The sequence below is a fragment of the Papio anubis genome, chromosome 1 (genome assembly GCF_008728515.1).
Source record: "Papio anubis isolate 15944 chromosome 1, Panubis1.0, whole genome shotgun sequence".
Lineage (NCBI taxonomy): Eukaryota > Metazoa > Chordata > Mammalia > Primates > Cercopithecidae > Papio > Papio anubis.
Window position 1 is genome coordinate 84,731,588 of NC_044976.1, and position 72,089 is coordinate 84,803,676.

Below are 72,089 nucleotides of genomic sequence, written 5' to 3' on the forward strand. Positions count from 1 at the left end.
ATGTTGCCATTTTCACTGCTGAAGTTTTATTTTTTTTCTGTGATATAAGTACCGCTCCAGTTTCCCTAAAAACTCTTTAGTAAAGACTAAAATGCTGCAAACACAATATATACATGTTTCTTTGAGAAATTCCAAATACTGCATTTAAGACAATGTAGTGAAACACAGAAGCGGCAGGTGTGGATCTGGGAAGCAGGAGTTTTGAGAAGTCAAGCATCCAGGGTAGTTGCAGAAATTTAGGAAAGGCTTGATCTTCCACAGACCATGAAATTGACAAAGGCAAAAGTCAATTATACCTACTTCTCTGAGGAATAAGAGAACTCCAGCTGACAATACTGATAATTATACTAATTAATAATTACTGTAGAATCAGCTGCCATTTGTGAGGCATTTATGGATGAGACATTAAGAACCACAGCCTTATAAGCTTAAACTTGAACTACATTTTTGTCATTTGACTACCAATGACTCTAGGTCTCAGGTTATTTTTGTCATTGTTTCTCATTTTATCTCATCTCTTGTCAGTCAGCATTACGTTAAGGCCATTTGGGCAGGCAAAGAAGTATGATCCTTCCTCTTAATAAACCTATAAGCTGAAGGGCTTTTATTTCACCCACACAGCAACAATATTTAATAGGGAGGGGAAAGGAAATTCCAAGAAAGTTGGAGGATGAAGACAACCCAACCTGTTGTCTGAGCTTTGTCTCCCTTCCTCACTGGCATTACAGTTACACCCTCCAACTGGCCCCCACTCCGCCTGCGGCCTCCTCCCATTGACTTTCAACTCAGCAGCCAGAGTGGTCCTTACAAAAAGAACATAGGAAGGTCATACTATATCACTCCGCCACATTCACCACAGATTCCCCATTTTACAGAGTAAACTCCCATCCTTTACATAAGTTGCAAGCTTTGCATGATCCGTGCACCAGAGGCCACCTGGATGCTTTAGCCTCTCCAGAGCCAGAGATTTCTTTCTTTTTTTTTTTTTTTTTTTTTGAGACGGAGTCTCACTCTGTCGCCCAGGCTGGAGTGCTGTGGCCGGGTCTCAGCTCACTGCAAGCTCCGCCTCCCGGGTTCACGCCATTCTCCTGGCTCAGCCTCCCGAGTAGCTGGGACTACAGGCGTCCGCCACATCGCCCGGCTAGTTTTTTGTATTTTTTAGTAGAGACGGGGTTTCACCGTGTTAGCCAGGATGGTCTCGATCTCCTGACCTCGTGATCCGCCCGTCTCGGCCTCCCAAAGTGCTGGGATTACAGGCTTGAGCCACCGCGCCCGGCCGAGCCAGAGATTTCACCTCCTCTCTCACTCTGCTGTCTTGTGCCCACTCCACTGCAGCACCAGCCAGTCTCATCCTTTTGCCTTTCTACCTGCTCTGTTTTACTCTAGGGTAGTTGCATGATTCCTCCCCTCACTCCTGATAATCTTATCTGTGAGGCCTTCCCCCTACCAGCTAACACAAAATAGGAAACCCCAACTTCCACCCTCTCATTGCCTCCCCACCGTATCTGATTTCTTATTCTCCACAATATGGTCACTAGATGCTACATTATATTTCTTTGTTGTCTCTCTCCCTTCTCTGGAATGTAAATTCCATCAGGCCGGCGACTTGGTTGGTTTTGTTCACTCATATCCAGCATGTAGAAAAGTGCCTGACATCTAGTAGGAACATAGTTTTGTTTGTAACAGCTTTATTGAGATATAATTGACACAATTTTACTTTTGAATGAATGAATGAACCAGTGTGCAAAAAGAGAGAGTAAGAAAAGTTAAGGGAGCAGTCCCCTGCTGAGTAAGGCAATCATTGAAAATTACTTGTTTGAGGCTATGTGTTGGAGATCACTGAGGAAGCATAAGAAATTTTTTTAAAAGTGCCCATTAAAACAATCTTATCATGCCTCACATATGATCAATAAGAAAATAGATGGATTGAACTGGGGTGGGGAAAGGGGCGGGGCAGGGTTTTAATAATAGAGAAGTGATTGTGAATTTTAGGATTTCAAAACCTACAGATCAGTGTTTTTGTTTTGTTTGGTTTTGCTTAAAAAAAAAAAAAAAAAAAAAAAAAAAAACGCAGTTCTTTGCAGTTGTTTCTTTACAAAGAATATTTAAACTATGGTGTCACCATAGAAATGCATACCTAATGCAATGTTTTTCTCCTGAGTTCTGAAGAATACACAGGCCTTTTCCATAGAAGGTAAAAATGTGTTTAAAGACTATAAAGACTACCTCTTTCTGGTGTAAAGGCTATAATTGCGAAATAAATCCCTAGATATTTCCCAGGACCTTTCCTGACCCAGAGGTTACTTCAAGTATGGCCCAAGGACCAGTGGCCCCAGCCACATAAATAAATTTCCAATATATATTTCATTTATTAGGTTGAGTTTAGCGTAAGTTATTAATGTTTGTCATAATGATTTATTCATTCTTTATGGGCAATCCTCACTTATTAAAGATGTCATTGATTGGCTGAAATTATCAATTCCCTGTTAATTCACAATTCATATTTTAGTGTTAACTATAAAATAAAACAAAGGATGCATAAGTCACAAATTAATTTACATTCTCATTGGAAACGTAAGGGAGCATAATGGAAGCTTAATAGACATGTAGAATATTGGTCTCATCTTGACCCACTGAGTCAGAATCTGCATTTGAATAGGTGATTCTTGGGTATAATAAAACTTGAAAAGCACTGTTCTAGACAGCTGTTGGTACATTTTGGAAGGGAAGTCTGTGCAGGCCCACTCTGTTGCTAAGAATTTATTTAGAGATTCGTAGCCCCAGATACCTGCACCCCAAGAACAGAAGGGGGAGCCCTAATCCCCTAGTTGCCAGTTGAAAAACTGGTTATAGCTACTTCCTGTTCTTCACAGGGCAGGCAATGTGAAATGGAGTATTAGAAGCAGCAGAAGTAGAGGAAGGAGAATAAAAAATACCTGCTACCCCTTCCCAGTGGGGTTGCAAGCAAGAGGAGAATCTGGCAAATCTCTGGGGTCTCAGAAACATATGGAGGCCACTGTCAGAGCACCAAGCAATCGAGGGGAAACTAGGGAAGAACAGAGTCGAAATCTTGTTCTTCTACTTCTGTATACTGTTCTGAGTCTCCCTGGTTATTTTTCATCTCTTTAATAAATTTCCTACACTTCTGCTTTCTCTTTTTTTTTTCCTCTCAAAAGTAACAGTAGTAATAATGATAATATCTTATATCCACATGATGTTATATACTCTCTGGTACATAGTAGATATAGCAGTCTTTTACAAAAGGCAAGTTTGTGGCTGTTTTGCAAATGATAAATGTTCCATACACTTTCTCCCAATTTTTAATTGGGTTATCATTAAAAGCATTTCTTGTTTTTCATTCATTTTGGCAAATTTTGGAGGGTTTGGGTGTGTTTGTGTGCACACAAGATAATCTACTGAGTTATTGCCACAGTGAATTGAATGAGGAAAGTGAGGAAAAATAATACCATTCAGTAGATCAACCCCCTTATTTTGAAGATGATAAAACCAAGCCTGAAGAGTTTAAGTGATGTGACTTGGATCCTACAGCAAGTGAATAAAACCAGTATCTCCCATTCTTTACATTCCACAGTACACTGTACTGATATGCATGGAATAAATTTTAGAGAACCTGTGAGCTAAATCTTAACCTTGTATGCAAGACAGATCTCACCTAAATGGTCCTTTAAAAAAGATAGCTACTCTTACTATTCTTTAACTTCCACAGAAGCAGAATTTATAAGTTCCTGTGACTCATGAGATACAGTACGATTAAGAAGGGCTTTGAAAAGTGCAAAGCACCATACAAACATGAGAGATTGTTTCTAATAATGACTGGTGCCCATAAGCCTTTATTGCCATGAGTGTCTTTGCAATATCCAAACTCAGTGCCTCCTTCTGCAATGTGAGACAGTCCCTGTTTTGTTCAATTTTGGAATATTTTCACCATCAGTTTCTCAAGCATCTCTCTCTGAAACCAACTGGTTTATCCCGACGTGCTCAATTATAAGTTTATGTTTCATTGTGTTTCACCTTTGCTCTTGATCTCCATGCTTTGGCATGGCGGTGATTTGACAACAAAAATGGCTTCCCAGACCCTATCTGGACCATCCACTTTGTTGCTTTGCTTTGAAAATGAGTCTAAATTTGAAGGAAATGGGATAAAGGAGGTAGGAAATGTACCATCTCGGCCCTTGGCAAACTCTGTGTTTTGTTTAAATTCTTAGTCTTGACAATTTGTCTCACTTCTTTTCCGATTTATTTCACAGGGATTACATAAACTAACGTGGCCCATGAGCTGTGTAGCCCAACCATACAGTGTACTTCACTTTCCTCTTCTAAATGGGATTGTTGAAACCAAAGCCTGAGAGGAAATAATCCAAAATTTTCTTTGATTTCCCCAGGATGCCAAATCTCCTGACTTCTCTGACACCAACCGGGTGTTTTATTCACTTAGACTGTGGGTCTGTACCAGCTGACTCCATGAAAAAAATAGACCCTTCTTTCTGGGGCCAGGTTGAACTACAGAGTCAAACAATTAACAAAGATGTGCTTTAGATTCTTCAGTTACTGAAATTGAATAAATTTTCTTGAAAGCAGAATAAAAGCAAAGCAGATTCCTAGAGTTTATATAACATTGAAATAAACACTTAAAAACTATATTCCTCCTTTCTTTTCCTTTAGGTATATTTTCTTTCTCAGATATTATAAAATCTAAAATCTATGGCTATGACCAGTTAATTTTTGTTTAATGAAAGGATAAAAAGTTCACTTTATTGACAAAGTCACACTTCACAAAAAGATGCTGTGCTAGGTATAATTTCTAATTCCTTTAGTCAATTTCATTTTCTCCACCTTTTTAGTTTTGTCTGCTGTAAGCTCAGCCTGCTGAAAGAAGGAGGCAGTAAAAAGAGACCTTCAACTGGCCCAGTCCCAGGCCTGGTTGCTGAAACAAAAAGGGCTGTGAATTATAAGTTTAAAAAAAAAAGCAGATAGACAAGGGTAGATATCATGCCTAGACTCTCAACCCAGGCTAAGCAAAGCCTGAGTGAGCTTGTTCAGGTTTCAATCCAAGTAAAGCTGAACAAAAATTGTTCGTTTGTGGCTGTTCTTTATAAAGTTGCATGCACTCTCTAGCCAATATTCTCCACCCTTACATCCCAAGGGAATCCTCGTAATGATAAAAACAAGTGGAGAGAGTGCTGAATGTCAGTCCTCAATTACTCCCTCCCACAGCAAACAACCTATACAAGTGTCAAGAAAAATTTCCCTGGGTGTTGGCAAAAAGTCACTCTTGCAGTGTGCTTACGAGTTTAGTTTTTGAGCATATTGCTTTATTGATGGGAATATTTTTACTCTTAAAATCACAAGAGGTTGGCATAAGAAAATAAACTGCCAAGGATATTTGAAATGAAGTGCATTGTTCTGCTCAATGAGTCACATTTACAGACAGAGCCTTTGGAGCTGCCACACCTCCGGCCTTCTACTCTGAAAGACACAGTGAACAAGCAGAACAAAACCAGAGCTGGGAATTCAGTTCGGGAGAAAAGGCAGCTAAGCTGACCTTTGAACTTTAGGGTGAGACACTTGGGCAGCCACGTAATGACCAGCGTCATCTCATTCTCAAGGGAGAGCGCCATGCCCAAGCACTGCCTGTCAAGAGGGAGCAAGAGGGAAACTGTTCTAGAACAGAAGAGATGCCTTCTAGAAAACAAGAGTAGGGGAAATAATTTTTACACTATAATCCAGGGCTCCTTCACTATCTGGTTTTATTTACTTCTCCTGACTCCATTCATTCAGTCATTCAACAGAGAGTTTACTGAGCTAGGTGCTGGGGAAGTACTGAATAAAAACAGACCCCATCCCTTCCCTCATACAGCAGGAAGCTGACAATCAATTATACAATATAAATGTGACACTGTTGCCATGATCATGCTGCAAAGGTGAGTTATCTGATGCTATGGAAGCATGAAAGAAGGGAATTCAACCTAGTTATGGAGCTCAGCAGGCTTCCAGGATACAGCTGGAATTTGAAGGAAAAGCAGGTGAGAAGAGGCATGAGAATAGGATTCAAGCAAGACAGCAAGGGGAAAAAATCCCAACATCTGTCAACATTGCAGTGCAATATCAAAGCCCAGGTTCAGAAGACTCCAACCTTGGTGTGAAGAAGAGTGACATCACACTGCCCATGAAGATGGACAGTAGAGCAGAAAAGAGACAATGTTGGTGAAATCCCTGTTGACAGCAGGAACAGACCCTTTCCTAACTGCTACACTTCTTTCCCCAGACATTCAGAGACGGGGCCACAGCAGGGAAGAGTCTCAGGTTTTGCTTGCTGTGGAGCTCTGACGCTGTGAATAAAACTTTTTCTTTAGTTTTACAATAGCTGTCACTGTGCGGCATTTTTAAACACAAAGAAGAGGGAGAAACGAGGTTGCTAAGACAATTTAGTAACTAAAAGAGAATATGATATATTGAAAAACTGGAATTTGAAGTCAGTTGGTTCATTCTAGTATGATAATAATACTCCCAACCTTGAACAAGTTACTTAGATTTTTTTGAACATTAGTTCTGTCAACCATAAAATAGGCATAATAAAATCCATCACTCAATAAATGTTAGTTTCTTCTCTCATTGGCTAATTTTCATAATCCGAATTTCCAAGACTCGGTGTTTTCACTTGAAAAGTATGAATTATACCTGCATCAGAGTATTGATATTTAAGTAAGTGCATATGTAAAACTTTAAAGCATGAGGTAAGTATCAGGTATTATGAAACAGTCATAAAATATTTGAGAAGGTTACTGTAGATTAGATCCTGTTTTTGGTCCTAGAGAAATGGAAGGTTGACTGAAGCGGGACCTTGCCCTTAGGAGACAGCTGAAGGAGAAGTCTATTCTTCTTCCTTATGCAGAGAGAAAAGGTAGCAAGGCCAGAGGGAAAGGCCTGCACAGGTACGCAAGTTCCTGGCAGTTGGCCCTCCCTGGGGGATATCTGATACCTGACCCCCAGCCATCAGCTGAGAGCTTGCCCAGACTTTCCGACCCAAGAGCTCTAGGGACTGGGCTGCTGAATGGATTTCTAAATCTTCAAAATAAACAGCCAAGGAAATCTTACACCAAGTGAAAAATGACTTGAGGGCAGTAGAAAGTAGTTGTGCCAACTGATGGAGGAGGTTATGAGAAAAGAGGAGAGGAAAATCACTATAGGTTTCTGTGTTTCTACTGCAAGGGGATTGAACAGTCCAGATATACTAATTTCCTGCCAAGCCAGCCAGATTTCCTGCTTTTAAACTCCTTTGGTCTTATTTCTCTCTTCTTTCTGAGAAGTTATAAAATGAATGAGGAGCAGAAGGTTTCTTGCCCAACCATGATTCAGGAGGCAGCTCAGCCACAGAACAGGCAAGTGTAGCATTGCCTAGAGGAAAAGGACTAGTAGAGGCAGGTCCCAGATGGATCCACCCCAGACTTTTCAAAGAAGACACCTCCTTCATCTTGTATTCTAAAACTTTGCAAGTTCAGAAAGAAACCTTCTGCATCCACATTGAAAACCTGACACAATGTATGCAGCAGGCCCAGTGTGAGTGAACTGGAGGCTTCTCCACAACATGATGCAAAGAGGCATTGCAGGTCCTGTTTGCAACCTGAAGTTTGTGACTCTCCTGGTTGCCTTAAGTTCAGAACTCCCATTCCTGGGAGCTGGAGTACAACTTCGAGACAATGGGTATAATGGATTGCTCATTGCAATTAATCCTCAGGTACCTGAGAATCAGAACCTCATCTCAAACATTAAGGTGAGTGGAAATTATGGAATTGATACTAGTATACCATTTGATCAGACCTGTAGCCTTATTTAAAAAGCTAACTACCCTGCCTGGTTTGTATTTCAGTAGTAGAGAGAACAGCATTTTTAAAAGATAGCGCCACAGCGTTATGATTATGGCTAACTAAGCCAGTTTGCTCATCTAATTCTGTGTAGTCTCAGCTCAACAAAGTGTTGATCTAGCCCTCTCTTTTGTTATTGTTGGTTGCTACTAATTTCAGCTTTTTTGTTTTCCTACATTACCGTTTTTGGGGTGGCAACTTAGAAAAATAACAACCCATTGTGTCAACAAAGATTGAATATTTAACTGATGAATAAGCATGGTAATGAGCCTGCTTGTTAAAATCATATTGCTGGTTTCCATCCTAAGGGTGAGAATTCTCAGGCAGAAGGGGTGAGAGTCTGTATGGTGGGCCAAAAAGCAAAATTATTTCTTTTCACTTGAATGAGCTATAACATAACTGACTATTTTTACTTTAATATGGCAAGGGAGGATCATAGCTCTATTATGTATGAGCCTCCTTTTGGTATTGCTCTAGTGAAATCAGTGTCATCATAAGGTGTGGTCTTGAATGTGCACACAGGTGTGACATGAAAAGGATTTGTTCAGTAAAAGCTTAAAAGCCTTTCTCAAAATTGGGAAAACTATGAAGGCAAGCACAGACATATAATTAGTGTCCTAAAATCTTCCAGATAGTCATTTAAAGTTTTTTAAAAATTTTACTCCTATGTTTTCCCAAAGTCTAGGTCTCTTCAAAATATTTCAATATTTTTATTACTGTTTAAGCATACCAGAAAACCAAAACATACAGGATTTACAAGTGGTAAAGGAAGTTTTTCTTTTGTCTGGCTATAGGAAATGATAACTGAAGCTTCATTTTACCTATTTAATGCTACCAAGAGAAGAGTATTTTTCAGAGATATAAAGATTTTAATACCTGCCACATGGAAAGCTAATAATTACAGCAAAGTAAAACAAGAATCATATGAAAAGGTAAGAATCCAGGATTTTACTCAATGATCTCAAGGGGAAAACAAACACCAAAATATACTGTGCTTAAACTATAAAAGTGAGAAGTTAAGTAAAAACAAGTCATCAGTATTAACAATGCAAATAATTTTAATGGGTAGAATGTTATCAACAAAATACATGAGAATAAATGAATCCTAATTATAGAGTAAAAAATGAGTCAAATGCCATTGCCTAAGTAGTTTCTCAGAAGAGCTCTTTATTTTGTAACTTATGGAGTCCTTTCTGAAAAGTTTGGTTAAGGATCAAGAACTAGTTTTATCTTACTGAGGATGAGCTACAAAGGGAACAGTTCCAATTATGAGTATACCCATTTACCATCCTGTCAGGAGCAATAAACATGCATGTCCAGACAGAAATATAAACCACCAGGCATTTAAAAATATGACTGCCGTCTCATGCCATGGTGTAGACTATCAGAATTTCACATTAACTCAAGTCCAGGATATTGTTTTAGGGGAATACGGAGATTAGAAGGAAGGGAGGAAGGATGTGGGGATGTGGGGATGTGGGTGAATAGGGGAATGGCTACCATTTTTTTTCCACCTATAGAAGAACTTCACCTTGAAAAGCTCTCATAAGTTGCAGATCATGATTAAGCACCCATGATGATGTCTGGTACATACTAGCATGCACACTAAAAATAACTGATAAATAATATAAATGGTAAATCACTGTTTGAAGTCAACTGTGAACAAGAGTCCATCGCAGTTACCAGAAGGACTAGAAGCAGAGGCACTGACAACTTAGCTCAGGGTTTCAGCAATGGAGTGGGTTTGAGACTGTAGCTACATCTCTAACAGAATGACTCAAACATGCAGTACAGCTTTTCCCTTTCCTTATTTCTGATCCGCAGTATGAAATTTCCTAAGTCTGTTTCATCCTTAGCTCTCCTTCGAAGCTACTCTGTCAGAAATTGAATGGTATAGCAATCCAGATAGGTACCCCAATGTCCTGAAGAAGTTAAAGAGCCTGTGAAAAGCTGTTGACTTATGACCAGATGAAAGCATTTGAGAATGCTTGCACAGAAGATAGGATAGGTGGGGGAACTGGGGTAAACTGGGAAGAGTTAGTGTTTAAGTTCCAACTAAGTGTCAGGCACTTAACATATATTATTTAATTATCACATAACTTAAAATTAATTTCTGTGATCACAAATTAAAACACTGGGGCTTGAATAAGGTCTGGACTTTGTCCCAAATCAAATAGCTGGTAAATTCCAGAGCCATATTTGAATGTCTATTTGACTCCAAAACCCATGGTTTTTGCACTAAGCTTTGTTGTCTCTAGTTGTCGATAGAGATTTCATGCATCTATTTGGCCTTCAATAGAACTAAGAAGTATTGGAGGCAACAAACACCAAAACCAGATTGCCATAGGTAATACTCTTAATCCTAATGGAGAGGAGAGAAATAAATAAGTAAAGCAAAAGTGAAAATATGAGTGAACGGAAAGACCAAAGGAAATAATAGTCACTGAATGCTGTTCATATATCTGTTGGATACCAATTCTTTAACCTCAGAATGTCGGTTAAGCAAACACTTAGTGAATGATCATTATGTATGGGACCATGCCAGGCACTGCAGAGAACCCAAGGACCAACAAGGTAGTTCCTGTCCTTGCAAGTCTACAATGTGATATAGGTAGGAATCAGGGAAGGGGGAAAGGGTTAGGAAAAGTAGGTAAGAGCTAAATTACTGTGGTTTATAAGATATAAGGTAACCCCAAGCAGCATCTGAGTATTCCATTCCATGAAGGGCACTCTTTCCTTTTGGCCTCAGGACAAATTTTCAGACATAGGAATGAGGTTTTATCCAAGTGAGGACTCTCCAGGAGCATGACCTCTTCAGTCTTTTCTGTAGGTACTTCCTTGTAATGACTTCGGCTTGAATTCTTATCTTTCCAAAAAGAAATGTTAATTATTATAAAAGTAATTTATGTTCATTTAAAAAATTAAATAATGTAGAAATATGGAAAATAAAAATAAAAATATTATTGTCCTCTTCTCCTCAGTGGCACACACAGACACAGATGCACACACATACATACACACACACAACATATATACATATTGTACATATAGTGATAATTATGTATATTGGATCATATTAAATCTATTTTTCCAAAATCAGCTTTTTAAAAAACTTAACAGCATATTTAACTTTTAAGGGCATATCCGGAACAATATGTTATCTTTCTTCCTAAAAATAAAAGAAACAATGTTATATATAACATTTTATTGTCTTGATAGTTATATGAGTAGATATTTCAGTTTGGGACTTCAAATATGTTTTAGCAACAGTAATGGAAGTGGTCAGGCCATAAGATGAAATATAACTTCATTGGAATGATTGTTTTGCTGATCTAATTGGTTACAGGAAAGAAAGGACAAATTTTCAAAGAAATAATGTTCTATTGTCTTACACCAGTAAAATAACCCACAGAAAGTTGTTCACAAAAGGCTGTAACATTTTACAGCCTTCTGAGTGGTTCTGAATGATGTATAAATGCTTTTAGAATTTCTTCAAATATTTTAATTACATTTTATGGTCTTTTGTTATATCAGACTTTTATAGGATTGACTTTTGAGAATATTTTAATCTGGAATGTGGAAAGATCAAATGGAAGTAATGAAGTTCCATAAAAATTTGCTAATCTTTTATAACATAGACCTTTTTGGAAGTCCCAAGTGATTTTATTGATATGTAGGCGTGGGTGCATTTTAAACTCCATCCACAAGGCGTTTTTCTTCAATTCTGTTTTTAAATTGGGGTATAATTACATATGATAAAATGCACATATGTTAAGTGTACAGTTCAAAGTGCTTTAATGAACGTATACATTTGTGTCACGAACATCAGAGCTGAGAAAGTGTTACAAGGCATTTCTTTTAATGTAGGCAAGTGTCATAGTGACTGACTGGCATGGGGCACATGGAGATGATCCATACACCCTACAGTACAGAGGGTGTGGAAAAGAGGGAAAATACATTCATTTCACACCTAATTTCCTACTGAATGATAACTTAACAGCTGGCTACGGATCACGAGGTAAGTGGGACCAATAAAACAATAGCCATTGAACGGTACTACTTATAATATTCCGTGCTTGGTGCTGAAAGGGACTCGCTCACAAAACCTGAAACTTGTCAAGGACTTATCATTGAAATGGGGTGATAGCCCTTATACCCATGCAAAGATGAGGGGCTAAAGTGAACCAGAAAGAGTTCAGCACCAGATTAGTGGCCCAGAGAGGAGTGCTATAAGAATTCAGTCAAGGAAAGGTCATTTAGAGCCAAAGGTGGTCAGAAATGGCCTCACAAAGGAAAAGGTCTTCAAGGTTGAACATCATTTTGATAAATGGAAAGAAGGGAGAAAATAGTGGGAAGACTATGAAAAAAACTATGGCAGCAGAAAAATCATGTAGGAGAGACAGAGACCCCGATGATGGTGCAGGGAGACTGTGGGCAGTGGGAGAAAATGCTGAAACGCACATGAGGGCAGTTGATGCACTAAAATGGACACATTTTCAAGTCACCGCTCAAGGTTTCCAAGCACAGGAGTGACTCCATCAAAGCAGTGTTTTAAGATTAATCTGGCTTCCTTTGATCAATGAGGGAGAAACTGGATATCAGGAGAATAACTGGGAGAATTGGAGATACAAGGTCACAAGACTTAAAAATGGGTGGAGACCGTGAGACGGGAAGAATAGTAATAAGGACAATGAAGATGTCCTATGTGCTGCCGCTCTGCGGTTTGCTTTTCAAATGTTATCATACTTAATTCTAGCAACTCTAAGTGATGAGAAATATTCCGGAGATAAAAAACAAAAAGAGGTCTGAACGGCTACAGAAGGAAAGGCAAGAGGCATGTAGAGACAGCATTAAGGAACAAGGCACACACCAGGTTTTTGTCAGACATGGAAAAAAACCAGCTTAAAGAAGAAATCCCACAAGTCTGGATCTAGGCAAGTTCATGGTGAAGAGCAGTAGACTGTGCCAGGGAAAGTGGTTCAGCCTGTGGTTAGATATTGATGGCTGGAGTTTGAGAGAGAAGCCAGGGTTATAGGCCTTGGGACTGGTATTTAGTGAGTGAGATCTGAAGGAGAAAATAGTGAGCACAATTCGCCAGTCAAGGACTATCTATCCCAATCTTTATTTTTTGTTTTTGATTTAACTTAACAGTAATGCCTTTCAAATGATGTCTTAATTTTCTTTTTTATCCCTAGTTAAATCTAAACTAGGGTATTGTTAACGAGGATTTTGTTATCCTCTGTATAGTTAGCAGGAAGTGGAGTGACACACTCCACAAAATACACTTTACAAAACGCTTTATAAATCTTTAGAAAAATGTAGTTTTTTTTTTTCTTTCCTAGTAACCATGAGATGCTGATAATCTCTGCTCAAGCATGATTTCATCAGCACTTCTAAATTTCATGAGTAGGCACAATCTTTCCCTCAACACTCACAGCTTGGACTGTTACCCTCCCTTCCTTTGTCTCGAGGTCCAAAAATTACACAATATGCCACAGCCTGAGTCAACTCAGCACACACTTCCTGAGTTCCCAGAACTTAAAATAATTCAGAAAGAAGAAATGTGTGCTTTGGGAGGGGAGTTCATCTGGAAAGCTTATATGGGAAAGTTATGGTCTGAACTTCGAAGGGAATGTAAGATTTAGAGAGAGAGAAAGTTCTAAGGGATCTCATGCTGAGGATGCGGGTTTCCCTGACCTAGGAGCTGTAAAATATACATAAACATGGAGAATAAGGGATAAAATCAAAGAGAAAGGACCATCCAGGCTGGTCCTTCCCTGGGAGAGAACATTCTGTAGTCTCCTTTTTTGCTCCTTCCTCCTTCCCTAGCTCCTAGGTTTCAACTATTGCTCTAGATAGAATAATTACCTGCAAGAAAAGAAGCAGGTCTACTTCGATAGCTCAGACAGAAGATTAGGAAAGCTTTATTTGCCTATCTGGATATGCTTCTTTCCCTTTCTCCAAACCCTGAACTTAGAGGCCTCTACGAAGCTGAATAGAAACCTGTCGGGCAGCTTCACTGGGGAGATGAGAGGATGTGGGACTACTCACTAGCTTCAAATAGATGTGCAACAAGTAAATTACTGCATTTACAAGACCAAACATATTTTCATGCTGCCTTTTTTATGATGGTAGGGTGAAGTAGGAGGAAATGTGAATAGGATAGGGGAGATGAAAAGGGGAGAGAGGGAAGTAACTTAAACTCTTTGGAATGAGTATGTGTAGTCAAGACATGTTACGTCTTCACTAGTTAGCAAGGCACATTGCTGAGATTTTAGAAAGTCAAAAGCAAAAGCTCTTTCTTCCACAGGCCGAGTGTTTGTCCACGAATGGGCCCATCTCCGTTGGGGTGTGTTTGATGAGTATAACAATGACAAACCTTTCTATATAAATGGGCGAAATCAAATTAAAGTGACAAGGTTAGTACTTCTTTTCATGTTATAATTCATTATTTGACTCTAAAATTGCTTATAACTTAAGCAATTAAATTATTGCCTAATTTAAGCAATCAATTAAGTTGCAGCTAAAACTTAGTTGACAAGAAAGAGATCCTTTCATTTTTCAGTTCTTAAGTTATATGGCATTTTTCTTTAAATTGGTATTTATGTGGTTCAAATATCAAAACAGTATAAAAAGTGACGCCTGTAGCTGTCTTGCTCGCAGCAGTATCTTCACTGTTTCCCCTCATGCCCTCTAAGTAACCACTTTGATTAGTTTCTTGTTTATTTTTTCAGTATTTCTTCAGGCAAATTCAAATGAATGGAAATATATGTTTTTCTTCCCTCTGTGTTTTTTAATTGCATAGGGTTCCATTATGTGACTGTACCATAATTTATCCAACCAGTCTCCTCTTGATGGACACATGGGTTGTTTCCCATCAACAATTACTGGGTCAAAGGGTGATTTGGGTAGCTATTGACTGCTTCTTCTCCTAAAAGTGGCACTATTTTTCATTCCCATCAACAATATTTGAGATTGCTTATTTAGGAAAGAATTCTGTTAAATATCATCATTACATGTTCATTCTCTTTTTTTCCCTGATACCAAGTGGAAATGAACTCAAAGGAGTGCTAACCCAGGATCTTGCCACTCATGTCCATCTGGATTTCCTGGTATCTTTTGTGTTGACTCTATTTAGTTGTTAAAGCCCTTGTTAATACAGAGCCCCTCCATCAAGATAAAATGCTTTAAAATAAAATAGAGTGCATTTCTAACTTAGTGAACTTTCTTAATAAAGCAGTTTTTTGTTTGTTTTTGTTGTTGTTTGTTTTTTGAGATGGAGTTTCGCTCCTGTCGCCCAGGCTGGAGTGCAATGGCACGATTTCAGCTCACCGAAACCTCCACCACCTGGGTTCAAGCAATTCTCCTGCCTCAGCCTCCTGAGTAGCTGGCATTACAGGCACCCACCATCACACCTGGCTAATTTTTGTATTTTTAGCAGAGACGGGTTTCACCATGTTAGCCAGGCTGGTCTTAAACTCCTGACCTCAGGCGATCCACCTGCCTCAGCCTCCCAAAGTAATGGGATTACAGGCGTAAGCCATAGCGCCCCACCAGCAGAGCAGTTTTTAACGGTTTGTATATATCTAGCAGGCTACAATCCTTGAAACAATTATATGAGCTAGTCAAGAAGAAACATAAGTGTTTCTAAAATAGACCTAATTTCCAGTTTCTCTTTCCATTTTTAGGTGTTCATCTGACATCACAGGCATTTTTGTGTGTGAAAAAGGTCCTTGCCCCCAAGAAAACTGTATTATTAGTAAGCTTTTTAAAGAAGGATGCACCTTTATCTACAATAGCACCCAAAATGCAACTGCATCAATAATGTTCATGCAAAGTTTATCTTCTGTAAGTATGCCCTTGGAATGACACACTCTTGCAGGATTCCTTCTCTTCCCATGTTTCAAGTATTTAAATTATAAGACAATTAAGAGGCACTGTACTTTAGAACTTGGGGGACCCTAGAGTTCATCTAGTTTTTATTCTACAGATTTAAAAATTGAAGCTCCCAAGATAATTACCAAAATGACACCTTTAGGAAAGTGACTATTTGCTTTCCTGGGAGGTTTAACAAGGGGACTCTGGGGACCACAAAATAAATTGTTCATATGCTGGTGTTCTTGTATCCTTTCATAAGAAATCACGTTGGGTTAATGAGATTGATATAACAAATGGTTATAATTCTCTCGTTTGAGGTAGCAGGCCACTCTGTATTTGAAATGCATTTCCTAAATCTCTTTACTTTGTTTTGAATAGTCTAGAACTTAAAGGTAAGGTATCACCAGGGGAAGTCAACCAACTCTGCTTTGCAGAAATCCAACCTTGTCAATATTCCATGCTAACTAACTGACAAGAGACTAGCATATAAATCCAGAATATTATTTTTAAAATTATTAATTAAAAAGAGTACTCTGTCATGGGAATCTCATACGTGCATCCTCTGGCCAACTTATTTTCTCTCTGGATGAAGCAGCCTGGAACAGCCAATTCTCACCAGATGCAGGGTCAGAGAGCATGGAATCAGAAAGGAGGGAGTTAGGTGATTCAGAGGTTAGTAGCATCAGCCTTCATGACCTGATATATCTCTCTAAGTTCACAAAAACCTGTAAGTCACATCTGTGGGTCATCTCTTCACAGATCTGGGGGTACAGCCCACACATGCCTCTGTGGAGTTTTCTCTTTGTTTCCATGGCTGACCAATGCCCCTTGGATTGACATGCTATTTTATTTCACTCTGGTTTAGTCAGGACTAGGAGTTATTTTGTAACTTTAGGGTAATTTTTCATATTTCTTGTCCCATCCATTATGTTTCTTATTTATAGCTTTAATATCTGATACTAACCTAATGCATTTGATCCACATTATTTGTGACTAAGTACTATCTTCACGATGTTTTGAAAGACCTACTCATAAATATCTTGTCAGAAAAGTTTTACAATCCCATAACCATAGTCATGAAATGGAAGAAAAAGAGTTAAACAACGCAAAGCAAAATCAGATTCTGTTCCAGTCCCCACACCGTCCTAAGAAACTCATATCCTTGAGCAGTTATCAACCTTTCAAAGCTTCAGCTTTCTCTTCTGTGAAATTAGAGCTGAGACAAGAGAGGCTATTCAGTTGCTTCTAGCTCTAAATTTCCATGGCTGTGTTAACAGGAAGTATCGACTCTTTGTAGGAATAGAGCCACTGGGAATAGATGGTTATGCATTACTTAGCAATGCAAACCACATTTTTAAGTGGGGGATTAACATAGGTTCAGTATCATTCAGTGAATTATATCTATATTTCTGTAAATTATATCTATTTTCCAAATTGAGTGAGAGGCGGGGGCATCAGGAAGTAAATTTGTTTATCCCCTTATCTATTTTTACAGAGATCAATATTTGAGGTAGAAAAATATATATTGACTGATCAACAAATAAAGGCGCAGTGGTCATTAAATATTATTCCAAGGAGTAGGCTTGGAATAGGAGTAGGTCATGATAACTTCTCCTGGCTGTTTTCTTAACACAATATTGTGCTAAGGGAGGAGGGAGATTGTTTTCTTTTGTTTTTCAAGACTAAGATTATGTGTATATATACACATATATGGTTTGTTATCTAATACCAATAAACTTTAATAGAGATTGCTCTCAGACCGCAAAGGTGCTAGTGTTTCCAGCAAGAAAGCCAAGGTTTATTTGTAAATTTGATGTCATTCTCGAAGGAAAGAGGTATATCACTGTACCACTTTTGATTTTTCTTTCAGTTCACCTTTTCTTTTACCTATACTTCCTTGAGAATGAGAACTATGTTTGCTTTGGGAGGCATTCCTTTCTTTATTAAAGACGGTTTTTGTTTCCAGGTGGTTGAATTTTGTAATGCAAGTACCCACAACCAAGAAGCACCAAACCTACAGAACCGGATGTGCAGCCTCAGAAGTGCATGGGATGTAATCACAGACTCCGCTGACTTTCACCACAGCTTTCCCATGAATGGGACTGAGCTTCCGCCTCCTCCCACATTCTCGCTTGTACAGGCTGGTGACAAAGTGGTCTGTTTAGTGCTGGATGTGTCCAGCAAGATGGCAGAGGTAACATTTTGAACGAAAATGAATGTAAACATTTATCATTTTTTCTATCAGTTCTTTATTATTTTATTTTAAGTTCCAGGGTACATGTGCAGGATGTACAAGTTTGTTACACAGGTAAACGTGTGCCGTAGTGGTTTGCTGCACCTATCAACCCATCACCTAGGTAGTAAGCCCCGCCTGCATTAACTATTTATCCTGATGCTCGCCCTCCCCGCTGTCCTCCAGGCTGGATGGAGTGCAGTGGTACAGTTTCAGCTCACTGCAGCCTCGACCTCTAGGGCTCAAGTGGTCTTCCCATCTCAGTCTTCCAAGTAACTGGGACTGCAGGCGCAGGACACCATGCCTCTTCTATCAGTTTTTAATTATTTTTATTTTCAGGAAGTAAGGGTGAGAGTTGGAGGAGGCAAAAGGTTTGGAATAGTCAAGGACCTCCTATTTTTCGAGGATTGGGAGGAACAAATTCAGAATGTGGCCAAAAGTTGAGATAATGCAGATAAATGAAATCCACAGATAATTTCTAATGCTTATTTTTGCTACTAATTGAAACTCTTTCCAACCAAGATCCTTTTCCAAAATTCTTACCTATTACAATCCAAAATTCTATATATAACGAAAAGTTGCTGCTGGCTACATTCTACTCACAGGTAAATATCCCTGGTTGAGGAAGTAGACTGTGAATTTGCAGTGAAAGTGAATGTCCATTATATGGCTATTTTCCACATCATTGTGTACAGAAGACCATATCTCAGTCATCTAGCAATCTAGCAGCCTCCAGCTGCTTTAACTGATTAAAGTCTTAGTCTCCACAATCAGGCAGCTGTGTTTTAATCCTGGCTCCTTCACTACTGTGTAATATGTCTTTGTTATAAAGAGCATGATAGCCTCTCTGAAGCAGTTTTCTCACCTGTAAGATAGGGATAATAATGCCTACTTTTATGAGAGTCAGCTTTTAAAGTTTTAGGAAATCTGCAAACCAGTAATTAAACGTAGTTATTAATAACAATTAAATGATATAAGCTTACAATAAAATATATGAAAACAAATATACGAAATACTCAAAACTCAACACTTCTTAATTTTTCCTACTATTTTTTACTATTATCTGTGCCCAGAGTCAGCAAACTATGTCCCACTACCTGTTTTGCATGGCTCACAAAATAAGGACAGGTTTACATCTTAAATGGTTAAAAAAAAATCAAGAGGCTTTTTCATGACATGTGAAAATTATATGAAATTTGCCCACAAATAATTTTATTGGAATATAGCAATGCTCATTTGTCAACATATTATCTATGGATACTTTATTGCTACAGTAGCAGAGTTGGGGAGTTGCAACAGGGAACTTATGGCCAGCAAAGCCTAAATTATTTACTATCTGGCCCTTCACAGAAAACTTCTGCTGATCCCTGAGCTAAATTCTTGAGGTTATTTCTGGTCTATTGCATTTGTATGGATGTGCCACTACAATTTCATCCTAACTGTGCACTCAGTGGCGTCACATTAACAGCAGGAAATCAACCATGGTTTCACACATGGAAGAATATTTACCCCACAGAAACTGGCGTTTGCTACGAGTCAGGCCTGCCTGCTCTCTCCCTCCCTTTTTCCCTTCCTTTCTTTTATTCTTCATCAGAAAACTGTTATTAAACATTTACCAGCATACCACTGTCTACTTCATAGGGTTATTGAGGGGGGAGTAAATGAGATAATATGACATTTTTAGTTCAAAATAAATAATAAGTGGTAGCTGTTTATTTTAATAGTAACTTGTCCAAGGAGAGAATTTATCCCCTCATGCTCTGTGGATCAATAGTCCTGGAACACTTGCCTTTTTGGCTGATACCTGAAAAACTAAAAACTCTACTAATATAGCCAGCATTTGAATTATTTTGCTATGTTGCCTACCTGCAGTTGACTAGGGCATGTTTTTTGTTTGTTTGTTTGTTTGTTTGTTTGAGATGGAGTTTCGCTCTTATTGCCCAGGCTGGAGTACAATGGCACGATCTCAGTTCAACGCAACCTCCGCCTTCCAGATTCAAGCAATTCTTCTGCCTCAGCTTCCCTAGTAGCTGGGATTACAGGCATGTGCCACCATGCCTGGTTAATTCTGTATTTTTAGTAGAGACGCGGTTTCTCCATGGTTGGTCAGGCTGGTCTCGAACTCCTGACCTCAGGTGATCTGCTGCCTTGGCCTCCCAAAGTGCTGCGACTACAGGCATGTGCCACCATGCCTGGCGGCATGCTTTTCTTAAATATGGTCTCAGAGTAATTTATATTGGCTATCTGCCTGTATTGAGCAAGAATGGATGGAGTGAAGAGGAAAGATGATGGTACTTGAGAGTAGACCTGAAATATGTAGAAGAGAAATAAGCCCAAAGTAACAAACTCATGGCAAACCAAACTTTCCTCCCTTTTCCGGCCAACAACAGTCATTGAACCATTATTGCCATTCATTCATTTATCAGGTGCCTGCGCTGCACTGGCCTGAGGGATATGGAGATGACAAGAACAGTATCTCTGCTGTGAAATGCTTACAGTTAATGAGGGACACAGGGCACACACATGTGAATAGATACAATACAATGTGACCACGCTCCACAGAGATGTAAGTTACTATGTGAGCACTGAAGAGGCAGCACCTGGTGCTGTAGCAGAAAGTGGTCAAGGAAGATTTCACTGAGAGAATCAACTTGGAGTTGAATCTTGAAGGATTCAACTAGGTGCTTGCTAGGTTGGGTGATGTACGGAAACAGAAGAAAAGAGGACATTTGTGGGAAGGGAAAAATGTGTGCAGTGACCAAGAGGCAAAATAAGAAGGATTTGTTCAAGGGAAGGGCATTCATTTGTATGACACTGGATGGATCTGAGAGGTGGCGAATGGGATAGAGACATAGGTGTGGATTTGAGAGAAATTTAAGATATTGAGTCGATGGGACCTGTTCAAGAATATGAAGGCTGGTAACAGAAATGGTAAGAGAGTCCTGGGTTGCTGGCTTAGCTAGCTGGGAGTAGAGAGATCAAGATTGGAAGTGATGACCTAATGGCCGTGAAGATGGCAATAGCTATTCTATTGTGAGTGCTTACTCAGTATCCATTTCGCAGATGAGAAAACTGAAGCTAAAGAAAAAAAAAAAAAAAAGAAGTAATTTTACTATGATCACGTAATTAGCAAAAGTTGAAGGCAGAGTTCTAAGACCTTGTTTTACCCCCTTTACAACTTACTTCCCAATATTGTAAGAGAAACAGTATTTGAATTCAAAGTGTAGAGTTGCCATCTTCACGGTCGTCAAATCATCACTCCCAACTAGTTAAGCCAGAAACCTGTGTCCTAAGAAGTGTGAAATGCAGGTCTAGATCCACCCAGGAAGATGCCTGAGTTGGAGATAGAGATCAGGGTCATCCCTGAGTGGGTGGTCATTGAAGCTCAGCTTGCTGCTCCTCTCTTTTTCCAGAGCTTTCAAAACAAGTGACCCCAGTGAATTAATCAATAGCATCACCTGCCCAAAACTGGTCACTAATATACTTTAAACCTGGTTAGCCCTTCATGGTTTAACTGTACTGCCATATATGTATCTCACTTGATCCTCACAGCAATTCTAATTTAATAAACAAGAAAGCTATCGTCCTCACCCTATAGATGAAGTACCCAGCCTAAGGTGACCACAATAGCAGAGGGTAGTGCCAGGGCAGATCATGGATCCTCTGACTGCCACTCCTCTCTAGCAAAGGTCTCTTTGCAATGTTTCCTTTTACCTGGACTGCATTTTTAAAACAGCAGTTACAAATCTCGTCTCAGCTGGGTTCATGGATCTTTGAATTCTGGGTTGGAGTGAAATAGTGGGGATGATGAGAAACAGAGAGTGGTAAATTACGAACATCTTGTTCGGGGCAGAGCCCCAAGCCACTCCCTCTTCCCTGAAAGCGTTCATTTTTGAGCCTGCAATTAATCAAACAATATTCTAATATTATGTTACTCTTTAAAGCTCAAAAAATTATGATACAACATCTCTAAAGAGTTAGCAGAGATGTTTGCTAATTGAGTTACTTCATCATACTTTTGTCTACCAACCAAATGTTGCCATTTTCTTTTTTCCTTTTTGGGACATAGGCTGACAGACTCCTTCAACTACAACAAGCCGCAGAATTTTATTTGATGCAGATTGTTGAAATTCATACCTTCGTGGGCATTACCAGTTTCGATAGCAAAGGAGAGATCAGAGCTCAGCTACACCAAATTAACAGCAATGATGATCGAAAGTTGCTGGTTTCATATCTGCCCACCACTGTATCAGCTAAAACAGAAGTCAGCATTTGTTCAGGGCTTAAGAAAGGATTTGAGGTACAGTAGAGCATCCTAAGCCTTGGATCACCATCATTTTCCTTTCCTTCATTTGGTATACGAGGTTTCCTCTGATGGGGGGCAGTCTGTTACAGGGTGGTCATAACAGCCTCAACTATGAAAGTAATGATGGATTATCTTTAAAGTCAGGAGCTATGCCTTATTCACCATTGTACTCCTTGTGCCTAGCAAAGTACATAGCATAAAATAGTTGCTTAATAAATGCTTGTTGACAGAATGAGCAAATAAATGAATACAATGGACAAGACTAGAGAACCTAAACAACATCTGGGCATTTTCTAAACTGTTCCTAGTCATTCTGGGACTGTCTCAGCTGTGGCCATTTTTCCCTTTCAATTTTCTTGTCAAAATTAGCATGTCTGGCTTCTGTCTATAGTCATTCTAGACTTCAAGCATATCAGAACCAATTAAGGCCAGAATTGTGTTTCAGGAATGACAGAGTTTATTAAATCAATACGTTTGAATTCAGCCTCTGGGATGCTTATCTGATAGCAAACAAGACACATCAGCTATGGTTGTTGCTGCCCAGTCTAAACCTTGGCTATCTATTGAAATCACCTGGGGATTAAAAAAATACTAATGCGTGAGTCTCACCCCCAGAGATTCTGATTTGATTGATCTGGGATGTGACCTGACCATTAAAATTGTTTAAGTCTCCCCATCTGATTCTAACGTGTAGCCAAGACTGAGAACCACTGCTCTAGGCCCTCTTATTGGTCACTTGCTGGATCTCAGAGGCAAGCCTCTCACACTATGATGTATTCCATATCCTCTATGATACAGTTCTAAACTATGGGGACATCTTGACGATTCAGGCAGGAAAAGTCCCTGCTCACAAGCACACTGGCAGTGGAATGTAGGGTGACAAGTGCTGTGATGGGTTGAGGTAAAACTTGAGTGGGGATGGGCATGGGGTGGAGGAGCTACAGTGGGAATTTGGATGACAGAGAATTCTTTTGCTCAATAAAACAATTTGAACTACACTTCCTTCCAAATGACTAATTCTGTATGTTCAGGTGGTTGAAAAACTGAATGGAAACGCTTATGGCACTGTGATGATATTAGTGACCAGTGGAGACGATAAGCTTATTGGCAATTGCTTACCCACTGTGCTCAGCAGTGGTTCAACAATTCACTCCATTGCCCTGGGTTCATCTGTAGCCCCAAATCTGGAGGAATTATCACGTCTTACAGGTAATAAACTTTTAAAAACATACCTTTTGGAGCATTTCCCTTTAACTTGAATATCCAAGACACAACTATGAAACTCATTATATGGCTTAATTGAAAATATAGAAACTGTTTTTAAAACACACACACACATTACTAAAATCGATCAATATTTTGCTGATTTTTTTTTTACATTTTCCCTAAAGGTTCTAATTCTATACATCCAAACAATAATATTTTATAATTCTGTGTTAAGCCAGTGTGAACATGCATAATCATGGAGCTAAAACATATGTTTAAGATTAAATGCTTTGTGGCCGGGCACAGTGGCTAACGCCTGTAATCCCAGCACTTTGGGAGGCTGAGGTGGGCAGATCACTTGAGGTCAGGAGTTTGAGACCAGTCTGGCCAACACGGTAAAACCCCACTTCTACTAAAAATACAAAAATTAGCCAAGCATGGTGGCAGGTGCCTATAATCCCAGCTACTCGGGAGTCTGAGGCAGGAGAATCACTAGAACTCAGGAGGCAGAGGTTGCAGTGACCTGAGATTGCACTACTGTACTCCAGCCTGGGTGACAGAGCGAGACCCCATCTCAAAACAGAAAAAAGATTAAATGCACTAACTTCTATAGTAGTGACACACACAGTGTTTTAAGATACGTATCTTTTTATACTAAATGAGGCACAGAATAATTTTCTCTTATATTCCTTATTCAATAAAAAATGGGCATGCTGATTTGACAATTGAAAGGTTTTATTGAATTATCTTTAAAAGCAAAGTTTTCAGAATATAAATGTAAACATAGGGACGTAAATAGCAATGAACCTAAATTATCTTAAAATTACTTTAGTCTTGAGTATTCGATAAATATTTATTGAGTTCTTATGTACTGTGCATAAGTTCTAGGCCCTGGCAATACACTCATGGATAGAATAGCTGAAACCACTTGCCTAGGGCCACTTACCATGTAGTTGTATAGGGTGTCAGGCAAAACAAGTCAAGCATAGCACCCATTTCCCCAAAACAAACACTCTAATGCCAAGAAAGTTTGTTGGAAAAGGCCTAACATTTTTATTTTTGTTTTATTTTACCCATTTTAATAGTGAACATCCCTATCATGTATTTCAGGAGGTTTAAAGTTCTTTGTTCCAGATATATCAAACTCCAATAGCATGATTGATGCTTTCAGTAGAATTTCCTCTGGAACTGGAGACATTTTCCAGCAACGTATTCAGGTCAGAATTTTCTCAATGTTATATTTCCAGGTGGGGAGTGGGAAGGGAGAAGGAAACAAGGAAACTGACGAATTGTGCTACTTGCTTCATTAACCTTACTTGAATATGTAACAGCCTGTGTATGAAAGGCTTTTAAAAGGCTGCTTGGCATCACCAGAGCCAGGCTTTCAGCCCTAGGAGCCATTTACCAAAATTGCCACCTCAGCTTTTCAAAGTCTACGAGTGGAGCTTACTCCTTCCTTGTGGCTCAAAGTGCAGATGGGGGTGTGGCAGAGGCAAAGTGCAGAAGAAAAATAAGAAACTGTGAATTTAGTTTTAGTGTCATAGTAACTTTCCATCAATCAGAATTCATCTTATTTTTGCTTCTTCAACATCTCTGAAGCTCTTCCTTGTATAAGGGGTATCAACTATTTCATTAAATTCTAACTACCACAAATATCTAAATATCTCTTTGACTACCACAACTTACATGATTTTGCTCACCAAAGCTTCCTCTAGTTAAGTTATTTTTATAGGGCCATTTTTTTTTCTTTCCAAAGTACTTTAAAGATATTTTGGACATAACTGAATAATGTTTTGAACAAAATTTCATCTATAGTTTCCTCACAGATGGCAAGTGTACCTGCCAAGTTAATGGCTTGATGTGACCAATGTAGCCTGTCAATTCTTGTTAGGAAATATTTAACATGAAGATTATATTTACACAGTGAAGGCAATAACCACAATTCCATAATAAGAAGTAAAAATGTGAATTACAAATGACAATATCTAGTACAGATTAGGCTATAATTGGTTCTTTTGATAATGCTCAATCTTTATGCCCTGTGACTTCCTCTTCAATAATATGGAATAAAAACAATTGTTTTAAAAAGTAAAAAACAAATTTAACAAAATATTATTCGTATGGGATCAAATTAGCCTTAACATTCCCAAACTTGTCCCCCTCCCCAAAAGCTGTTGAAGTCATTAGCCCCACTGGCCTGAGGTGGGAACTACATGTAAATCCCCTTCAACAGCCCAGGGCCCAGCATAGCATGTGGCACAGAAGTCAGCAATCCATAAGTATTTCTTGAATTGACTTGAACAAACAATTCACAATGCCTTTGCTGTTATCCACCAATATAATTTTACATGCTTTGCAGGTTTCAGCAATTTAACGAAGCATTACTAATGTGTTTGTTTAATAAATGTAAATTTTCAAAGTTATTTAGAGACTTGTAGCCATTGGAAATACATAGTGATTAAATGCAGGGGCTCTGGTGTCAGGACCACTGGGTTTTATCACAGTTCCACCTTCTTGCTATGTGACATCGGCAAATTACTTCTCCAAGCCTACTCTTCTCATCTCTAAAATGTGGATAACAATAGTATTTATCACAGAGGATTTTTATAAGGATCAAGTAAGATTGTGAAGCCTTTAGCACAGTGCCAGGCAAACGTTTGTACTCTGTACATGTTACACATGCATGTGCAAACACATGGCTTATTGTGAATGGCTAAATAACTTTTTTTTGTTTGTTTGAGATGGAGTCTCACTCTGTTGCCCAGGCTGGAGTGCAGCGGCATGATCTCAGCTTATTGCAACCTCCACCTCCTTGCTTCAAGCAATTCCCCTGCCTCTGCCTCCCAAGTAGCTGCTGGGATTACAGGCACACACCACCACACCTGGCTAATTCTTTTGTATTTTTAGTAGAGACAGTGTTTCACCGTGTTGGCCAGACTGGTCTCAAACTCCTGACCTCAGGCAATCCACCTACCTCAGCCTCCCAAAGTGCTGGGATTACAGAAATGAGCCACTGTGACCAACCTAAATAATTTTTTAATGTGGTAAAACCAAGCCAAAACCCAAGTTTGTATTTCTTATCAAAATATGTAAAAGGATCTGGACAAATTATATACAAACTAATAAAATTTAAGCATATTCACAAATGAAAATTTTTAAAAGCTTGTTATTATAATTGCTGATCTGAGGCCAATGTTAGTTTGGATAAGAGATAATATGAGGACAACTAAAATCTCTTAATAAATAATGAAATGACACTTGCATTAACTACAACAAAATGTTTTATACCTACTGTACTTAAATAACATGCAATATTTTGCTTTGCAAAGTATTTTTATATGAAAAATGATGTATAACTATAGTACCTGTCAGAATTAAATTATTTTTATTCTTTCCAATTCATTGTTGCTTGTTATAAAAGAAAAAGATGGAATGATTATGCATACACCAGAAACTCTAATATATATCTTCTCTTTAACAGCTTGAAAGTACAGGTGAAAATGTTAAACCTTACCATCAATTGAAAAACATGGTGACTGTGGATAACACTGTCGGCAATGACACTATCTTTCTAGTTACGTGGCAGACCAGTGGTCCTCCTGAGATTATGTTATTTGATCCTGATGGAAGAAAATACTACACAAATAATTTTATCACCAATCTAACTTTTCGGACAGCTAGTCTTTGGATTCCAGGAACAGCTAAGGTAGGTGTTGTGAGCTTGTTCCTAAGGACAACATTCTGCCAAGTTTATGATTTTCAGTTGAATTACATGATTAAATGCATTGTGTAAAGAAAATCTTGTTTTAATATATCCAAAGTTTACTTTAAATTTGTGAGGCCATTTTGTGAATATTAAAAATTTAAGAGGAATAACTAAAGTATATTCTCAGTTTTAAATATTAGATATCAAACACTTCAACACTGAAAATTAGTATTTCCACTAGTATTACAATTAAATTTTTTTCTAGCCTACATGTTTCTTTACATAATCCATATAAACACACTTTTCTATATGCTTAGAAAAAATCTCTACTTAGAATTTATAATATGAATACATGCAATGTATATGGTTTTTAGCATCTACTGGGTGTACTGGGTCTTGTTCTAGGTACTTTGCAATAAAATGTCATGGTGAGAGTATAAACAGGATGCTATCAGAACATACAAGAGGGTGGGAGGAAGAATGCTTCCTGGAAGCAAAGACATCAAAATGGAAATATAAGGAATAATGGGGCCAGAGGTGGGTATGACATTCTGGGCAAAGGAAACAGCACATAGAAAGACTCAGATAAAAAGAACATGACTTCATAGAACTAGAGTAGTTCAATAGAGTAGGGTAGTCTATAAGGTAGGGATGTAGGCAAAGGAAGGAGAGGGGAGTAGTGAGGCTAGACAGATAAACAGGAGCTGTATTAGCAAGGGCTTTGCACAACAGTAAAGTGAACAGGGGCTTGAATCCTGAAATGAAAGGGAACCACTAATGGTTCTAAGGAGAATTGTAAGTTGATCAGATTCACTCTTGCACTGCCTGAATTCAGTGCCTCCTCACTTGCTGCCCCACTCACTGCTGCTGTTGTTACTGTTGTTGTTGTTGTTGTTGTTGTTGTTGTTGTTGTTGTTGAGACAGAGTCTTGCTCTGTCACCCAGGCTGGAGTGCAGTGGCACAATCTCAGCTTACTGCAACCTTCACCTCCCAGGTTCAAGCGATTCTCCTGCCTCAGCCTCCCGAGTAGCTGGGACTACAGGCACTTGCCACCATGCCTGGCTAGTTTCTGTATTTTTTGGTAGAGATGAGGTTTCACCATATTGGCCAGGCTAGTCTCAAACTCCTGACATCAAGTGATCTGCCTGCCTCTGCCTCCTGAAGTGCTGGGACTGCAGGTGTGAGCCACCGTGCCTGCCACCCTCTCGACAGCCCCTTAACTAGCCTCTTTGACTCTAAACTGCCATCCTCCAGTGCATTCTTTACCTCTATCAAAGTGATCCTTCTGAAGCACAAATCAGTGTGTCTCTTGTTCAAAACCTTGTTGGTGGTTTCAGAATAAAATCCAAGTGGTAACTCTTACATACCAGACCCTTCATGTTTTGGCTTCTACCCAAGCTTCTCTCTTAACTTCTTCGATGCTCTGCTCCTATTGAACTTTTCTCCAAATTCATCATGTTCTTTTCACACCTGTGTATAAGGGCCAGGGACAACTTTACCTACTTCTTGCTCCCCTTGCCTGACCTCTTGGTCTGGATTAGATGCCCTGTATCGAAACATTTATTGCACTCAGATAACTTTTTGATGTGGAAGTTCCTGCCATGCATCTGTCACTAATGTTATGATTCAAACAAACAAACAAAAAACATGGTGCTTGAATCATGACTAATGGAAAATGGTGAAGCTCATGAATCCCAATGAAGAAAGATGGCTAGGGTGTGGTGCGTCTTAATTCTCCACCCTGAGTTACACTACAACCCCTTGCTTTTCTGTTCTTCCTTCTGCTTTGTTGTGTTTCTCTTGTTACTTCTGGGGGTTTGATAAGGAGCAGCAGCAGAAGTCAGGAAAAAGCAATATAAAGTATAGCTTAATCAAAAGGATGAATTTCTTCTATATTATAATTTTAGTCTTTTTCTTTCAGATTTTCTTTTTTGTCGGTTTTTCCCAGGCAGATAGGCAAGAGTGGTGTTTAACAGTATTTCTATAAATTACTCAAATTAGATATTGTATAATCCTGACCTATTAAAAATAGTAGGTCCTTTTCTTGGTCCCTAAGAGTGTATGTGTTTTTTGCTGATTGAGATTTCTCAGTGTGGAGTTTTGTGGGAAGTGGAGTGAAAGAAGGATATTGTTGCCTTTTTAGTCCATGGTGTCCACATAAATTATAATGGTCCACTTAATTTGATGTAATTTTCTCAGTTACGAAAAGAAATGAAAAACATTTAAACTCCTTTTTGGGGAAGGGGCTCAGATTAATATCTGTAAAGTACTTTGAAGCTGGACACTATTATTGTTATGTTCTAAAAATGGGAATCAAGATGTATCCTCCCTCACTCCAAATAAATCCGAGGTGTAATTCCTAAAGAATCACCTAGAAAGAAAGGTGACTTATGCTATGAAAGCCATGTAAATATGAATTTATTCATCCCTTAACCAATGCTACTTTTCCTGGCATCTTTTTGTAGTATTTTTAAAAGTGTAACATCAACAAAACAAGAGCAAAATTCTCCAGCAGCTTAGATGTATGCTTTCGAATTAGGGTTGATTTTTTTTCACACTTTCCAAAACAATAAGACTTGTTTTACAGCCTGGGCACTGGACTTACACACTGAACAATACCCACCATTCTCTGCAAGCCCTGAAAGTGGCAGTGACCTCTCGCGCCTCCAACTCAGCTGTGCCCCCAGCCACTGTGGAAGCCTTTGTGGAAAGAGACAGCCTCCATTTTCCCCAGCCTGTGATGATTTATGCCAATGTGAGACAGGGATTTTATCCCATTCTTAATGCCACTGTCACTGCCACAGTTGAGCCAGAGACTGGAGATCCTGTTACACTAAGACTTCTCGATGATGGAGCAGGTAACAAGGAATGTCTTGACATTTTATCATGTTCTCAACAGCTCTTGTGATATGATGTGGTAGTATCAATATTAAGCTTATCTGTAAGATTCAGTTATTCAGTTGTTCAGTTATTTTTCTTAATCTTACAATATTCTCAAATTCTCATAGGATCACTGATATTTCCACGTTAGCATGGAAAAAGAGAGTCCTCTTGAGGATCCTCATAGTGTCTATGTTTGAGCAAAGGGTGGGAGGCAGCCGCTGGACACTTTGGTCCTGGCTTCCATTTGATGAGGTCATATAGGAGCAGGCTTCTATGTCCTTATGACATACTTATATTCCTCTAAGAGTCACCAGCTTTATTATTCACTGAAGTAATCAGACTGGACTGTTAAAGTAGGAAATGAAAATCAGAAGGGAGGTGCAGTGACAGCGAACCCACTTTTTCCCTTTGGACCCCAGCTGTGAAGAAAAAATTGGAAACTGAACTTGTGACCTATAAGATGACCCTAGACCCAAGAGGCTGGGTTGATGAGAGGGCACAGCTCATTTCTAGCACAGCCACTGCCTTTTACATGTGTGATTGGGTCTCAAGAAAACCCAGCCTGCAAGCCTAGAGGAATCAGAATAGATAAAAGCTCTCATTCTGCACATACAGCGTTCAGAGCCTGGTCATCATACATTATAGATGGTACAGCATCCAGCCAGGTAAACAGCAGCACTTGGGCTCCTTTGAAAAACAAATTCCTTTGTTGTTCCATCTTTCCTATTTGGTTATTTTCCTAAACTACATTCTTAGAATGGCAGTAGACCTGCCTCTGTTGGCAGCCCGAAGTGTTTGATCTACTAACAAAATTATATTCTTTTGCCCTGTTGTTTCAAAGTTCATCTTTTTTCAAGAGTCTTAAGTTCGGTAGCCCATTAGTATCTTGCCATGGCAATCATGTATGATGTGCAGGAAAACAAAAGTTCATTCAGAGGGTTTTGGTTCAAGTCCACCTCAGGGGGATACCAGAGAAGTCTTCTTGTTTTTCCTATTGGATTGGATCCAAATGAACTTCTCATGCTCTGATGGCTTATCCATGGTTATACCTTTCAATTTTTGTTTATGGTCCAAAAATGCACTTTTGTAGAATGTTTCTCTCTTGCCCCACCCTGTGGGCTGGCCTGGAGAACAGAGCCTACTCTCCTAGGGAAAATCATCTGATTCAGCTCAATAGGCTTTTATATTATTCCCTGGAACTATTTTATTTGTTTGCTATCTAAATGTATACCCTAAAAAAAGAAACAATAAAAAATACTGCTCAGGCATCAAAATGTAAATTGTTTCCCCTCCAATCAATACCTAACATGTATGTACACAGTTGTTTAATACTTACTTTTATAATGGAAGCAGTATTTATCTGCTCAGTAAATGAACTATAATAAAACTTATACCTCTGAAATGATTTACAATTTAAAATGTACTTTTTCATGCATAATCTCAAATAATCATCACAACAACCCTGCAAGATAAGTTATCTCCATTTTATAGATGAGATAACTGAGGCTCAGAGACATGAAGCCTCATAGCTACTAAGTGACAGATGCAGGCCTTCAAACCAATTCCTCTGTCTCCCAAGCCAATGTTCTTTCCCCATTTCTTTCTGCCTCAGTGATTAAAAGAGGTGGCAGTGGTGACTTTAATATGGAGAGATTTTCCTTTGTAATTTCTCAACAAAGATAAACTTTATTCATCATTAAACCACTAAATACCAAGATTTGAATTTTTTTTTTTTTTTTTTTTTTTTTTGAGACAGAGTCTTGCTCTGTCGCCCAGGCTGGAGTGCAGTGGCGTGATCTCAGCTCACTGCAAGCTCCGCCTCCTGGGTTCACGCCATTCTCCTGCCTCAGCTTCCCGAGTAGCTGGGACTACAGGCACCTGCCACCATGCCCGGCTAATTGTTTGTATTTTTAGTAAAGACGGGGTTTCACCGTGTTAGCCAAGATGGTTAAGATTTGATTTCTTACAACAGACAAAAAAGAATTCTAAATCTCCCTTGATAATAAAATGTTTAGCACTTCTTATTTCATTTAAATATACTCCTATTTTTCTTATGTTAAGGAGCCCTGCCTCTGCAATGGGGAAGAGGGAGATGGTGGGGACACTTTAGCAATGATACACTGCTGGTGTACAGCACTGTGTGTGTGGTATGAAAACTGAATTGACCTCTAGGATAGAGGACAAGCTGCTTGCCCAATATGACCACCTGTACTTGAATGGCAAAAGTGATCTATACTTGGGCTAAGCTGCACTTCCCTCTGCTGCCCTGGGGTCTAGGCCTTCCTGCCACTGAGTCATGAATTTGGCTCGGAATTGAACTTTTCTCTAAAGATCAACACAAAAGGAAGGAAGTACATCACTGGCTAACCTTTCAGAATGCCCCCTGAAGCAAGGCACAGTAGATGCTACCAAATTCTGTCAAACTCCAGGTCAACAAGCCCCCTAGAATCTAGAAAAACAGTTCCAGATACCCTCTAATGAGGAAATTAAGTAATTTCACACTATTTTATAAGCAACCAAAGTTTGTATTTATTAAAGGTCCCTAATCAAGTGACTTCAGGGCATTCATAAACCCTTGAAACTGTAGGAAAATGTGTATATGTGCATATGTATTTATTTCCTAGAGACAAAATAGCTTTTCTTAACATCTCAAAAGGGTCAATGACTATAAGCAACCTGAAGAATGTGCTTGATTTCTTAAAAAAACTAGTATTATTTTCAATGATAAGAACAAGAATGTTAAAGGTGATGATTAAATGTTTTATTAGCATGGTACAACTTATTCACCTTTAGAAAATCATTTTTCTGAGGTAAGAAATTACAGGGAGAAATTATGGACCCATTGGATTTTTTATCACCTGAGAATATAAAAAGTAGATAAGAGCATGATCATATACCTTATATAGAAAGAATAAGGGGAGTAAATCTCATTTTTAATGACTTAAATATTAGTAATCTACTATGATAACAAGTGTTGACACTGTGTTTTTTATATATACAGGTGCTGATGTTATAAAAAATGATGGAATTTACTCGAGGTATTTTTTCTCCTTTGCTGTAAATGGTAGATATAGCTTGAAAGTGCATGTCAATCACTCTCCAAGCATAAGCACACTAGCCCACTCTATTCCAGGGAGTCATGCTATGTATGTACCAGGTTACACAGCAAACGGTAAGAACCATTAGCACTGTTATTTGAGTAACATCATTTCATGTACATATCTCTGATGGGTATGTGTGTACTGGGGTGGCAGGGAGTGAGAGAAAGAAAATTTCAAAAGTCTTTACACTTAAGTCCATACATAATTTGTTGACTGTTTCTTCAGTCCTCAGTGATTCGTGGTAGGCGGGTAACAGGAAGGCAATAGGTAATGTCCACAGATTATACCTACCTTTATTTTAGTCATTATGTTGACCTCTTTCTTGTTTCATCAGAATTACTAATAGTTAATTTCTCAGTTCCTGCTTCTGTGTTTCCTCTATAGAGGTTTAGGCAAGAGAAAGAGGCAAAAAGTTATTAGCAGTTGAAAGAAGGAGGCCAACAGCCCAAACAGTCCACACAGGAAATGAGTTCCTAAATAAATATGAACTTGGATGTTACAGACAACTAAGTGATCCTGAAGATGTTTTGTTTTCCTTCAAGAAAAAAATGCAAAATAAATGGAAGATATTTATCTTTTTAACACCATTATAATAGTTCCTGATAGGAAGCAGTGGTTAAAGCACAACAGACAAACAGAAATATGTCATGCTATAGTCTTTGAAAAAAATCTCAAAAAAGACTTCTAAGCATTTGTATTTCCAAAAATGCAGATTCTTTATAAATATTATTCATGTATTTTAAAAGTTATAACTAATCATTTGGACTATTCCATAACATGACTCTATCCTTTTTGTTTACTTTTCAGTCCTCATTCTTTCTGACCTCACCAGTATCAAACACAGCCAATTGATCCCTCTTTTGCCATTTCCTGGTTTCTGTGATACCTCACTCTCTTAATTACCTCTTATTTTCCAGAATTTTTTATCAGGCTCTTTTTCCAGCTCCTTGTTTTCTAGCAGGCTGAGTATGTTGGCTGAGTCTGAACCTTCTTACTTTCCCGTCTGGAGCCACATTGCCTGGCTTTGAAACCCAGCTCCTCCATTGACCAGCTGTGTGACTTTGGGCAAGTGACTTAGCTTCTGTGTGTCTCAGTTTCATCATCTAAAAAAATAAGGGTAATAATTGCCCTCTTCATAGCCATGTTGGGAAAATTAAATATCTGATACATGTAAGGCCTTAGAAAAGTGCCTGGCACATAGAAGGCACTCACTAAATACTACTTATCATTACAGTAATAATTCTTATTAATCTCATTAATCCGTATGCCTTTAATAACATCTATTTGTGTATAACCTCCAAATTCATAACTTTAAAATTATTAAATTTAGCTAAAATTTCTTTTTTAAGCTTAAAATCCAGCTCTAAATGGCTCATTAACATCTTGAATTAGATGTTTTACAGGAATCACAAACCTTGTAATTTAATTTTTGGTCTTTTTCTCCTTAGCCTGCTTCTCCTCCCAGCTTGCTCATTTTAGAAACCTGGAATTTTTTTTTTCTTTCATTTTAAACCAGGTTTCTCTTCTTCACCATTCTATATTCATATCCATCACCAGCTTTTGCTTGACCTCTCCAGAAGACCTCTTGAACTGCCTCTTTCTTGCCCCCCTCTCTACACTATTTCCCATCCCAAGCTGCTATCTTCTCTCATCTGGACTATTGAATGGGTAAGTGGCCACCTTGTTGCTTGCTGTGCTTTAATTCATTCTACACCAAGCAGCCAGAGTGTTCTATTAGGAAGCAAATATAATTTTGTCACTTCCCTGCTTCCCTACAGCATGTAACATTAAAATCTAAAACCACATTGGACCATGAGGTCCTGTGTAAACTTCTCTCCTGCCTCATCTCAAATGACTCACTTTGCTTTTAATTTAGCTTTTCTAACTTGAAACCTCTTTTCACCTCAGGGTTTGCTGTTCTCTCTACCTAGAATGTTCTTCCCTTTCTTCTTTACCTGGTCAGTTCCTACTCAACCTTTAAGAAGCCTTTCAATGTTACCTCCTTGATACCACTCTAAATTATAGACCCACTTTATTTTCTTTCATAGCATCCTACCTTCCTTCCTTCTTACACTTATCATGCTTTGTAAATATGTGTTTATTAATGTGATTAACATGACTTTAAATTCCATGAGGGATACTGTTTTGTCTGTAATTATTGGTACAGCATATGCCCTCAATAAGTATTTACTGAGGCCGGGTGCAGTGGCTCACGCCTGTAATCCTAGCACTTTGGGAGGCCAAGGCGGGCAGATTACAAGGTCAGGAGTTCGAGACCAGTCTGGCCAACATGGTGAAACCCCGTCTCTACTAAAAATACAAAAATTAGCCGGGTGTGGTGACGGGCACCTGTAATACAGGCTACTTGGGAGGCTGAGGCAGGAGAATTGCTTGAGCCTGGGAGGGAGAGGTTGCAGTGAGCCAAGATTACACCACTGCACTCCAGCCTGGACAGCAGAGTAAGACTCTGTCTCAAAATAAAATAAGTAAAATAAAATAAATATTTATTGAGTGGATAAATGGATGAATTAGTGAGCAAAGGATTGTACAAATACACTCAGTTATTCTAAAGATGTAGTAAATAAAAAAAGGTTTAAGAAAGTCTCACCGTGTCAAGAACAAGCTATTCAGAAGCTTTGTAATTTGTCGTTTTGCCTTTTTTTTTTTCTCTTTTTTGTCTCAGGTAATATTCAGATGAATGCTCCAAGGAAATCAGTAGGCAGAAATGAGGAGGAGCAAAAATGGGGCTTTAGCCGAGTCAGCTCAGGAGGCTCCTTTTCAGTGCTGGGAGTTCCAGCTGGCCCCCACCCTGATGTGTTTCCACCATGCAAAATTATTGACCTGGAAGCTGTAAACGTAGAAGAGGAATTGACCCTATCTTGGACAGCACCTGGAGAAGACTTTGATCAGGGCCAGGGTAGGTTTGCTCATTTCATGACCTATTTTTCCATAAGACAGCTTTTCTAATAACTAGGTCAGGGGCTAGTTGAGTGAAAATAGCTTTGGAGGTTTAGAACTGAAAAAGGTACAGAGGATTGTTGTGAAAAGCTCTGAGTTGCTGATAAGGCTTTAAATCCTGGAGTCCCAGAAGGACAGTGCGTTGCTACCCCTGGAGTGAGGAGGCCCTGGCTAACTCACTGATACTAATCTCTCAGAAATCTTGACTAGAAGCATCAACACCATGTGTTATGGTATCTGTTTAGTAGAAATGGGCTCTGCACTACAGAGCGTGTGCTTCCCAGTACTGGAAGTGATTTCTTTCTGAAAGCTGGGTAGTAAATATTTATTCATATATTTATCAGTAGGCTTCGGGGAATTTTTTGTGTAACTCATGCAAACCTTGGTGCATTTTTGTTTCCTACTTCTGGCCGTTATTTTTGTTAGGAAGGCTGGGACCAGTCCCCTGATTCAGGGCTTTCTTATTCTTGCTTGGGCAAACATTGACAGAGTACCTTTTTCTATTTTCCCTTTTCTAAGGCTTATGTTAACTTTCAGGCTTCTACCTCCGTTGTCTTTTTCCAAATTTTTTACCCAATTTTCACAATACCATTTATTCAGAAATTTTATTTTTCCCCCATTAATTTGAATTCCACCTTTATCATATACTAAACTTCTGAATGTGTTTTGGCCTATTTTTTGATGTGTCTATTTATGCATCAGTAAGTACCACAGCGTTTTAATTATTGAGGTATTTTAGCATTTGTATATCTGGTAGAGTTAGTCTTTCCACATTGCTGTTTTTAGACTTTATATGTTCAATTTGATTGCTTAATTTCCATATGAATTTACAATAAATTTGACTAGTTAAAGCACAAATGAAGCATTTTAAATAAAATCACATACCAGGCCGGGTGCAGTGGCTCACGCCTGAAATCCCAGCACTTTGGGAGGCCGAGGTGGGCAGATCACCTGAGGTCAGGAGTTTGAGACCAGCCTGGCCAACATGGGGAAACCCTCTCTCTACTAAAAATACAAAAATAAGTCGGGCTTGGTGGCGCATGCCTGTAATCCCAGCTACTTGGGAGGCTGAGGTAGGAGAATCGCTTGAACCCGGAAGTCGGAGGTTGCAGTGAGCTGAGATGGCACCCCTGCACTCCAGCCTGGACAAGAGAGCGAGACTCCATCTCAAACAAAACAAAACAAAAACAAACAAAAAAAAATCACATAACATTTACAAAATAACTTAGGAAAAAAATAACATCTTTTATGTTGAATCTTGCTTTTCAAAAAAAAAAGTCCTCAGGTTTTAATGAGTCATTGTGTAGTGTTTTAAAGTTTTGCTTGTATTCATATTTCTCGTTATGTTTATTTCTAAATATTTTGACTTTTTGTTGCTGTTCTCATTAGTAATTTCTAATAAACTAGAAAATATACTCAAAGTGACTTAATTTTCCTATTTTTTAATTTCAGCTACAAGCTATGAAATAAGAATGAGTAAAAGTCTAGAGAATATCCAAGATGACTTTAACAATGCTATTTTAGTAAATACATCAAAGCGAAATCCTCAGCAAGCTGGCATCAGGGAGATATTTACATTCTCACCTCAAATTTCCACAAATGGACCTGAACATCAGCCAAATGGAGAAACACATGAAAGCCACAGAATTTATATTGCAATACGAGCAATGGATAGGAACTCCTTAAAGTCTGCTATATCTAACATTGCCCAGGCATCTCTGTTTACTCCCCCCAATTCTGATCCTGTACCTGCCAGAGATTATCTTATATTGAAAGGAGTTTTAACAGCAATGGGTTTGATAGGAATCATTTGCCTTTTTATAGTTGTGACACATCATACTTTAAACAGGAAAAAGAGAGCAGACAAGAAAGAGAATGGAACAAAATTATTATAAACAAATATACCAAATGTCTTCCTTCTTAGATATAAGACCCATGGCCTTTGACTACAAAAACATACTAACAAAGTCAAATTAACATCAAAACTGTATTAAAATGCATTGAGTTTTTGTACAATACAGATAAGATTTTTACATGGTAGATCAACAAATTCTTTTTGAGGGGAGATTAGAAAACCCGTAGGCTTTGGCTATGAACAAATAATAAAAATTATTCTTTAAAGTAATGTCTTTAAAGGCAAAGGCAAGGGTAAAGTTGGACCAGTGTCAAGAAAAGTTTGTTTTTTGAGGTGGAAAAATAGCCCCAAGTAGAGAAAAGGAGGGTAGATCTGCATTGTAACTCTCTATGTGAAGCAATCATTTAGTTACTTTGATTAATTTTTCTTTTCTCCTTATCTACACAGAACAGGTTGCTTGTTTACAACTGAAGATCATGCTATATTTTATATATGAAGCCCCTATTGCAAAGCTCTTCACCTCTTGCTATTTTGTTACATATATTACAGATGAAATCTCACTGCTAGTGCTCAGAGATCTTTTTTTCACTGTAAGAGGCAACCTTTAAAAATATGGGTATTACCCTTGTCTCTTCATACCAGTTTTGTAAAAAAGGTCTATTGAATTTATTTGTTTATAAGTTTCTACTCCCATCAAAGCAGCTTTCTACGTTACTGCCTTGGGTATTACTGTATGATAGTTATAGTCCTTATAATGCCTTAACTAAGGAAGAAAAGACGTTATTCTGAGTTTGTTTTAATACATATATGAACATATAGTTTTATTCAATTTCAACCAAAGAAAAGGTCAGCAGAGAGATACCAACCTTTGGAAATGATTAGCTGGCTCTGGTTTTTGGTTAAATAAGAGTCTTGAATCCTTTCTCCATCAAGAGTTACTTACCAAGGGCAGCGGAAGGGGGAAATAGAGGTCACAAGGAAATAAAAATCATCTTTCCTCTTTAAGTTTACTCCTTCCTCTTATTTTTTAAAAAGATTATCGAACAATAAAATCATTTGCCTTTTTAATTAAAGAGTTCAAAACTTTATTGAAGAATATACATAATAAGGTAGACTAGATCTAAGTTTTATAACCAGGACCAATTAAGAATAAAAATTAGATTATGTTTTAGGGTGGTGGAGAGGGAAATGTGGGGAATTGGGACAGGAAGAAAGAGACAGCATGAAGCCCTAAATGAGAGACTCAGACCAGTGCTGGGGAGAGAAACAACCAGCAACTCTCTCTACCCAGGCCACCTCCTTGTAGTTTATACTGATCCAGTGTCTGGCCTGTTACTTTCTAAGTTTCACAGTGCCTACATTTTCACAGATGAAAGCTTCAAGACCCTTGCAGCTCAATTCCTAGCTGGCAGTCAGTCCTTCCTCCCTCTGTCGCTATTATACTTGCTAGCATGGAATTTGCTTCTCTCTAGTTTCAAACTGGGCTAGTGAAACACAGAGATGGATGGTAGTGGGTTTCAGGTTCTCGAATATTTTCCTCATTTTACAGACAGGAAAATGGAGGGTTGGGTGAGTAATTCAAAGTTTTATACTTGTTAATGGCAAAGCTATACAAAGGAAGAGCCAGGTTCTCAGACTACTCCTTTACTCCTATTTAAGAAGGTGTGGGCAGATGCCAGGGTTTCTACCTAGAGATATTTAACTGTTTCATGATAAGTTCGCAGGACAGCAGATCTAGCTTTAAAGAAACCTGGTAGGTTTTGCTGTTGATGTTGTTGTTGTTTGTCTTCCATTTTGTGGGTACAGGAATGGAACATATGGACTTAAGTCCAGAAATCAGTGAGTATAAGAGGCAAAATTAAGGGATTCTAACGATATTAAAGTAACAAACAAATATAACAGTGTAGAAAGAGTGATCTCATGAAGTGTGTAGGGTAAACACTGTTCAGTGGTTGTAAGGAGTGAAAATATTAAACAAAAAGAAAGATGTAGTAAATGTGGGAAAACACAGATTTAGAGATTCCAGCAATCAATAGAACAGAGTCATAGTAAATGCCCTGTTGATTCTGTATACCTGATTTAAAAAAAAAAAAAAAAAAGAGAAACAATAGGGCATTTGGCCAAAAAGAATGAAAAACTATGATGTGCTCACTGGTCACTAGTGGAATACCATGATGTCAAAACATGTGACATCATTAACAATTTGACCCAAGATTGCCAGAAAAGGAAGACTGTGGGCCAGATGCACAGTTATCTGAGAGAGGGAAGAGAAGTCTATGGAATTAAGCAATATGGACAGATGCTATTTTCAAATTCCAAAATAGTCATTGTTATGTAGTGGATAGAAATTTGTTCTGGAAAGTGAAGAGAACATCCCCCCATTTTTTGCCCTCTTCTTTTAGGGATAGTAGAGGAAGATTAAATCTCAATGGAAGAGAGACAAAAGTAAGGGATGGAGGATTTTTAAGAGCTGCTAATATAGCCTATGCACTGAGCAGGTCACTGTTTGTGTGGACACCATCGACTGTCCTAAAAGTACCTTTGTACTTGTATGTTAATAACAGAAAGTCTTCCAAAAAAAATGTTGTGTATGCTTTATCTTTTATTACTATGCAATTATTCTTAGAAGAGTTAACCCCTAGATATAGCTTACATTTAAAACTTAATGTGACACTGATAGTAAAGCTGCTCATATCAAACTAATCCTCTTACAAATAACAATTATAATTCTGGAAAAAAATGTAGAACACAATTCTTGAAGCAATGGACACTGACAAAAGCAGATAGAAACTGAAGGAGATATGACCCTTAAAAGGGGAGAATAAATAGAGATGAGATATACATTTAACCAAATTTTTCCCCAAAGGCTCTCCCTAGTTTGCTCAGAAAATCTGGATAGTGCTCAAGCTGAAAGCAGCCATCTTCCCAGGTTGACAAGTCAGAAGTAAGCTATCTGGGTGTCAGAATAGTTGCAAATTGAGGAAGGAAATCCCAAAAAGAAGCAACCACAAAGAGGAAAGTCCCCAAACCTGTATCCTCTCAATCTGAAAAAAAAAACAAAAAACAAATTTGATTTAAACTATCAATCCACAGATCTTAGATGTTCAAGTGAACCTAAAATAGGATCTATACAAAGAAAACACCTAGGCATATCATACAAATGGTGACTGACTACTCATCAGAAACAATTGAGGCCACAAGACAATAAAATAGCATTTTAAAGTGCTAAAAGAAAATCTGTCAACATAGAATGATTTCAAGCAAAAATGTCTTTCAAAATGTAGGTAAGTAGAAGCTAATTTTTGCCAGCAAGAAATACCAAATAAATTTCTTTAGGCTGAAGGAAAATGATATCTGATGGAAATATAGCTCTACAGCATTGAAGGGTTTTTAGAAATTATAGGCTGGGTGCAGTAACTCACACCTGTAATCCTAGCACTTTGGGAGGCCTAGGCGGGTGGATCACCTGAGGTCAGGAGTTCGAGACCAGCCTGGCCAACATGGTGAAAACCTGTCTCTACTAAAAACACAAAAATTAGCTGGGCATGGTGGTGGGTGCCTGTAATCCTAGCCACTCGGGAGGTAGAGGTAGAAGAATCACTTGAACCCTGGAGGCAGAGGTTGCAGTGAGCTGAGATAGCGCCACTGCACTCTAGCCTGGGAGACAGAGTGAGATTCCATCTCCAAATAAATAAATAAATTATAAATAAGTAGGTAAGTATCTATGCTGTTGGTTTGCTTTACCCAATTCCTTTAAAAAACAATTAACTATGGCAGAAATAAAAACAATATATTGTGGTATTAATTACATGAAGAAGTACGATATAAGATAATAAGGGCAAAATGGACATAAAGGTGACAAATGGAATTACAATATTGAAGGGTACTCTCATTATACATAAAGTGGTATAATATTAATTCAGAGTAGACTGGGATAAGTTAAGGATGCACATTGTGACTTTTTTAGCACCCATTAAAAATAGAGAATGGAGGCCAGGTGTGGTGGCTCACATCTATTAGCACTTTGGGAGGCACGGGTAGGATTGCTTGAGCCCAGGAATTAGAGGCCTGCTGGGGCAACAAAATGAGATCCTTCTCTACAAAAAATCAAAAAAATTAGACAGGTGTTGTGGCACATGCCTGTAGTCCGAACTACACGGCATGCTGAGGCAGGAGAATCACTTGAATCTAGGAGGTCAAAGCTGCAGTGAGCTGTGTTCATGCTACTGTACTCCAGCCTGGATGACAGAGTGAGACCCTATCTCAAAAATAACACATAAAATAAAAATATCTAAAATAAAAATATGCTAAACACCCTACAATGCACAGGACAGCCCCTGTTAGCAGCAGTTAACCCACATGGGTCTGTAGCAACTAAATTCTTGCCCCCTTGAAGGAAAGAATTTAACCAAGGGGCATAAGGCAGAGTGAGAGACTGAGGCAAGTTTTTGAGCAGGAGTAAGAGTTTATTTAAAAGCTTTAGAGTAGGAACAAAAAGAAGTACACTTGAAAGAGGGCCAAGTGGGCAACCTGAGAGATCCTAGTGCCCTGTTTGATCTTTGACTTAGGGTTTTATACGTTGGCATGGTTCTGGGGTTTTGCATCTCTCCTCCCTTGATGTTTTTCTTGGGACGGGCTGTCTGCATTCACAGTGGCCTGCCAGCACTTGGGAGGGGAGCATGCGCAGTATGTTTACTAAAGTTGTGTGCATGCTCATTTTAGGCATCTTTTTCCTTACCAGTCGAGTGTTCCTAAAGGAAGGTAATTTACCAGTTAAACTCCACCATTTTGCCTCTTAGTGCACATGCTTGAGTCCACCTGCCCAGTTCCCGAGGTCTTATTGGGAAGCGGCTGATCACCAGCTTTGGGTGTTTTCTATCTATTGGGAAACTACCTTTTCCTGGTGCTGGCTGCAACCAATTATTATTTTAGAGAGACAGTTGAACAACTGCCTGACCATCACCTGATGGCTGCCTGACATTCCTGATGGAGGGTGGGGGGTCTGTCTCCAGTCCTACTCATGTCTGCCTAGCTACCTACTCTAACACCCCTACAACAAAGAATTATTCCGTCAAAAATGTCAATAATGCTGAGGCTGAGAAACCTTGCTTTCTAAGGAGGAAGAGAAAGAGGCAAGGATATTTGATACACAAAGAAAAGAAAAAGTGACCTTACTGAGGGGGAAAACAGAACAAGAGTGTGAACCAGATCTAAATAAAGCTGATAAGACAAAAGAGAAGAAAAAAGACATTTAAAACAAAATTAAGATGATCCATAATGGAGGACTGGATGTATAAGACTGGTAGAAAATCCACCTCATGAAAAATAAAGATGGAATATATACAAAGTTGGGTGGATGCTGCATTATGTGTTAAGATCTGCAAATGCAAAATGCAGGGAAACAGGAAGTAGAGGCAGAGGGAAGTCAGATGAGCAGCAGGCTCTGAAAGAAAGAAAAATCCGATTTCTCTTGTATGCATGCATTACAGGAAGTTTAATGCCAGATCTGGCACAAACAAGAGATGAAATAAGGTATGAAAGGGATATATCACAGAGTACACGGTGATAGAGAAACACTCAAAGACACAGACACACAGGCATGGGGGTGATTAGAGCTTGTTCCCAAAGATCAAAAGCCTTGTCTTGGTCCAAAAATCCCTCCTGCCCTTAGAATGAGTAGCTCTTATCAGCAAGATGGTTCCCGAAATGGGTGGAGAGTGACCTGGATGGTGGCCACTTTTATTTCCCAGTCCCTCTCAGCTACAAGCTGCTGATTCTTATCAAAAAGCTGCTTTCTGACAACTGTTGCCTCAAGGACCCAGGAAGAAGGAAGCTATCCAGCACAGTGGGCAATTACTTTCTATTTCCCTAGCTCTGTGTAGCGAAAGCAATATAAAAGAACAAACATCTAAAAGGAGTATGTTTTAAATTGGCATGATCTTACTTCACACTAACATAGGAAAGAAGAAGCAAGAACATGAAGAAGATAAATGGTGGAGAGGGGCCCCAGAAGATTGCCATTTTTACAGTTGAATGCACAGGCTTTCATAAGAAACCAGTGAGGGCTCGGTATCTCATTTGCATAAGGCATGACTTTCTGATAGCTCCACCCTGTCCTCCTAGTGTGCATGTGGGCCCTTAGCTTGAGTTACTCCATATTGCTTTGTTCCTCTTACTGCGCATGTGTTAGCGGACAGAATTTTCCATTGCAGGCATGTCTGGGAAAGTCACCTGTGTAGCCTTTTTTATCTGTGCGGTTGTGGGCATGTCTTAGGCAAGCCTCTCTGTGCAAGCTCCCTTATCTGTGTCTGCAGGTTGTTCTTTTGTTTGAAAGAATTCAACCGAAGACCCACCCTAACTGCCTGCTTGACTGGTTTCTTCCTTCCTTCTCTCTCAAAACATCCCCTTTGCCCTCTGAAGCTCAGCTGAAAAATCAACTCACAAAAGGCAGATTAGTTGGAGAAATGGCATACAAATTTATTTAATGTGCACATTATTTAATGTCCAACAGAGTTCAGAAGCTTGTTTACTATCCTGGCAAAACAGATTATGAGACAGGGGAAAGAGGAATATAATATATTAGTGTGTGTATATATATATAATATTTATATTAGTACATATTAATACTACAGGGAAATTAAATTAGAAATCAAAAATAAATCTACTAGAGAATCCCCAAATGTTTGGAAATTAAGCAACATATTTCCACATAACTCATATGTTAAGAAAGAACTCACAATGAAAATTAGAAAACAGTTTGTAATCCCACCACTTTGGGAGGCTGAGGCAGGCAGATCACTTGAGGCAGGTAGTTCGGGACAAGCCTAGCCAACATGGCAAAACCCCATCTCTACAAAAAGTACAAAAATTTGCCAGGCGTGGTGGTGTGGGCCTGTAATCTCAGCTACTCGGTACGGTGAGGTGAAAGAATCACTTGAAATCGGGAGGTGGAGATTGAAGTGAACAGAGATTGCTCCACCACACTCCAGCCTGGGTGACAAAGCAAGACATTGTCTCAAAAAAAAAAAAAAAAAAAAATTTATATTCTGTCTGTATACACTCTGCAACAGTTTTTATAAGACTATTTTTTAGTTTCTTAAATTTCCTCCTGACTGTTGCTTTAGCTTGTCATATAAATTTTGATACACCATATTGTAATTATCATTTAGTTCCAAATATTTTCTAATTTTCGTGTGTGTGTGTGTGTGTGTGTGTGTGTGTTTTGAGACAAAGTCTCACTCTCACCCATGCTGGAGTGCAGTGGTGTACCTCCCGGTTTCAAGCAATTCTCCTAGCTCAGCCTCCTGAGTAGCTGGGACTACAGGTCTGCACCACCATGCCCAACTAATTTTAGTATTTTTTTTGTAGAGATAGGGTTTCGCCATGTTGGCCAGGCAGGTCTTAAACTCTTGGACCCAAGTCATCTGCCTGCCTCAGCCTCCCAAAGTATTGGGATTACAGGCGTGAGTTACCATGCCCAGCCTCAGAATATCCTTGATACTGATACTTGGCAAGGACACTACAAGAAAGGAAAAGTACACACCAGTCTTATGAACAAATGTGCAAAAATCCTAAGCAACATATTAGTAAATTGAAAAGGATGCTACATCATGATCAACTAAGATTTACTCTAGGAATGTAAGAGTGATTTAACATTGAAGAATCAGTCATTGTAACTTGTTATGTTATCAGAACAAAGAAGAAAAATTATATACTCATCTTAATAGATGTATAAAGAGCATTTGATAAGATTCAACACCTATTCATGATTTAACAACAACAACAACAACAAAAACACCTCTCAGAAAACTAGAAATAGAAAAATACTTTTTTTTTTTTAAAGACAGGGGCTCAGGGTCTCACTCTATTCAAAGTGAGAGTGAGAGTCAGGATTGCAGGAGTACAGTGGCTCTCCTGGGCTTAAGCAATCCTCCCACCCCAGCCTCCCAAGTAGCTGGGACTACAGGGACATGGCACCACACTTGGCTAATTCTTGTATTTTTTGCAAAGATGGGATTTCACCATGTTGCCCAGTCTGGCCTCAAACTCAAGCAGTCCTCCTGCCTTGGCCTCTCAAAGTTCTGGGATTACAGGTGTGAACTACTGCACCTGGCCCAAAGAGACTTTCTTAATCTGATAAAGGTATCTACAAAATATCTCTAGATAACAGCATACTTAATGGTAAAATATAGAATTCTTTAGGATGTTTTTCTCCCTGAGATTAGGAACAAGAAAAAAGATATCCATTCTCTTCACTATTCAATATTGTACTCAAGGTCCTAGCTAATCCAGTAAGAGAAGGAAACAAAAATATTGGAAAAGAAGAATCATTATGTTATTACTCACAGATGACATAATTATATACATATAAAATCCAAAAGAATCTACAAATACTAGAAATAAGTGAATTAAACAAATTCACTAAATTTAAGGTCCATACATAAAAATTTATTTTATTTGTATATACCAGCAATAAGCAATTAGAAAATTGAATTTTATAAAAATACCATCTACAATAGCACCAAGAAAAACCCCTAAGAATAAATCTAATGAAAGATGCACAAGATACCTATCCTGAAACTACAAATCACAATTGAGACAAATTAAACTTAAAATAAAGAGACACACCATCTCCATAATTTGAAATACACAATATCATGAAGATGTCAATTTTTCTAAAATCGATCTATAAATTTAATGCACTCCTATAAAATCCAGATTTTTTGTATGTGAAATTGACAAGCTGCTTTTTAATTTTATATTGAAATGCACCTAATGTAGCCAAAATAGTCTTCAATAAAAACAAATCTGGACAGTTTACACTACCAGATAATCAAAGTAAGGATAGTCACACAGACCAATGAAACAGGGAACAGAACAGAGAGTTCAGAAGCAGACCTGCACATCTGTAGTCACCTAAGCACAACAAAAGCACAACTGTAATTAAGTAGGGGAAATATAGTCTTTTCAATAAATGCTCTTGGCTTACTGACTATCACAGAGGAAAACAAAACAAAACAAAAACCTTGAACCTTTGCTCACACCATACACAAAAATATTTTGAGATAGATCAGTATACCTAAATGTTAAAGGTTAAGCAGCAAGGCTTCTAGAATCATATATTGTATAATATCTTCATGAATTTGGGGAAGCTGTCTTAAATATGACACAAAAACATTACACATAAAAGATTAAATTGGACTGTACTAAAATTAAAAACCTCTATTCACCTAATGATACTATTAAGGCAAGCCACAAACTAGGAGAAGATATTTTCAATGTATCTTTCAGTACAAAAGACTCAGTATCCAGAACATATAAAGAACTCCCATAAATCAATAAGAAAAAGACAATTTAATTAAAAATTGTGCAAAAAAAACCTTGAAGAGACACTTCACAAAAGACCAATATGTATATAAAAAGGTCTTTAACAGCATTAGTCATTAGGGAAAATGCAAATCAAAACCACCAAATAATATGACTATACTCCCAAGAAAATGGATACAGTTAGAAAGACTGACAGTACAACGTACTTGGAATGTGGAATAACTTGAACAACCACTTGAAAAGTATTTGGGAGATCAACATAAGCTAATATCAAAGAAAAACTTCATGCAAACACTTGTTAAAGATGGTAAGGGGTGGGGGCCATGGCGATAGGTACAAGGACCATTGCAAGGAGGTCTTGCAGTTGGGGGGAGAGAGTGGATTAACTCCAACTCCAATAAGGACAAGTGGGAATTTATAACCAAGGAGAAGGCTGGGGTCAGTGGATGAAAAATGCCTAAGAGGAAACATCAAGGATAAGGAATGTCTGGCTAAACTGACTCAATAGGGTTATTGCTGAAGGCAGACCATGGTGGAAAGAGGCTGAGAATGGTCAGATACCAAAGGTGGGGATTTTCCCTAAACTGACTTAGCAGGATTCTTGCTCAAACTGGATTCTGCAAGGACAGAGAGGGAAGCCCAAGGTCAGACCGAGTCAGAGAAGACTCAGGATCCTGACTTAAGTTTTAGTCAAAGGAAGGAGTCTTTGTCACTCTTTGTATATTCGCAACTGAAATCAATGCTTACATCCATGGTAGCTTCATTCATAATAGCCCCAAACTGGAAATAGTCCAAATGTTCATCAAGAACAGGTGGTAAGTAAATCACAGTATATTTTCACAATTGAATGCAATGGAAAAAGAACATATTACTGCTATATTTAACAACTTGGCTGAATCTCTTATAGAAAACGTTATGTCACAGTAACCAAATGCAAGAGTACATATGGCATATTTCTGTTTATATGAAGTTCAAAAACAGGCAAAATTAACCTATGTGGCAATAGAAGTCAGAACAGCGATTATCTTTTGGGGGGACGGACTGGAAGGGAATGCAAAGGAAACTTCCAGAATGCTGGAAATATTCTTTGGTGAAAGCTTGTCCCTTAGGGTGCTAACTCCCTGCACCTCTGGTTTGTGTTATTTGGCCCATTGGGGCTGCCTCTGACAAAGCCAGATCCCAGTGCCATGGTGCAGTGCTTTATCTGAGCCAAAGCCTCCGCGGATCCATTTCAAGCTAGACTTGGGCACGGGAGAGAATGGAGGAGCTGCCCACACAGTCTGCACAGTGAAGGCCATGCTAAAGTAGGCCCTCTTCCTGGGGAAAGCTAAGAAGAAACACTGGTTTTAGGAGATGTGTGAATTTTAGCAGCAGCCAAGACTCTCCATTGAGCCAGCAGCCAAGACCCAACTTGCAGGGAATGCCAAGCAAATTTGGAGAGCACTTAAACTGGGTCTGTCACACCAGATGACTCCTGTCATAGGGAAATGCAGCAGCTGCAGCCAACAAGGGCAAGACAACTAAAGACCCCAGTAAGGGATGAAAGGTGGGATTACCCCAACAAGAGAGCAAACAATACAGATCAGCCAAAATGCTGAGCAAAAGTGAGGGAAATAGGTGATAAAGGAGGGAGATTATAAATGTCTTGAGACCAGCTGTAGCAGCAGACATTGCAATTTATTTCAATAACCCTCTTGCCTTATGCATTTGAGCAGATTGCAATTGACCACTACTTTGAAGGAGATTCTGTAAATGATTAAACTTGTACCTTCTCTCAGGGAAAAAGTGAGACAGCTTGTGCTCACACACAGAGAAATGCAAATCCCACATTATAATACTGGAGCTAGATATGATGAAAGTACAAGAGTGAATCTGAGCAGCTCAAAGAGTGAACTGTATCATACTCTTCTTATTGAACCTCCTCAGACTTGCTTGGTTCCATCTGTCTACTGGGCACTCAGTCACTTGCTCCACCTCAGTCACTATCCACTCCTTGCAGGTCCAAGCAGTTCCACTGCCTGAGGTCAAGGTGGAACCTCTTGTAACCCCTGGCTCCTCACCTACCACAAGGCATGGAGGTCTCTCTTTCTAAGCAACTGCTGAAAGGGCTGGATGACACAGCCAGAAAGTCTAGGGGGAGATGATCACCTGTAGAAGATAAGGAGCCAAATGCTTTTCCTTCCTCTCTTGAAAGGGCTGCTCCAAGGCGTGGTTTCTTTGCACAGTCCCTCAGGAGACATCCCACACAGGAAGGCAAGGGTGCCTGTGGGCTGACCTGCTGGGTCTCTCCATTGCATGACTTAGTAATGCTCCTCCTTCAGTAATGATTCCCAGCCTTGCCTGACTCATTTCCCCACTCCCTCATTCTCACTGCTCTGGGATTAAACTCTCAAACTCTTAGCACATATGCCTGCCTTAGGCTCTGTTTTTCAGGGAACCCAGGCACATATATTTGGAGCCTGAGATAACCTGGAATCTAAATTTTTAAATTTTGTATGAATAATAAATGTATACATATTTTGATATAAAAGCATATTTTGGATCATCTGGACAACCACGTTATAATTGAGTATTTCCACTCTATTTCAGTGTTTCCCTTTTAATTGCTTAAGATTATGCTAGCAAAAAGTACTGATTCAATTTTTATGAAAAGGCACAGACAAGATGAAATTGATGCTTACCACCATCTGAAGACCAAATGAAGTTATGGATGTAGAGATATTTCAAGTATTTCAATACAAGAAAATGGTGGGCCAATTTGAGGTTCCACCTGAGGTTTGGCAAATGGAAAGAATATATATAGCTGCTGACAGTCCATAATTCATGTTCCAAGGGACATTTCGTTTCGGCAAAATAATTTAATGTTGCTAATTGGAATTTTATTGACTGGTAGGAGCTATGGAATAGAGAATGCAGAGGTCTGATGAGGAACTTGAAGAAGTATGCTTTGTAAAGTAAGATATACATGTTATCTTTACTCTCCATTATAAAATATTCAATAATATCTACATCACTTGCTAATGCTTTTGGTACAAATGGATGTCGAATATAATTGAATATTTTCTTATTTAAGGGGAGCATGAAGAGGTGCTGAGGTTATGTCAAGGTAAACAAAACCACCATTGTGGTAAAGACCACAATGAGGGATAACTAGATATATGGCTTACAAGATGTTTATTGAATATGCAGAACAGTCTGGATGTTCCTAGGCAGGAGGAGGTTGGGGTGACTTTGGGTGGGTTGGTGTCCATGGCTGGGTAAACATTTCTAATAAGTAAACAAACCTGTCAATGGCCAAGCTGCTTGTCACCTGTGAAGACTTCCAAGGAACCGGATGTGGGCTCCCCCACCCTTACCCCAGCATCTGGCACACCTGAAGGCAAATTGAAATATTTACAAGTACACAATTTGAGACTAAGATATTGTTATCATTCTCCTACTGAATACAAAAGCAATAGTAAAACACAAAGACCTGTGATAAATCACCTCTGATAAGTTGGAAAGGTGTGTCTTTATATATAATGGTAAAGAAAGACACCTTCATAACCCACATTTTCCAAAGAGAGAAATCACAGGGAGATGTACAGCAATGGGGCCATGTAAGAGTTCTGTGTTCATCTTGATTCTTCACCTTCTAGAAGGGGCCCTGAGTAATTCACTCATTCAGCTGAACAACAATGGCTATGAAGGCATTGTCATTGCAATCGACCCCAATGTGCCAGAAGATGAAACACTCATTCAACAAATAAAGGTAAGTTCTTAGTAATTATCCATGCTTTTTAAAACATAGCATAATGTTGTGACAGAGAGAACATGTGTGCCCTATTCCAGCTGTACGACACTGGCATGTATTTTTATGTCTAAGTTTCAGTTTCTTCATCTGTAAAATGGAAATAATAAGTTAACCATTAGGATTCTTCTGTCAGATAAGATAATAAATGCAATGCATATAACTCAGAGTGATACATTGTTGGCAATTGATAAATGATAAATTGATATGTACTGCTGTGGATTATGTCACTGAAAATTTAGTTCTATAGTACGGCAGGGTCAGCTACATTTGACAGATATTGTGAGATGCACAGATCCTTTGCCTGATTTTACCCTTGGCACGTATCAGACTCTCCTTTTATTCTCCTAATTGGAATCCCCTTCCCTGTGATCCTAAAAGGAGCCCAAGATGCAAATCTCTGATGTAAGAACAACCCTGACCCTCTGATGGGAGAAAACCTTGCATTTTATCAGCCCCAATTCAAGGGATCCTTTCAAGGATTTCTTGCTACCTCTTACGTAGCAGAAGGGAAAGGAAGAAGACTTCCTGTCCTGGCAGGGGCATCTATAGCATTGAGGAAGGTCTTGTACAACAGCAAGCAGCTAAAACTAAGAGGGAAATGCTTTATGAAAGACCACCCTGGAATCTGGCTGTAGCACATCCAGAGGCAGTGCTGTACTAGTAAGAGGACTAGTCTGTAAAATGGGAATAATAATAATAAATATCTCTCTTATTGGATTTTGTGAGGATCAAAGTTTAAAATGCATGCCTATAAAGGGAAGCTGGGTGGAGTATGTAAGAATACGGTGCAATATTTTGCATGTCTCCTGTTAATCTACATTTATCTCAGAACTTTAAAAAATAACTTTAAAAATGCATGCATTAGTGCCTGGTACATAGTAAGAGCTCAATAAATGGTAGATATAGTCATCAGCTCTCTCTAGATGGAAAATTAATAGAACAAGGGCCCAGAGGGGTTTCCCCAGAGATCCATTGCTCTAAGCAGAGGCAAATACAGAAAGATAATGTTTGGAAAGAAAACCGTCTCTACCTGCCGGGAGTGTGTGGTTAGAGAACTGGAGCAGTAGGGGATGGGGAACAGAGTGGAGGGTGTCATTCACCATAAAGTTTACCTACTTAACCCAAAGAGAATCAGGCTGTCTGTGATAAAAGGGAGATTCAGACTTCTTGAATCTCTCAATCATCTAAAATGTTGAGTGAGTTTTTGATTGTTTCTAAATTTGGAAGTGGCATCAGCAAACATGTGACCAGTGTGTTTCGGTCTCTGGCTAGACAGTGGGGTTCAGCAATATGCCAGAAGGAGAATGTAGATGCCATATTCATCTTCAATGACCCTGGTAATTTGTGTCTACAGTATATAGTGCTTAGAGCTTTCAAAGTGCTTCCACTTCATTGTCCTTGGAGGTTTTCTTCCTGAGATATGTACTTCTCACTACAATTATTAAATTGGCTTTCTAGTATGGATCCTGAAGTTGGGGGCGAGATAATGATGGCTTCCATCATTTCCTTCTCTGTAACAAGAACACTTAAGTGAATAGAATGCTCAGAGTCCCTAACTCCCTCCTATTCGATGTGCCAGATCTGCAGAGTTGAGGGACCTCATCGAGGGCTTGGCCACCTTTCCCGACCATTCCTCCCTCTGCTCCAACAACCTTCTTGCTGATGAGAGACTCTCCCCTGGTGCCCCTGTGGGGACAGAAGCCTCTAAGTCAGCCTTTAAAATACTTGTTTCAGCAGGACAGTCCCCAGATTTCTCTACCTACAAGAGCAGTTGATGGCTCTGCATCACTTCCATCCACTGCATTCTTGCTAATATTAGTAGGGTGAGTACACATCACAAGCTGAGGAAGGGAGAGTCAGAGAGAAACTCTCTCTCCCCTCCATCAAATATACATACACACACATGCCCATGTACACACGCAGACATACACGCGTGCGCACACACACACACAAGAAGGTACACAATAGGGTTATTTTGGAGTCTGGGCAATGCACAGGACCCCACGCACTGCCTGTCTTGGCACTTCTATACCAGTTTGTCACTTACCAAACCCACTTTATTTATCCATTCATTTGTTTATTCATTCAACAAATATTTACGGAACATCTAAATTATGTCAGGTACTCGAAGTCCAGTGGTCAATATACTGTCCCTGTCCTGAAGGAATTTCTAGCCCATCCTATAAACTGTCACCCCCAACCTTCTCTCAGCCTGAAAGTCTAAGTGTGTATTAGGATGTGAGGTCATTTTCTGAAAATCTGGAACAGATGCCAAAACAAAGATCCCTTATTATTGTTTCTATTACAATGTAGAAGACAAGAGCGTTCCATGTTACTTATTGTTCCTGGGAGACATTGGAAATTCACATTTCACAAGTCAAATGATAATATAATACTCTAATATATGAAGTTTTACACCTACTTTTCAAGTTTTTGGTGATCTTGGCTCATTTTTTAATTTTATTTTTTAAAGTGACATAATATTAAACTCTCCTAGTGAGTGTTAAAAATCCAGGAGTTTTAGAAGAAAAAAATGTAAATCATTAAGAACACTTAAAAAAATAGAGGCAACCATTATTATCACTATTTGGAAGGGAGAAACTGAGGCTCAGAGAGGTAAAATAAGTTCCTCAAGTTGACCTCTTAGGAAGAGGCACAGCAGGATTCCCCCGTGCACCAATCCCCAAGTGCTGCTTCCCCATAAAATGATGAAGTGTTTCCGCTCCGAAGACGACCCCCACTAGGCAATGGAGTCTGGTCACTCTGGTCTGTTCCCACAAGGACTTTGCTCCTGCAATGACCCCTTTTTCTCTTACATTTTTGGGTTTTTTTCCATTAGCATAAAAATATTGTACAATAGTTCCCATTAAAACAAACAAAACTGTCTTGTCCTGAAGTCCACTTCCAGCTACTGCCTATTTCTCCATTCCCCTTTAGTTCACAGAAAAACTTCTGAACCTGTTGTTGTCTGTACTCACTGTCTCCACTGCCTCACCTCCCACTTTCTCGAATCCACTCTATGGAGCTGCTGTCTTTATTCTGCCACAAGGGCTCACCATGGTGCCAAGTCCAGCAATCAGTTCTTAGTCCTCATATGAAGTGACGGCTCAGCAGTGCTTCACACTGATGATCACGCCCTCCTCCCTACAGCACTCTCATCCCACAGCTCCTCATTTCCTCTGCAGGCACTGGCTGCCCTTCCGAGGCCCCTGTACTGGCTCCTCCTCTTCCTACCTCTGAATGCTGGGGTCCCCCACATTCACTAGGCTCAGTCTTCAGCCTCTTCTTTCCTGTCTATGCTCACTTTCGAAGCAAATAGTTTTCAGTCCTAACAGACATACTGCCCCCTTTCTATAACAGTATCTTCTATCACTCTCCCTGCTCTCTTGTCATAACGTATCTCAGGGAATCTGCAGACACATTTATAATGTAACACTGTAGCTATTCCATTTTAGAGAAGTAAAATTAGGTGTAATTTGAAAATATATAATTATGCTATTTTCTTATATCTAACTCTTAGTACCACACTGCACAAAAAATAAATACTTCTATCAGCCCTTGGCAAAGTTTAAGAAAAAGAAAAATAAATAAATAGACAAATACTACCATAACATTTAGTATTACATTTAATTTGACTTAGTATATAATCCCAAAATGATTACAAGAGTCAGCAGGTGTTAAAATCACATTCACTTTTTCTCTTTATTACTACTTGCTGTGAGACCTTGAGAATTGTACTAAGTCTCAGTTTCACCCTCAAAGATTTATTGATCCTCAAAGGAGCGAGTGAAATGAAATGCGTAGCTAACATTATATACTTGCTTGTGTGAAGTAAACATTGTTCCTAGCACATCACATTTCACTTTGTTCCTCACCACGACCTTATCAGCCAGTCACTATAATATAATATTCCATTTCGTAAATGGGAAAACTGAGGCTCGGAATTAGAAATTGCCGAATGTCCCACAAAAAGTGGTGCAGCCAGGATTAGAGTCTGTCTCTAGAGTCTGCATTGCTAGTGATTTTTCGATGACACAGGGTATATGGCAAATGCTCACAAAGCTTAGCTATTATTATTAAAATGTATTTCTACATTTCTTCTTCCCATCCTAACAAATAACTGGTTTTTGAAAATGTGAAATCCTGATGTGAATTTGAATGACTGATAATTTAATTTATTTTCAGTCAATTGTTATGTATGTTTTTTTTTTTCTTCCCAGGACATGGTGACCCAGGCATCTCCATACCTATTTGAAGCTACAGGAAAACGATTTTATTTCAAAAATGTTGCCATTTTGATTCCGGAAACATGGAAGACAAAAGCTGACTATGTGAGACCAAAACTCGAGACCTACAAAAATGTGAGAATATCAAGTTCTTCTTTAAAATTCCACTTCCTCCTGTAACCCAGATTTTTTAAAATCAAAATACTCTAAAATCAAACGTGATTGTTTAAAACTTACTCCAGCATGAATATGGTTAATTCATTTGCTGAAACTTTGTGATGATAAAAACTTTTTCTTAAATTTCAGGCTGATGTTCTGGTTGCTGAGTCTACTCTTCCAGATGGTGATGAACCCTACACAGAGCACATAGGCAAGTGTGGAGACAAGGGTGAAAGGATCCACCTCACTCCTAATTTCCTAGCAGGAAAAAAGTTAAAAGAATATGGACCACAAGGTATGAACTACTCTACCATACTTCTCATACGATTTAACTATTTTATGTTCAAAGTGTATCAACACTAGCATTATCTTTGTGAGTAAGCACGTATAAGCCAAACTATTAGAGTTTAAAACATCATCGCATTTTTCACTTGAAATGGAACATGCATTTCACTTAGAATTTCTAGCATTTCTCAGCTATGAATTTAGTTTACTTTAGATACATGTATAAATATAGTATTTTGAATTTTCATAAATTATTGTAGCATCATACTATAACTGTAAAAGAATTTAATTTGTATTATTAAGTTTCTATGGATATGTAAGGAGACAACGGAATTAAATCTTCTGCCTGCAATTCATATGATAGCCACGAGATGGCGAATATGTGCAGTGTTCTCAGACGTGCATTCAAATTATGTATGAATCTTGTTAAAATGTGGATTCTCCTTTAGGAGACCGAGGCGGGCGGATCACGAGGTCAGTAAATCAAGACCCTCCTGGCTAACACAGTGAAACCCCGTCTCTACTAAAAAATACAAAAAAATTAGCCGGGCGTGGTGGCGGACGCCTGTAGTCCCAGTTACTTGGCAGGCTGAGCCAGGAGAATGGCGTGAACCTGGGAGGCGGAGGTTACAGAGAGCCGAGATCCGGCCACTGCACTCCAGCCTGGGAGACAGAGTGAGACACCGTCTCAAAAAAAAAAAAAAAAAAAAAAAAGTGGATTCTCATTCATTAGGTGTGGAGTGGGACTCAAGAATCTGCAGTTTTAACAAGCTCAGAGGAGATGTTGATTCTACTGGTCTGTGGCTCACACTTTGAGTAGCAGACAGAATACCTTTGCAATTCAGCTCTCAAAAACATGTAACTAAAGAAAAAACTCCAATGATAAACTTTATCATTTATATATGAGGTATACATAATAATTATTGGAGGAAGTATTAAGTAATGACATATATATAAAATGTACTTTTCAAGTATAATCAAATGTGATTCATTACTAAATAACTAGCATTAGATTTCTTTATCTCAAAAAAGGTTTGGATCCCCTAGAACCAGCTTGATTTTCTTTTTTTAAACACATAAGGCAGAGAAAACAAGCAAACAAAAGAAGACTATCCAAGCCCCACTCCCAAATACACTAGAGCGCTTAAAGACCTGATCAAAAGGATGTGTCAAGCGTACCTCTTTGTTGTTCTACAACACATTTCACCTCCATAACAGAAACACAACATTCTCAATGTATGGCTCAACAAATAGGTGTTGAATTGATTGACCTAACTGCCCCATCCCACTCCTGAGCCCACTCCAGCCATCACGATCATATATAAAACCATTCCTTTATAATGTCTCCTTTCTGTACTGTGACTCCACTCCAATTCTCTCACAATCTTCCTTTAAAGAGACCACGAACACCTACAAAATAAAGTCCCAATCCTTAGTGTGAGATACTAGAGTTTCCACAGAATGCCCCACCTCACATAACCGTCCAAATTCAGCCTTCCTTGGAATTTACATTCCAGAAAAACTGAGCTATACGTAAGTCATTAAGATTTCATTCAAGTTTAACAAATATCACTGAATGCCTGCTACGTTCTAGACACTATGTGCCCAGATATGACAGTGAAGAAGTCATATTGTCGGTCCTCGTGGAGACAATTTTCTATTGCGGGAGACTGGCAATTAAGTAGCAACGACTGTTTATCATTGTAAGTTCCTAATGGGAGATAGTGAAATGCAAATGGGGAGTACTGGGCCTAGGATGAGGATATCAGGGCAGGCTTCTAGGCATACAGAAGCTTGATTTTCAAAGAAGAATAGGAGTTATCCAGGAAAAGATAGGAAGGAAGTATTCCAAGCTAAGGAAACACAGGTAAAAAAGACCAGAGTTGAACAAGAGCATGACGTGACCTAGGAAAAAAGGAGTTCAGGAACTCATCCTAATTCTAGAGTTTGGGAAGTGAGTGGAGAACAGCAAGAAACAAGGCTGCAGAGAAGAGCAGGCCTGAGGCATCAGGGACCTTGTACACCATGTTGAGAAGTTGGACTTTCCCTGAAGGATGGAGACATGGAAGCCAATCTGGTGACTATTGCAGCAATTCAGGAGTAAGTGGCAATGGGCCTGGGAAGGTGAGAATGAATAAAACAGACAGAGATGGAGTAAGCAGACCTTGAGGTTTGATGAGATAGGAGCCATGAGGAAGAAGAATTGGTTGAGGATGTTGCCCTGGCTGCTGTGGAAATGCCTGGGCTCCCATAGCCGCCTTTGCTGACCTCTGTCATCATGCTTGCACCACCAGGCATTTTAGCTTCTAATCACACATGCCCTCCACTACACCAGGAGCTATGTGAGGACACGGCAGCTGTTTCTCTGTGTCTGAATGGCTGCTTGGCACTTACGAGGTGCCTGATTAACATTTGATAAGCCAAAATAAGTATTCATATTTCAAGAAAATGTACAGCTATGATAGTAGATCTAAAGAAATCAAGTCTTTCATTTAAAAAATTAACACAGCAAAGCATAAATATTCCAAAACATTGCTTTCTCCTAGTGTGAGAAGGTAATTTTGCCATTCTTATTGTAATCAGTTTTTTAAAATACTTTCTCACAGGTAGGGCATTTGTCCATGAGTGGGCTCATCTACGATGGGGAGTATTTGATGAGTACAATAATGATGAGAAATTCTACTTATCCAATGGAAGAATCCAAGCAGTAAGGTATGTATATTTTTATTTAACTTGTTCCAAACTATTTTAAATTGCAACCTTTTTTTTTCTTGAATTGATTACTTTAAAAAATGTGTGTCCTGTCTTATTTTCTAATTCAAATTCATTCTTAGTGCCTTCTTTTTCAGAGTTCCACAAAACCACTGTTTTGTTACTTTACAAGTGTTTCAGTTCATTGAATTCTTCACTCTGCAGCTAGAAATCATTTGCCTCCTTTTTTTTTTTTTTTTTAACTGTACCAACTATAAAAAATCTACAGGTGCTGTGTTCAGTGTCTCCATCATCCCATACCAGCACCAGTGACATAAACAGAGCTAATGAGGCTCTTCAGTGCCTTGAGGGCAGAATAATATCTTTTTTTTTTTTTTTTTTTTGAGAAAGGGTGTTGCTCTGTCACCCAGGCTGGAGTGCAGTGATGCTATCACAGCTCACCCCAGCTTCAACCTCCGAGCTCAAGCAATCCTCCCGCCTCAGCCTCCCGAGTAGCTGGGACTACAGGCACACATTACCACATCAGACTAATTTTTATATTTTCCGTAGAGATGGAGTCTCATCATGTTGCCCAGGCTGGTCTTAAGTTTTTGTACAGACAGGGTGTCCTTATGTTGCCCAGGCTGGTGTTGAACTCCTGGGCTCAAGAGATCTTCCCACTTCAGCCTGCCAAAGTGCTGGGATTATTTCTGCCATCATGGTGGTGTGAGCCACCATGCCCACCCAGCCCAGAATGGTATCTGTGTGGACTTTATCACTATGAATGGGCTTGGGAGGGACTGTGAAACTTATCTGAAAAACAGTTTGAATATCAAAGCAAAACAGAAACTCCTCCCAGTTTGAATTAAACCTTGCGCGATGTCAGTAGAAATCAAGCACAACCCTTGGAAAGAACGCTTGGCTGCCGTGAATGTATGAGCTAATTCTTGCAACCAGCAGTCTCAGTGCACAAAAACTGCTTTAGTGCAAACAGAAGTGATAGGGAACTTCCCAATGTATTTTAAAGAGTTAGTATAACTCAGACACTAAAACCTGACAAATGGAATGAAAAAAATTCTGTAGCTACAGCCTCTCTAAAAAGATAGAGGCGAAGATTTCAAATAAAAGGATAGAAAATTACATCTGGCAAAATTAAGGTAATAATAAACACATTAAAGCCAAGTAAGAATGTGTTCCAGAAATCCAAAAATGTTGTAATAGTAAGTAATGAATATAGTACATGAAGAAAAGAAGAAAATAAATGATTGTTCCAATAGATTCTCAAAAGAAACTTGATAAAAATGCACATTTATTCCTGCATTTAAGAACAATACCCTCTTTTTAAGTAGAAGTTGGTACAGCATCCTCTCCATGTCTGCTCCCAGTCTTGCTTGCCTGATAGCCCTTTAAGATGCACTCAGCTTTGATTCCTGTCTCGGCCTAGTACAACTTTTTCAAAAGGGGCTCAGAACTCAGTTCTGGCTTCCATTTGTCCCACAAGACCATTACTGCTCTTTACTTTTCCCTTTATAACAGTCAGACTCTGTACACTTGGTCCATTTCCATTATATTATGCCTTAGTGTTGGATCTCTTCAGGCGTAAAGAGACACCAAGTAGGCTGGGCACAGTGGCTCACATCTGTAATCCCAGCACTTTGGGAGGCCCAGGCAGGATCACCTGAGGTCAGGAGTTCGAAACCAGCCTGGCCAACATGGCAAAACTCTGTCTTTACTAAAAATACAACAAAACTGGCCAGGTGTGGTGGCACACACCTATAATCCCAGCTACTCAGGAGGCTGAAGCAGGAGAATTGGTTGAACCTGGGAGGTGGAGGTTGCAGTGAGCCGAGATTGTGCCAGTATTCTTTCTGATAGAATATTTCTTTCCAGAGATATTCTAGAAATGAGTACATATACAACACGTTTTTCTTTCCACAGATAAGACATGATCACCATGTCCTCTTTAAACCTTTTAATTTTAATATATTAATAATATGTATTGCTCATTATCTTCCAAATTTTTAAATTATTTGTAAGGCTTAGAAGCAATCACACAAATGACAGCACTGCCCAGGACAGGAGGTTACTTCATTCATATGATACAGAACATCTGTTGAGAGCCAACAATCTACCTCATATTTAATAGGGAAACACTAGAGACACTGCCAGGACTAAGAATGGCCACTGTTATCACAATTATTCAACCTTGCTTAGGAAATTGTGGCCAACGTAATAAAACCGGGGAAGCAAAAAGATGGAAAGGAAGAGAGAAAATCACTGTTACGCAGATGATCTGTGATCCACTTAGAAAACACAAGGAAATAAACTGAAATTAAAATTGACAAGGGAAGCCAATAAGGTGACCAGGTACAAAATAAATATTCAAATTACTTTTCCATATATTAGCAATAACCAGTTCAAAAATATAATACTCCAAGACAGCAATGAAAGGTATAATAAAAGTAGAAACAACGCTAAAAAATGTGGAAGACATATTTAAAGAAAACTATAAAATCCTTCTCAAGGGGTTAAAAGAAAACCAAGATAAATTGAGAGACATTCAATTCATGGAAGACATAAACAAATTTCATATATAGGGTTTATGAAATTCTAGTCAAAAGTACATCAATTTTTACCTCATTAAAAAAAATCCAAGAGTTCGTTTAGTAGATAGTAGCTAAGATCATTTTGGAGAAAAGATGTCCTTGTTTCTTGGATCATGAGAGGAAAATCACAGAAAGGCAATCTGTCAGAAACTGAGCACAGACTCTGACCCTTTGAAATGACGACATCACCTACACATCTAACCTTCCTATATTTTCAGATGTTCAGTAGGTATTACTGGTAGAAATTACTGGTAGTAATGAGAGATGTAAATTTGACAAGGATGAGGTTCATGTATTATCTAGTAAGTTACTGTCAGTGGAATGAAAGCTCTCGCAGATGGTTGTTAGAGGCCTAAATTCATAAAGGGGATTCTTACTTTTCAAATTTTAAATATGCTATAAAACTACATTAATTAAAACAATGTGGGCCGGGGCACTGTGGCTCACCACACCTGTAATCCCAGCACTTTAGGAGGCCGAGGCAGGCGGATCAGGAGTCAGGAGATCGAGACCTTCCTGGCTAATACTGCGGAAACCCCCTGGCTCTACTAAAAAATACACAAAAAATTAGCCAGGCATGGTGCATGGCGTCTGTGGTCCCAGCTACTCGGTGGAGGCCGAGGCAGGAGAACATGAACTTGGGAGGTGGAGCTTGCAGTGAGCCGAGATCAAGGCCCACTGCACGCCAGCTCAAGTGCTGACAGAGCAAGCACTGCCCCCAAAAAAAAAAAAAAAACAATGTGGGCAGATATTTACACTTACACATATAATTTAGTTATTATAGGTAGAATTACAAATCTGTGAAGAAAGGTAGGATTTCTTGAGATAGACAATTTTTTAACTATGTGGGGAAAGTATTAACAGACTCTTTTCCAATTGGATGAACTCGTTAAAGATAAAAAGCAAAATCATAACGAAAACTAGAAGAATGTTAATAAGTATCAAATCCCTGGATAGCAAAACTCTTTCAATGCATTCAATCATTGAAAAATATAACTGAGAGAATAATAAATGTGGCTACATAGAAATTAAAAATTTTGTTGCACATAAACCAAACATAAACTAAATAAAAAGGAAAAACAGAAAAAAGATATTTGCAAAAATAAAAAAGAAAGCCTTTAGAAGCTTAGTATTGTAACACATAAGAGCTTTTGAAAAATCAGTAAAACAGTAACATCCAAATAGAAAAACAGACAAAGGAGAAGGATAGATAATTTACAAAAGAAGAAATTAAAATGCCCAGGAGTTTGAGACCAGCCTTGGCAACATGGTGAAACCCTTTCTCTACAGAAAATACAAAAATTGGCCTGGCATGGTGGCACGTGCCTGTGATCCCGGCTACTTGAGAGGCTGAGGTGGAAGGATCACCTGAGCCTGGGGGTGAGGTTGAAGCTGCAGTGAGCCGTGATCACACCACTGCATTCTAGCCTGGGCAACAAGAGTGAGACCCTGTCTCAAGAAAAAGAAAATTAAAGAAATGAAATAAAAATGTCCAATAATAAAAATGTTTGTACTTACTAGTAATGAGAGATGTACATTTGACAAGGATGAGGTTCATGTATTATCTAGTAAGTTACTGTCAGTGGGATGAAAGCTCTCACAGATGGTTGTTAGAGGCATAAATTCATGCAACTTTTCTGGAAAGCAATTTGGGTGACACATACTAAATTTAAAAATTTGCTGATCCTGCGATTTCATGTTTAAAAATGCATTTCGTGTTTAAAAATGCATTGTAAGGACATGATAGAGAAGCTGTATCAACAGGCTTTAAAATGTTCAAACTTTTGGATCTAGTAATTACTCAGGGAATCAATCACAGGGCAAACTTGGAAATACAGTCAAAATTGGATATGAAATTTTGTTTATTCATTGATGTTTTATTTATAGTACTGACAGATTGGGAGGGGAAACTAAGTTCAACAAGTTAGTCTGAATACATATGATGGTATTAAACGATATAAAATTATTAAGATCACATTTTGAAAATTTTTTTTTTTTTTTTTTTTTTTTGAGGCAGTCTCAACTGTGTCTCCCAGGCTGGAGTGCAGTGGTGCGATCTCAGCTCACTGCAACCTCTGCGTTCCAGGTTCAAGTGATTGTCATGCCTTAGCTTCCCAAGTAGCTGGGATTACAGGTGCACACCACCATGCCCAGCTAATTTTTATTGTATTTCTGGTAGAGTTGGGTTTTGCCACATTGCCCAGGCTGGTCTCAAATTCCTGGCCTCAAGCAATCCACCCACCTCAGCCTCCCGAAGTGCCGGGATTATAGGTATGAGTCACTGCACCCAGCCACATTTTGAAAACTATTAAATAATACATAAATATATAAATAAATAATAATATTAAAAAGTTAAATATGCTAAGGTTTTTTTAAAGCAGGAAACAAAGCTATATGTGCAGTGTTATGTTAATATATATATATTCAACATAGTAACAGTAGCTCATTTCTGATGGTGAGACATGGTTTTTTTCTTTTCTTCATGCTTTTTGCCATTTTCCAAATTTTCTATAGTGCTCATGCATTGTTATACGGTTAAAAAGTAAAATTAAACAATAAGATGTAGGGGGAAAGCATTCCAACTGTAATAGCAACAAAACTCATAAATACCTAATACATGGAAACATTTAAAATACCTATGAACATATCAGAACTCCGCAAAAGTCGTATGCAATAAACTAATTAGAAAACAAACAAATAAGAAATGTCAGAAAATCTTTTGCTGGGAAATAAAAGAGGGCTCTTGACCTTCTAGGGATGACGGGAATAGATTCAGAGGTGCCTGAGGACTTACGTCTGTATTAATGCTAACAACAGCCCTAAGCCAGACTTGGCTCTTCTGCTGCATAGAAATACATTCTAATACCATTTTTGTAATCCCCCCAGATACTTTCTGGCAAACAGAAATGACTCTGATGACAGTTTAACAATTTTGCTATGATGGGATGTCCTTGTTTCTTGGATCATGAGAGGAAAATCACAGAAAGGCAATCTGTCAGAAACTGAGCATAGACTCTGACCTTTTGAAATGATGACATCACCTAAACATCTAACCTTCCTATATTTTCAGATGTTCAGTAGGTATTACTGGTAAAATTGGAGTAAACAAGTGTCAGGGAGGCAGCTGTTACACCGGAAAATGCACATTCGATAAAACAACAGGACTCTACAAAAAAGGATGTGAGTTTATACCCCATTCCCAACAGACTGAGAAGGCTTCTATAATGTTTGCACAACATGTTGATGCTGTAAGTACCTTGTTTTCCCTCCTGCCACCCCTCCACCCCCCGCTCTCAGATTCTTTTGAATTTAGTGAGGCTTTTACTCCAAGTGCTCCAAGGGAGAATCAAAGTTTAGAGAAATCATCAGTGAGCAGTGGATTATCTCTGGGACAAGCTGGGTGTGCAAGTCAAGGATAAAGTCCTATCTTCCTTCCCCTCACCCTCCTCGTGTCCACGCTTTCTTCTCCATCATCCTCCCCCAACTAGTTTTTAGTTCAAGTGCTTAGGATTACTTTAAATACTCACAAAGGCATACAAGCACACACATTCTTACTTAAGTAAGGACTTTACCCAGGGGGATTGGGCAGTTCCTTTTATTAGTTAATAAAGACATGATCAGTAGGCTCTTGATTTAACTTTTCAGAGAGTTCTTTTCAGCCTGCATGTTTGCTTTTGGTTAACTGAAATTTTCTATCTTTTTAAGAGTGTTGGTTACGTTAGGGAGTTCATATATAGTTAAAATAGCTTTAAAGTTTTAAAATTCTTAATTTTTTTTATGACCAACTGGTCATAAAATGAACTTGGCCAGTTATTGATATTACTGCTAAATATATAAGTCAGAAATTTTGCACAAAATGAGATTGAAGGCATCAGTTAACTGACTTCAGTGGGAAGTCTCTCTTATCTTCCAGTCTCAGATAAAATTACATTTTCCTTTTGGAATGGAGGTTGAAATAAATTGCAAGAGTCTGTCAATAGGAATGTAGCATAAGTTTTTAAAATGTGATGCACCATGGCTCACCAGGCCCATCGTCCTTCAATTTGGCATTGCAGTCCATTCCCAGGCCTATTCAGAAACTTCCAGGAGGAGGCCCAGATTATATATTTTAAATTAGCCACAGAGTTAAATCTGATGCCTAGTCAGGTGGGTAGCCTCTGCCTGGGGTTTACACAAAAGTTTTTCAGGTCTTCTTCCTAAAAAGTATCCATACTGATAACATAAAAACATTACCAAAACATATGACCTGAAAAATGCACATAAAGAGAAAAATGTTGTACAACTAATGATTACTTTCTAAATTAATAGAATCCTAGATACTAGGATTTATAATTGAATGATAATATTGTAAAGTCACTGAGAGGAGGAATCATGTTACTTCTCCTTTGTATACTATGCCTTAATAAAAAATCCCCCACATGTGAGGGATATAAATACTAGCAAGTGTTATATGACATAGGAAAGGGAAAGGAACCATCATTTATTGGCTGTGTTAGTATTGACCCTAGTGCCTATATTCTCATTTATTCCCTGCATAATAACTATCACTATTTTGTAGATTTAATAATTCAGGTGCAGAGAGGTTAAGGTTAGTCAAAAAACAACAAAGTTATATTGAGTTTTTGTTATGTGTCAGACACTAGGGCTAAATTTTGAGGAAGCAAAATTTAGTAAGCAGGTTTTTGTAATAGATGGTGTATTAGTTCATTTTCACAACACTATAAACTATACCTAAGACTGGGTAATTTATAAATGAAAGAGGTTTCACTGACTCACAGTTCCACATGGCTAAGGTGGCCTCAGGAAACTTGCAATCATGGTGGAAGGTGAAGGGGAAGCAAGGCACACCTTACCAGGCGGCAGGAGAGAGAGAATGCAGGGGAAACTGCCACTTACAAAATCATCAGATCCCGTGGGAACTCACTCAGTATCACAAGAACAGCATGGGGGAAACCATCTCAATGATCCAATCACCTCCCACCAGATCCCTCCCTCAACACGTGGGGATTACAAATCAAGATGAGATTTGGGTGGGGACACAGAACCAAACCATATCAGATGGATTTACAGTCCAATAAGTGCATTGCAATGTTAAAGGGGCCTTATTGAAATTTCTACAAGATACTATGAGGCTGTAAAGGGCAGAATGGAAATTCTCAGTAGGAAGAGTAGAAAATTAAGAAACATTTCGGAAGTGACTTTTTGACTGAACATGAAGGTAGTTTACAACATAGAAGACAGAGGAGGAGCAAAGCCTTAGAGATGCCAAAGGCTGGCAAGTATGGGAACTGACAGGCTATAGTGGGGTAAATTAAGAGACATGGAACACACAGCCAGAATGAGAATGGAGAAGGAAGCAAAGTTCCAAGTCATAGAGTTTGCCGTTGGTATATGAAGGAGAGGATTGTAATGTATGAACAATCATGAGCCACCAAAGGGTGTTAAGCAGAGGAATAAGAGGAAAGACTCTCAGGCAGCTGGGAGGTGGACCAAACAGAGAGGAAACAAGATGGAAAAGTTACATAGGAAACTGCAATCATCTGAGGGAGGGACTGTGATGGCTTGGGTGATGGATATTTCACTGGAGATGGAGAAAAGATAATGAAATGGAGAGACAGTGAAATGTATTGGTCTTGGTTACTTTTTAGGAGGGAAAAGGTAGGAAAACTTCTAGTTTCCTAATTTTGGTGATGGAGTGCATAGTGGTGACATCAAGTTAGGAAATACATGAGGAGGAGGAGCAGATGGGAGGAAGGTGATAAGGCCAACAATGAACATGAGGAGTTTGAGGAACATGTGAGACCTCCAAGTGGATTTTGGAGAGAGCTGGAACATTGGGAGTTGAAGGTTGGAATACAGTGTGTTAGTAAATGAGTGGGAAGTAAGGAAGTGGAGTTTGGTAGTATAAGGATGGAGAGATAAGATGGTTCCAAGAGAGGAATACTGGAAAGGGTGCCATGGAGAGAGTAGTGATGGCTTGAAATGGTAAATATGAGGAGTAGGAAGGAAACCAAAAAGAAGAGGTAAATGGATTGCCGAGGAGCACTAAGGGTCTAATGAGATTGAAGGCCTGGTTTAAGGTGGGAAGTCTGCATTATGACCATGATTTTCCCCAGCACTGTTTTACAGTGATTGTGCAATTGAGCCAAGGTTATGCAATAGCAGAGCAGACAGGAAAAGGACAGAGGATTAAACTATTTTAAATGTGGATTTAGAATATTTCTATCAGGCTGGGCACAGTGGCTCATGCCTGTAATCCCAGCACTGTGGGAGGCTGAGGTGGGCAGATCACTTTAGCTCAGGAGTTCAAGACAAGCCTGAGCAACATGGAAAAACCCCATCTCTACTAAAAACACAAAAATAAGCCAGGCATGGTGGCACAAACCTGTAGTCCCAACTACGCGGGAGGCTGAGGTGGGAGGCTTAGTTGAGCCCAGGAGGCAGAAGCTGCAGTGAGCTAAGATTGTGCCACTGCACTCCAGTGGCTGACTAAGTGATACCTTGTCTCAAAATAAAAGAAAATATTTCTAACAAATTATCAAATATTTTACCAGATAGTTTACCATTATCTATATCATTTCATTGACAATTTCAGGTAGTTGAATTCTGTACAGAACAAAACCACAACAAAGAAGCTCCAAACATGCAAAATACAAAATGCAATCTCCGAAGCACATGGGAAGTGATCCGTGATTCTGAGGACTTTAAGAAAACCACTCCTACGACAACACAGCCACCCAATCCCACCTTCTCATTGCTGCAGATTGGACAAAGAATTGTGTGTTTAGTCCTTGATAAATCTGGAAGCATGGCGGTATGTTCAATGAGTCTTGGTCTTCTGGATGCTGGTCACAGATATGCATGTTCTGGACCCTGACTCGGAACTGGTTGGGAATAAACATAACCCGAGGGCCAGAATGGTTGTAACTATAACATTGTCTTCAGAAATGCCCACTTCACCTTTGTTCAACAAAGATTCAGCATCAACTATCTCATTTGCCAAATTGAATTAATTTTCAATTTATGAGCCAAGATCTGATGAATTATATGAGCTTAACATTTTTAATGTTTCACTGACGATATATAAGTCTATAGGTCCACAGCCTTATGTATTACTCTGTTCTCATACTGCTATAAAGAAATACCCAAGACTGGGTAATTTATAAAGGAAAGAGGTTTAATTGACGCACAGTTCCCCACGGCTGGGGAGGCCTCAGGAAATTTACAATCATGGTGGAAGGGGAAGCAGGGATGTCTTACATGGCAGCAGGAGAGAGAGTGAGAGAGAGAGAAAGAGAGAGAGAGAGAGAGAGCGCGCACAAAGTGGGAAGAGTTCCTTATAAAACATCAGATCTTGTGATAACTCACTCACTATAGTGAGAACATCATGGAAGAAACCACCTCCATGTTCCAATGACCTCCCACCAGGTCCCTCTATTGACATGTGGGGATTATGGGGATTACAATTTGAGGTGAGATTTGGTTAAGGACACAGAGCTAAACCATATCACCTGATACAGAACTTATCTAGAATTATTACTAATGCATCGAACTTTAATGATTATGTAATCTGTTTTTATCTTTTACTATTTATACACTGGCCCTAAAATTCTACCCAAAGATGCTGCTAAATATAAATAAGAAGTTTTTCCCCCCAGGATATGCCTCAAGTAAGCTTATGGTCATTTGCTCTACATTCATGCAGCCACTTCCAAATTCCCTATTGCCTTTTCTGTTATTAGTCTTTCCATCTAAATGTAACCTGTTTTTCTTTTGCTTCTCCATTTAGACTGGTAACCGCCTCAATCGACTGAATCAAGCAGGCCAGCTTTTCCTGCTGCAGATAATTGAGCTGCGGTCCTGGGTTGGGATGGTGACATTTGACAGTGCTGCCCATGTACAAAGTGAACTCATACAAATAAACAGTGGCAGTGACAGGGACACACTCACCAAAAGATTACCTACAGCAGCTTCAGGAGGGACGTCCATCTGCTCTGGGCTTCGATCGGCATTTACTGTGAGATGTGTTTTTCTATTGTAGTTTGGAATGTTTGCAACTTATGTTGCTTAACAAATTTCCATTTCCAGTGTTTCCGTGCATGCCTAGGGTCCAACTGGATGACAGAGCCAAGGTCAGAGCAATGGTTCAAATGATGCAAAGATACAAACCTCCAAAGATACTAGTAACCAATTCATTTATGCTTTTATGCTTTTTTGCATCTGTGCATTCATGCTTTTCTGCATGCGTATCTGCATTCAAAATATTCATGGTGTGCCTTCTACATGCCAGGCAATGTGCTAGGCCCTAAGAATACCATGAGGGCCAAATAGACACTACCCTTCTGTCATGGAATTTACCATCTTATTGGGGGAGACACATTAACCAAAATATAACACAAATAAGTGTATATTTACAAACTACAATGAATGCTGTGAAGTAAAGGTACACAATGATGTAAAAAAGTATCTTCTATGGGAATAAAGAGGTCTGTGAATATGGTTAAGCTTTGAGGCGACTGAACACTCCAAATTTTAGGGCATATCAGACCTCCTTTTGGGAAAGCAAATAGTTTATTTATTGAAGCAGGAGGCCTTGGGGACTGTAACTATGATTGTATTGGGGTAATACCTAAAAATCTCATCTGACCATCCAATCACATCATTCCTCTACTTAGATGTCCTGTCTCCCCATTTTCAGCGAAATTAAGAAAAAAATTCTCTATCTAATGTGTAAAATCTATCATGATGCAGCTTTTATCTACCTTTCCAGGCTTAAGCACCAGGGACTCTCTGCCAGGCAGTCTGTGTTTAAGCAACTGGATAACCTGTCCTTCAGAGCTTCCACATCTTTGCCACACTATGTCCTCACCAGAGCACTGTCTCCTCCCTTCTTTGAACTTTTAATCATGCTCATTCTTCAAAGACCCATCTCAGACACCACCTGCTTCTTGACATCTTTCCTAATTCTTTCAACCATATAGAATTGCTTCCTAAACCCTATAACTCTTAAAAGAAATTCCCTCTTATGACATCTAGCTAGTCTGTCTTACATTCTAATTATCCATTGTAATTGAGAAGAACTACTTTAGGAATAGGACTTATCTTCTTACCTCCTAGACTGCTAGCACAATATCATTTTTGCAGGAGGTTCTTAGTAAATAAAATTGAATTCATTGTTTGATGCACTAACACCTGATGTTTAGTTGCTGCAAGTATAAAATGCAATATTCCATATTTACCTGGAGGCTATTTAGCCACATGAAACAGGAGATTGAAAGGGGCTGGCAGGGATAAGGTCTCAGAACCTCGCAGTATCTTAGGCGAGTTTGCCCTAAGCCTGCTCGTTGGGCATATCACACTCAATGGTGCTGTTCCAGTTTTCCACGTGGCAGCGGAAATCTGTAGTTTCCAGCTGACACTGCTTGATGTGGACAATGGGCTTGACCATTTCTTCAAGTGCTTCTGTCCCTCTGACCATTTTGGTCCACTTTGAAGATCAGTTCCCTGAAAGTGGTTTCTATTGCATATACTGTCAGCTGCGAAACCCTTCTCCAGATGCCTGCATGCATCTGCGTTTTATTACCCCTGTCACCCACCCAAGCCTTGACTAAAGGAGCAAATAAGGGAGGAAAACAGACAATGAAATCACTGATGTGCTGTACCAAACTCTCACTATGCAAGACCCTAGGGGAGCTGACTAATGCCAGATGGCACGGTGGTGAAGAGAGAACTTCTGATTCTGCATTTTCCATTCAGATGAGTAAGAGAGAGAGTGCTATACCAGTGGAATTTAGGATGCCTCCTGGAGTGGAGTCTGGGTGTGGGGTGGGAGAAGCTCATGTGGCTTCAGGGTGATGAGGTAAAGGACCTTGGATGTTATACTGTCTTCAAGATCCCTGCTAGTCCCTGCTGCAGGCCCTGGTCAGGTCTGCCCTGGGCTCCTCGCAGTGGTGTCTGCTGTAGCCATAGCAGTTTGGCTTGTTCTCTTGGCTTGCTCAGGGCCCAGTGGTCCTTCCCCGCTGACTCAGTCCCACCCTGGCTCTCCCTGTTGGAGAGGAGCCCTGAGCACCACCCTGTCCTCCATCCAGCCTCTAGCCACACTGTACACTCCTCAACCTCTGTGGCAGGATTATCTTTCTCTCACCTGCCAACACTCAACTCAGTTGTCTTCTGTCTCCCCTTTAGGATATATGGGAACATTTGCCTGTTTTCCATGACACACAGTAGTTATGGGAAGTGAGACAAGAAAATCCAAATTGGGCCTCTCTGGCCTGCAGCTTAGTAAGGCCAAAGCCGTGATCACAGCTGATAGGCTTCTGGGCTCTGAGCTCCTTGACACAGCAACAGTCACAGTTCTGTTCTCTTCCAGGGAGTCAAGGCAGCCTCCTCTAATAGCTGAAACAGAGAGAGAGGTGGAAGCCTCCTTTCCCTTCAACCTTCAGAGGACACCTTCTTTTCTGAGATTCTAGGCCTTTGGAGGATGCCTTCTTATCTGAGATTCTAGGTCAGAGAGATGCTTAGGCTTGATTGCTTATTTCCCCTATTTCTGGGTCTCTCCTTCCACTCTTTTTAGGGGAAGAGTGGACTCTTGCTTTCTCTTCTTAAATAGATAGCATTATTATTTTATCTAATTTTCCTTCCATCCTAATCTTATTCAACATTGGCAGGAGTATCCTCTCTACGCCATGTAAAAAAATAAATAAATAATCCAAATGTACCAGGAATAGTTGAGACACAGGTATCACAGAACAACTAGGAACTGAGATTAATGGAAACGAAATGTTTTGCTTTAATCAGAAAGACTGTTAAAAATATTGACAACTCATGTGACCTAGGTAATGACCAATCAAAACCAATGCCAGGCATAAATAGCTGGTATTGTCCGACTGGTGAATATCATACAAATTAAAGTCTGCCCTGGGTCTAATATCCCCCCAATATAATCCCCATTAAATGAGGATGGTTTCTGAAGGCGTCTTGGAAGCTCTGAAAG

The 72,089-nt window shown here is 39.1% G+C and overlaps 2 protein-coding genes across 2 annotated transcripts in view; both read left to right on the top strand.

Moving 5' to 3' along the window:
- The first annotated feature begins 7,315 nt into the window (after window positions 1-7,315).
- Window positions 7,316-40,591, top strand: LOC101006695 (calcium-activated chloride channel regulator 2). Its single transcript, XM_003892142.5, has 14 exons — window positions 7,316-7,792; window positions 8,678-8,815; window positions 11,751-11,901; window positions 14,194-14,302; window positions 15,572-15,731; window positions 17,728-17,955; window positions 22,064-22,294; window positions 23,332-23,509; window positions 24,617-24,723; window positions 26,988-27,212; window positions 29,800-30,070; window positions 33,097-33,267; window positions 35,880-36,113; window positions 37,607-40,591. Exons 1-14 carry the CDS (start codon window positions 7,607-7,609, stop codon window positions 38,047-38,049), a joined length of 2,832 nt encoding a protein of 943 aa, XP_003892191.1. The 5' UTR covers window positions 7,316-7,606; the 3' UTR covers window positions 38,050-40,591.
- Window positions 40,592-50,697: 10,106 nt separating this feature from the next.
- The window catches only part of LOC101007020 (calcium-activated chloride channel regulator 1), a 32,988-nt gene continuing 11,596 nt past the window's right edge, over window positions 50,698-72,089 (top strand). Inside the window, exons 1-7 of the mRNA XM_009212166.2 lie at window positions 50,698-51,087; window positions 55,350-55,490; window positions 55,662-55,809; window positions 58,406-58,511; window positions 64,167-64,344; window positions 67,692-67,910; window positions 68,886-69,113. Coding sequence (XP_009210430.2) covers window positions 50,926-51,087; window positions 55,350-55,490; window positions 55,662-55,809; window positions 58,406-58,511; window positions 64,167-64,344; window positions 67,692-67,910; window positions 68,886-69,113 — 1,182 coding nt within the window. The 5' untranslated portion in view covers window positions 50,698-50,925. The remainder of the gene's footprint in view (window positions 51,088-55,349; window positions 55,491-55,661; window positions 55,810-58,405; window positions 58,512-64,166; window positions 64,345-67,691; window positions 67,911-68,885; window positions 69,114-72,089) is intronic.

Coding starts and splice junctions, on each gene's coding strand:
- LOC101006695 (XM_003892142.5), top strand. CDS start 7,607: ATGATGCAAAGAGGCATTGCAGGTCCTGTTTGCAACCTGAAGTTTGTG. Junction 17,956..22,063: donor TGTCCAGCAAGATGGCAGAG/GTAACATTTTGA, acceptor TTTGGGACATAG/GCTGACAGACTCCTTCAACT. Junction 30,071..33,096: donor ACTTCTCGATGATGGAGCAG/GTAACAAGGAAT, acceptor TTATATATACAG/GTGCTGATGTTATAAAAAAT.